This window comes from Cantharellus anzutake (genome assembly GCF_015039405.1).
Source record: "Cantharellus anzutake strain C23 chromosome Unknown EI90scaffold_15, whole genome shotgun sequence".
In the NCBI taxonomy this organism is placed as follows: domain Eukaryota; kingdom Fungi; phylum Basidiomycota; class Agaricomycetes; order Cantharellales; family Hydnaceae; genus Cantharellus; species Cantharellus anzutake.
Genome location: NW_024066965.1, coordinates 353665 through 425101, shown reverse-complemented (window position 1 = coordinate 425101; position 71437 = coordinate 353665). Strand labels below are relative to the sequence as shown.

At 49.4% G+C, this 71437-nt stretch overlaps 4 protein-coding genes across 4 annotated transcripts; 1 reads left to right on the top strand and 3 right to left on the bottom strand.

Annotated features, from left to right (window-relative positions):
* Nucleotides 1-35762: 35762 nt before the first annotated feature.
* On the bottom strand, nucleotides 35763-37031 carry EI90DRAFT_2993534 (uncharacterized protein). The gene is made up of 6 exons (XM_039056152.1): nucleotides 36836-37031; nucleotides 36588-36779; nucleotides 36350-36536; nucleotides 36147-36300; nucleotides 35935-36097; nucleotides 35763-35883 (listed from the first exon to the last, which is right to left on the bottom strand). Exons 1-6 carry the CDS (start codon nucleotides 37001-37003, stop codon nucleotides 35836-35838), a joined length of 912 nt encoding a protein of 303 aa, XP_038918128.1. The 5' UTR covers nucleotides 37004-37031; the 3' UTR covers nucleotides 35763-35835.
* Nucleotides 37032-37819: 788 nt separating this feature from the next.
* Nucleotides 37820-40962, bottom strand: EI90DRAFT_3121046 (Cullin repeat-like-containing domain protein; the record flags this gene model as incomplete). Its single annotated transcript, XM_039063366.1, has 7 exons — nucleotides 37820-38229; nucleotides 38283-38624; nucleotides 38678-38725; nucleotides 38753-38873; nucleotides 38928-39014; nucleotides 39093-39133; nucleotides 40872-40962. The coding sequence occupies 7 exons, from the start codon at nucleotides 40960-40962 to the stop codon at nucleotides 37820-37822; spliced, it is 1140 nt and encodes a 379-aa protein (XP_038918127.1).
* A 17421-nt stretch (nucleotides 40963-58383) lies between these two features.
* EI90DRAFT_3014892 (uncharacterized protein) lies at nucleotides 58384-59542 on the top strand (the record flags this gene model as incomplete). The annotated part of the gene is made up of 2 exons (XM_039056832.1): nucleotides 58384-58642; nucleotides 59097-59542. The coding sequence occupies 2 exons, from the start codon at nucleotides 58384-58386 to the stop codon at nucleotides 59540-59542; spliced, it is 705 nt and encodes a 234-aa protein (XP_038918126.1).
* A 2101-nt stretch (nucleotides 59543-61643) lies between these two features.
* Nucleotides 61644-62354, bottom strand: EI90DRAFT_3121041 (uncharacterized protein; the record flags this gene model as incomplete). The annotated part of the gene is made up of 3 exons (XM_039063365.1): nucleotides 61644-62036; nucleotides 62098-62105; nucleotides 62234-62354. The coding sequence occupies 3 exons, from the start codon at nucleotides 62352-62354 to the stop codon at nucleotides 61644-61646; spliced, it is 522 nt and encodes a 173-aa protein (XP_038918125.1).
* Between the last annotated feature and the right edge of the window lie 9083 nt (nucleotides 62355-71437).

The window sequence follows — 71437 nt, the reverse complement described above, 5'->3', positions numbered from 1 at the left end:
GACCCAGGAGTCATCCCCTGACACATAGATGGGAGGAAGAGCAGGAGAGAGTTGAAGGAGGATGTAGTACTAGGATTGTTGGCATCGACCAGAGGCAGCAGAGAGAGATTGGGAGGGCTGGTGGAGGTCATAGGAGTTGTCTAGGACTAGGGTGGAGGGAGGTGGAAGATCTGGGATATGACACCTAAGTATGGAACTCCGAAGGTCTCCAGACAGCTCCACCTTTGGACTGATCCCTCCATTCCACTTCTGGGTTATAACCTGCTAGCCCTGTAACCTGAGTCATCAGTATTATTCAGTCAGCTAACCTGTAACCCTGTTAGGTCCGCTCCACCCAGCCCTTGCCATTTACAAGCCTGCCATCTAGACTCCCCCTGTAACTATATATATATAACTTGTAGTTATGGTAGACCTCAGTGAGAAAATCAACTAGAGTTATCCCCCTCTTCCAGAGTTCCTCTTAGTCTGCAAATTAGGGCACTGATGTGATACTGGGCACAGTGCTCCTGGCAGAGGCTGTAGCCCTCCGATTATAGGGACATACTCGTTCATCCTGAACCTGGTCTTGACAGCTACTGCCATATCCATACAATCCCGACCTCTGCTCCGGGCTCCCAGAACTCCGAAACTGACTCTGGAGCCCCACTTCCTTTCTGTCACCTTCTCCTTGCCGACTCCCAAGAGGTTATCCCACCTCCAGCTCTGACACCACCTTCGGTCCGACTCTGGAACATCCCAGGTCCGACCTCAACCTCAACACCTTCCAGATGAGCATGCAACATCTATGCTCCTGACTCTGGACCCCACTCCAGAATCCCATTTGTATCTCCATCTCCAGAACCTCTGTTCTTAGCTCCAACCTCGGACTTTGACCCCACCTCCACTTATACCCATTGTATTGGTTAGCCCATTCCATTTATTTACCTTTGCCAATATTCCAGAGTTTTACTTCTGAGTTCGGACTTTCCGGACTTACTTCAGACTGTGCAACTATTGCATTGTTCCATTTCAATTCCACTATTCTCCCTCATTCCTATTTGGGCTGCTGCTTCCTTTCTATTCAGTCAGCTAGCCATTCCTGACTCCCATCCTCCTTCCTTCCTCCTTGGGCCTTGGCCCTTCACTCCTCCTTTGAGAAACGCCATTGAGTCAAACCCTTGACCCTCAGTGTTGTTCCTCTTCCCAGCTCCCTTTGTCTCCTTTCATCCTACCCTTGTTCCTTTTGATTCCAGACCCCTCCTTATATACAATGTACCTACATAGTAACTTGTAACCTCAGTCCGAAATTGACTTGATTCCCCCCTAAGAGACTTCCCCTCTGCTAGATCCGAAATTAGGGACCCCCAGGACAACCAGCAATGGCACAGCACTCTGCAAGAGTTGCTGAGGCCAAGGTCCTTCCACGCTAAGTCTCCAATTCCATTCCAGAGTCATCCAAATCTGCCCAATCTAACAATCATATCACTTATGGCCTCGTGTGCTGAGCAATCCCACTGAGACCTCACACTTACTGACTGTGTTTTGGTTGCCAAATATATAATTGTTCACTGTATAGACAACAACAAACACCCCCCAAAGATCTCACCTGACATATAGATCATCTACAGATAAAATTCTATATTGACTTTACTATAATTTCTAGTCAATATTATGCCTAGATATACCACTTTACAGTAGGATGTGATTTTCCTGATAATTTACTGAAAAAAAACTACTAATAAAATAATTCTGCAATAAATGTTACTCAATACAGGAGTGACCAAACTGCTCTTTCTATCGCTTAGAGTGCATGCTAGTTATCTAGCAGGTTCAGGATCACTCACTTTTCTCCTGTGGTGTGATAACCAAATATTACTGAGAGATTATTCAATTAAGAAGTCCCTCCACCAAATTCTCACTAATTCCCACTATGACACTATTGTTCAGCTGTGTCTAACTGACCCTAACTGTTAGAACGCGGGGATTTGGACGACTCCGGAATGGAATCAGAGACTTAGCATGGAAGGACCTTGGCCTCAGCGACTCAGGCGGAGCGCTGTGCCATTGCTGGTTGTCCTAGGGGTCCCTAATTTCAGATCTAGCAGAGGGAAAGTCTCTTGGGGGAATTCAAGTCGATTTCGGACTGAGGTTACAAGTTACTAGGTACATTGTATATAAGGAGGGGTCCGGAATCAAAAGGGACAAGGGTAGGACGAAAGGAGACAAAGGGAGATGGAAAGAGGAACAACACCAAGGGTCAAGTGTTTGACTCAATGGTGTTTCCCAAAGGAGGAATGAAGGGCCAAGGCCCAAGGAGGAAGGAAGGAGGATGGGAGTCGGGAATGGCTAGCTGACTGAATAGAAGGAAGCAGCAGCCCAAATAGGAATGAGGGAGAATAGCGGAATTGAAATGGACAATGCAATAGTTGCAAGGTCCGGAGTAAGTCCGGAAAGTCCGAACTCGGAGGTTAAACTCCGGAATATTGGCAAACATAATTAAATGGAATGAGCTAACCAATACAATGGGTATAAGCGGAGGTGGGGTCAAAGTCCGAGGTCGGAGCTAAGACCGGAGGTTCCGGAGACGGAGACGCGAACGGGATTCCGGAGCGGAGGTCCGGAGTCGGGAGCATAGGTTTTGCGTACTCGTCTGGGGGGTGTCGAGGTTGGGGTCGGACCCGGAATGTTCCGGAGTCGGACCGAAGGTGGTGTCCAAGCCGGAGGTGGGGTAACCTCTTGGGAGTCGGCAAGGAGAAGGTGATGGAGGGGGAGTAGGGCTCCGGAAGTCGGAGTTCGGAGTTCCGGGAGCCCGGAGCGGAGGTCGGGATTGTATGGATATGACACTAACTCACGCTTAGAGTGATGTGTTAGTTTTGTATTAGCTAACAACTAATATTTGCTTTTATCTTTTGGAGCAAATGAACCAACCACTGGTGAGGAGAATTAAATTTATATTTCTACCTGAGGTTTGAGAGGGGGCAGAAGCAGCAGCCCTTTATGCTTTTCAGAGACCTCTCTACTCCCACGCCTCACACTAGTTACATGTGCTACATTTGTATTATAGATAGTTCTAGAATGATATAGGGGCTTGGGCTGTGTAAGCTTAATAATGGACTTACTCAGCAATAAGTAATTCAGTTCTTTGTCTTTCGGGCCAATCTCAGCAGGGCCTTGCAGTGCTAAAGCTATGCTTTACACCACCTTAATTATGAATGGTTATCTTTAGAAATGACTTGGCTATAAAGGAACTTTCTAGACTGTTCTTGTTAGAACTGGGCGAGGGCAGACGATTCCGGAGGGGAACCGGAGACTTAGCAAGGAGGGACCTTGGCCTCAGCGACTCAAGTGGAGCGCTGTGCCATTGCTGTTTGTCCATTTGGTCCTTAATTTCATAGGCAGCGAGCAGGAAGTCTCTAGGGGGCATTTCAGGTCAATTTTAGACTAAGGCCTACAATGAGTAGGTACAAGCACCGATATATATAATAGAGAGGGCGAAAGCACAAGGAAACAAAGGGGGTCCGAATCGGAACGAAGGCGTCTGAACGGGAACAAAGGGATGACAGAAGCGGAGCGGTACCGAAGGTCATAGGGCAGAACCTGTGGTACATCTGAAAGGAGGTAAGGAGGGCAAAGCCCAGAGGGGCAGGAGGATGAGGGGAAGTGGGGATGATGACTAACTGGCTAGAATGGGAAGAAGCAGCAGTCCAAATAGGGATGAGGGGGAAATGCGAAAGATACATTACAAGTGGTGAAAGTGCCAAAGATGATCCATGGAGCTCAGAGGTTGTGGAGCTTACAGAGGTTATGGAGGTGGGGTTGAAAGTCCAAGGAATATTGGCAATGGTGTTTACATTGTAGGAGAAATAATGGACACACTATGGAAACCCATTATGGAAATATGCCAGATAAATCACAAAACCCCATATGACAAGTAGATATGAGAAAATAGAAGGACCTGAACTTTAATGAATTTTAACGAATTTTTTACAAATTATTACGATTATACGCGATAAATTGAAAGAAAGAAAATTAGCAAAAATACTTCAAGCTTAGCATCAACAAGACGGAATTCTTGGGGGAATTTATAGCAAATATTAAACAAAGAATTAGGACAATCGACCAAGATTTGACTATAAAAACAATCAGAGAACCTCCATGGAAACTACTTTCCCATGTCCGCACACGTAGCCAAGGATGGAAGTACCGCGGAACAAGGATTCCTCAGGAACTAATGCAAAATTCAAAGTCGTGTTTATAATAGGAAATGTAGATGTTCCCAAAACGGACCCAATGAAAGTAATTACAGGGAAAACTACCCATAAACAACAGAGATATGACTAAAACTCCCGCAAAACGAGGACAATGCTTAAAAAGCAAGCGTGAAGAATAACCAGTAACGACCGAGACGAGCTTAATAGCCCATTAGAAAGGAAGGGATCTAATCTTAATCCACCCAAATTTTCATAATAAAAGGATCACGCATTAATGAGATATCCAATAACGGGAATAGCGACATCAAAAGTCCGAGCTCAGGGAAAAGACGATGTTTACGTAGGATCCATAATTAAATCATACAACGAAATTTACACGCAAATTATGAAAATAGGAAACTATAGTTATGCAAATTTTCAGCCCAAACGGTCCAGCCGTTGTAAAGTTATACCAATGACGGGAATATAGAAATCCGCATCATGTTTAATGACATGTGAGGGTGGCAATGCAAAGGGAACCAGCCGTCGGAACTGAGATCTGCACTTTGGCAGATTGCGAAGACCAATTGCCATCCAAATAAGGAAGAGCCTGGTCAAAACAAAGCACAGAAAGTGCAAAACAACCTTAGATCATGAGGGAAAAATCTGAAATAAATCACAGAAGCCCATATGAAGGATATAAACACCTGCGCATACCATAAATCCCGAACAATTAAACAGAAACAGCACCTGCATACAAACGACTATGGGAACGATGCACGTGATTACTGAATGTGCATGCGAACTTTTACTAACTCGACGAATACCAGGAAATAGAACACAACTTTAGTACCATTGGAAAGGTGGGAATAAATGAAAATTTATGATACCAAGAACGTGAGAAACCATCCAGAAATGAATGAGATACAAGGACATGAAGTTAGAAACCTGATAATGTGCGGGAAGACAGCTTCAAGAGGTCCAGAGCTTTAAATAAAATACATAAAAATATGATATCTTCGAGGACGACCTACTATAACAACGAACAATACATATGGAGGATTAGGATGTGATAATACAAAGGGGAATCAGGGAAGATGAACGAAATCCACGAAAACCACTAAACTATGACAGACCATGGCAGGAATTTTAGGGAACGATATTCTAATGAAGTGGAGAGCTATGATACATTTGTTTGAGTAATTCTTGACTACTAGCAACTTTTTCTTTCGGTTTTAAACCTGAATAATTCACTCATTTACCATTTCAAGTCTCATTTTAACTAAATGTCGCTGAATAAAAATGGAATAAATCAGCTGAAGGTCTCAGCGCAGCCGTATGCATAGTAATGCGAAGTTTGAATTCAGAATCACTGAGTCATAGCAAATTTAATGGTAAATATGAGGAATTTGAAATAGGAAAACTGTGACAAATGCAGGGCAGTCAAGTTTTAATTAACCATTAAAATAGCTTAGGCGAGGAAGGACAATAAGGATTCTAGGCGCAGTCTGACCGCAGTAGAGCTGCAGTTCAGCACAGCAAAGCGCAGTAGAACTATAGCATGAAAATTACATTTTTTATTCAGTTTGAGAAAAATACACTGTAAATAAATCCTGTAAATAGGAGGTAGAGCATGAAAAAGGAAGGCAACCCAAGGAGTATAAAAGGGAGACCCTTTCTGCAACTTTTCACCCCCCTTAGAGAAGTAAGAAAATAGAGTATTATTTTTCTCAAGCATTTCTGGTTGTCACTCCAGTGCGCAAAAGTGATATACAGTTAAGATTGCCACTGTAGTAAAAGGCAGCAATTAAGGAGAGAAATATTAAGTAGATATTTCAACAGGAGAGCTGGTTAACACTCCAGATTTCAAAGTGTAAACACAAAACAGTTATTTTGCTACTGTTAAAACAAGCAATAAAATAAGACAAAAATAAAACAAACTCAAGGGACACTCCAGACACAATCCAAATCCATTAACTGAGTAGAATCTTTGAAACTTCACCAAGTAGAAGATTTAATTCAAGTTAAATTCCAAATTAAACAACGCTACACAGAATTACACCTAGACAAATTAAGAAATTTCAATAAAGGAACAGCTCCGCAGGGCTCGGTTTATCTGTAAGTCAATTCCCAGAAACTTTAGACTAACCCATAAAAATAGAATTAGCCAAAACACTCGGATTGGTACTATATTTACAACTAATAATACTAGTACACTTCCCCATCCTAACTAACGAACCAGGGAACAGCTTGGTGGTGGTCTCATTTGAACCTCCCAACTGACCTTCCTTCGTTCTCTCCTTCAACGGATATGACAGTTCTCTAATTCACCCCTTTTTGTGAAGCAGCATCAGTACCAATGTTCTAGAGTTTTCCCAATTCATTAAAAGTTCCGTGGACTTTTTAATCACTTTATGCTTATGATCCGAGACCCAGATCATCAATCATTCCTTTGTTCCAATTTATTTGGGCTTAAAATCAAAAAGTTTTTGATGAATCATGGGAACATACACAAGATCCAGTTTTTTAGCATTTTCTCCTCTTCTGATGCGATCAAAAAGTGTCTGTCCACGCCAGGGGATACTCTTCCATATGTTATTTGGTCCACCAGACTTCCGGGCGCTAATATATTTCCCTTGAATCACATAAGAATTAGCAAATAGATATATATGAATTATAAGGTGTGTCGCTGTTTGAGCGATATCTCCATCAGTTTTCAAGCTTTTAGTAGAATGAAACAAAACCCTGAATAAAGTTATGAAACAGTCCTTTCAGATGGTAAAAAGGTTACAGTCAAAAGTTTACTGGTTCTTGAGATATTCACATTTCTTTCCCAATGTTCCATCTGATTCTGCCATCTATGTGCTATTTTCTTGTTGTAGGGATATTGTCAAAAACCCGTCGGTTATGGAAGAAGGGGTGAATGCGTGAGTCCAAATGCAGGCGGGGGCTCAACTAGAGGGGGGTCCGAGGGCTCCGGTGATGAACCGAAGCTTCTCAGGGAGCCCGGTTCTGCTGGATGGTACAAGAGGCTCTAAGAAGGACGCGGCCTCAGCGACTCGGAGGGAGCGCTGTGCCTCCGTTACGTCTCTGTTAGTCCTTGTATTTCTTATGTCTGAGGTGTCTTGTAGAACAGAGACAGGAATCACTCAGAGGGACTTTGGGTGGCATTTTAGTCGAGATTAGAACTGAGGAACTACAGGTTCTAATCTACGTGTATTTATAAAAGTGGATGGGGAGGACTTTAGTCAAAGCCCGAAATGACAAAACGGGGAAAACACCGAAAGGTACCGAATGATACCGAGAGGTACCGAAAGGTTCCGAATGATATCTAAAACGGGGAACCGAGGTGTCGGGCCAAGGAGGGCGGAGTTGGAGGCCGGAAAATGAATGGGGAAGACAAATGGGGAAGGGGGGTTAGCCGACTGAATGGTAGTAAGAAGGTAGTCGTGCTAAGAATGGAAGATGACTAATAAGTGATAGCGTGAAGGAGATCACCGAAGGATACGGTTAGCTCCGAAAGCGGAGTTGCGTGTCCGAAGGATGTTGGGTGACTCCAATAAATGAAGTGGGCGAGGGAATGGTTTAAGGGCATGTCACGGGATGTCGGAGGTCCGTCAGGATATCGGAGCAAATCCGGGGTCTCCGAATGTTCCGACTCGGGACCGAGGTTCCGGGATGGGAGTAGCCAAGGTTCGGTGTGCCGCAACCCGACCGGAGCTGAGACAGCCAGGAGGGAAGGTGATTTGGAGAGTGGGGAGGCATGGTGTAGGGGATGGTGAAGTTGTTAGGAAGGTGTGATGTGGTGGGAGTGTGCGGGGTCGGGATTCCGGGATATGACAGATATATTATATTTTCCTACACCTATGCCAGGTTCTAGGCATGCTTGTAGTAGCTTAAATGTCATGCTACATGGGTGCAGATAATTACAATGAGCTTCTAATGTGCATCCAGTCTCATAAGGACCATGAGATCTGTTAAACATTTGAACTTGTCAGCTGATTGTTGACTATTCTGATACATCATTGTTTTATTCTTCAAATATTATTTCTCCTACACTGGGGCAAGCAGCACATGGAGCATGTGGCACAGAGCACACATGGGAAGTGTAGGAGCCAGGTCCAGATGCAGGTCCAGGCTAGGTCAGGGTGTGTGCCCTGACAGTCAGGGACATGACAGGATCTCAGAGCAGAGGTACAAGTGGTGTCCAAGTACAGGGTATGGGACGGAAGTGGGATGCTGTACCTTGGCAGAGGTTGGTGGAAGAGAGTCGGAAGGTGGTGTCAGGTCTGAAGGTGGGGATCAGAGTGGATAGGGATAGGGTAGGACTCTAGAGGTGGTGGAGAGGGGGGGTCTGGAAGTTGAATTGGGATCAGGTATGTACAGATATGACAGAAGTGAAGAAGGTAGGTGTCAGGGCACACACCCTGACCTAGCCTGGACCTGGCTGCTACACTTCCTGCATGTGCTCTGCGCTGCATGCTCTGGGTGCTGCTTGCCCTGAGCCCCAGGTCTCTTCCTTCATGTGATCCTGGAAGATTTCCTGATATTGTGGCCACTGTGGGAAGATGAGAAGTTAGCTTCCTTCTCATCTCCTTACCCACAGTAGATTGTGCCCTGGACAGGGCTGTTCACATGAGAGGCTGTGAGCCATAGGGGAGGCTCATGGGGACCCAGGAGTCATCCCCTGACAGTAGGCTACTTCCCAGTTCCCACTTAGGCTATGTTTATATACATACATGCAGCTGAGGCCATGTGGGAGATGCCACATCATCTATGCACACAGCCACACCTGTCTGGGTATCTCTGCAAGAGGTCCCAGGAGCATCTGGTGTGTGGGAGGTTGTCAGGGTTCAGCACCCTGCCCTAGGGTGCCCCAGACTCCCCAACCAATCCCTCCTTCCATTCCTTCATTGTTGCCTTGTTGTTGCCTTTCTGTGTTGTGTATCTGCATGCACAGGATAGTGTGGGAACTTTCTGAGTGAGCAGCTTGCCCAGAATGTTCCCACGGGTCACAGCCACAGTTCTGGGCAAGCAACTTGCCCAGAACATTCCCACACTTACTGGGCACTGCCACCTGGATGTTCCCTCTGGGTCACACTACACAACTCTAGGAGCTGTATAGTTGTGGGCATGTGACCCATTCCTTTATATAGCAACCATGTGGGGAGATGAGACCTTTACCCTTCTTCTCATCTCATGCCCTGCATAGGCAAGTGTATATATTTCACTCTCTTTTACTATACATCTCATGCCCTGCATAGTGTGAGGACAGGTTAGATGGGGGTTGAGGTCAGGGAGCCTCTGAGTCCGAGGCCGGGCCCTGACAGAGGTTCCCTGGTGTTGCCCAGGTCTGGGCATGTTACACTGCAGCCAGGTCAATGGTACATTGATGTGAGGAAAGTTGTCCATGTAATAGAAGAAAGAAGAAAGGAGGGAAATGTCAGGGACAGCTCCAAAAGTGGCGAGGTCCCGGCATGCGGGACTCGGTGGGATGAATAGTGGCTGTGTGTAGCAGTGATCCCGTTGCGGAGTGAGTGTCCCCGACCACTTAGTCTGAAATGGGAATGTGAGAAGAAGGCTACTTCTTTGGTTCCCACTCCAGCTGTTATTATATACATGCAGGATCAATCATGTGGGGCATGCCACGTCACCCTCGCACACAGCCACAGCTCTCTGGGTGCCTCCATGGGAGATCCCGAGAGGGCCTGCTGTGGGTGCAGGGTGAGTGCGGCAGCGGTGGCAGCGATATAGGGATGGTAAGATACAGGAGGGGAAATGGGCATGCGTGCTGGTGATACATTGAGCAGCGGGAAAGGTGGTCCATGTAAGAGAGAGAGAAAGAAAGAAAGGAAGAAAGGAAGAAAGGAGGAAAGGAGAAAGGAAGAAGGAGAGGAGGGAGAAGCGGGGAAGTGGGGCGGGGGGTGTTGGGGCATGCCCTGACAGGAAAGAGAAGGAAAGGGAAAGGGGAGGAAGGAGGGCAGGGGCACTGGGTGAGGATAGTGTCATCGGGTGGGGCTGGACTGGGTGGAGTGGGGTCAGGTGGGTGTGCCCTGACATTGACCCCCACTGTTAGAACGGGCGGAAACAGACGACTCCGGAGTGGAATCGGAGACTTAGCGTGGAGGGACCTTGGCCTCAGCGACTCAAGCGGAGTGCTGTGCCATTGCTGTTTGTCCATTTGGTCCTTAATTTCACAGTAGGTGAGCAGGAAGTCTCTTGGGGGCATTTCAGGTCGATTTCGGACTGAACCAAAACGAGTATGTACAAGCGCCGATATATATAATGGAAGGGGCAAAAGCACAAGGAGAACAAAGGGTAACCGAATCGGAACGAAGATGTCCGAACGGGAACAAAGGGTAGAAGGAGCGGAGTGGTACCGAAGGTCATAAGGCAGGACCTGTGATACATCCGAAAGGAGGTAGGGAGAGCGAGGCCCAGAGGGGCAGGAGGATGAGGGGAAGTGGGGATGATGACTAACTGGCTAGAATAGGAAGAAGCAGTAGTCCAAATAGGGATGAGGGAAAAATGCGAGAAATACATTACAAGCGGTGAGAGTGCCGAAGGCGATCTGTGAAGCTTGGGGGTTGCGGAGCTTACGGAGGTTACGGAGGCGGGGTTGAAAGTCCAAGGGATATTGGCAATGGTGTTTACGTAGTATGAGGTCACCAATGCAATGGACTAAGACGGAGGTGGAGTCAAAGTCCAAGGTAGGGACTATGACGGAGGCTCGGAGCAAGGTACGAGCGGTGTCCGAGTGTGAAGTATGGGACAGCGGTGGAAGGTCGTAACTTGGCAGAAGGGTGGCGGAGGAGTAACAGAGGGAGGAGAGAGGGGAAAGGTAAGGGAGAAGGAGTGGCGGAAAGGAGAGTAGTCAGGTCCGAAGGTGAGTATCAGAGCGGACGGGGGAAGCGTAGGAGGATGACGGGAGGGTGGAGGTGTTGTGAAGGGGGAGCGGAGTAGTAGAAGGGTGGCGAGAGGGGCGGTGTTCGGTCCGAGATAAGTATCGGAACGGCAGCGGTAGGTTATGACTCCGGAGGTGAAGAGGGTGGAGGTCCGGAAGTCGGGTCGGGGTCGGGTATGCATGGATATGACACCCACCTAAAATTCACAGAACATGTCAAACGCACCACAGAGAAAGTGGCAAGTGCTGCACAGGCCCTGAGAATGCTAGGCAAATCCATGAAAGGCCTTCAGCAAGTGCACTTGTGCAGAATGTACCATGGTGCAATACTACCCATTGCACTGTACAGCCCACCAGTGTTCTTCTGGAAACCAAAAGCCCACAGCATTCCAAACACCCTTGTGAAGCTCCAGAACAAACACCTCCACTTGATCACTGGCACTGTCATATCCATACAACTCCAGACCTCCACTCCTGATTCTGGACCTCCATCTCCTCCAGAACTCCACATCCTCCACCTCCTCCCCCCCTGTTGGTTGTTGAGAGCCCACCTTACCTCTGGCTCCAACACAATGTCCAACACTACCTCCAGTCCGACTCCAGTTTACTCTGGGTCTGATCCCAACCTCATACCTTCCAGACCAGAGTTTGTGATGCTCCACACCTCCAGCTCCAGACTCCTGTACTGGAACCCCATTGCACCTCCACCTCTGGAACTCCAGTCACATCTCCACCCCCAGACTTTAACCTCCTCCTCCAGCTTATCTCCTTGTATTCCTTATTGTCATATCCCGGAATCCCGACCCCGCGCACTCCCACCACATCACACCTTCCTAACAACTTCACCATCCCCTACACCTTGCCTCCCCACTCTCCAAGTCACTCCTGACTGTCTCAGCTCCGGTCTGGTTGCGGCACACCGAACCTTGGCCACTCCCATCCCGGAACCTCGGTCCCGAGTCGGAACATTTGGAGATCCCGGATTTGCTCCGATATCCTGACGGACCTCCGACATCCCGTGACATGCCCTTAAACCCTCCCTCCACCCATTTCATTTATTTGAGTCACCCAACATCCTTCGGACACGCAACTCCGCTTTCGGAGCTACCCGCATCCTTCGGTGATCTCCCTCACGTTATCACTTATTAGTCATCTCCCATTCTTAGCACGACTACCTTCTTACTACCATTCAGTCGGCTAACCCCCCTTCCCCATTTGTCTTCCCCATTCATTTTCCGGCCTCCAACTCCGCCCTCCTTGGCCCGACACCTCGGTTCCCCGTTTTAGATATCGTTCGGAACCTTTCGGTACCTCTCGGTATCATTCGGTACCTTTCGGTGTTTTCCCCATTTTGTCATTTCGGGCTTTGACTAAAGTCCTCCCCATCCTCCTTTAATAAATACACGTAGATTAGAACCTGTAGTTCCTCAGTTCTAATCTCGACTAAAATGCCACCCAAAGTCCCTCTGAGTGATTCCTGTCCCTGTTCTACAAGACACCTCAGACATAAGAAATACAAGGACTAACTGAGACGTAACGGAGGCACAGCGCTCCCTCCGAGTTGCTGAGGCCGCGTCCTTCTTAGAGCCTCTTGTACCATCCAGCAGAACCGGGCTCCCTGAGAAGCTTCGGTTCACTACCGGAGCCCTCGGACCCCCCTCTAGTTGAGCCTCACCTGCATTCGGACTCACGCATTTACCCCCTTCTTCCACATCCTCCGGGGTTTTAACACTTATTGCATTTCATTTATTACGTCTTGCCAATATTCCGGACTTAGACTTCTGACTCCAAACCTCTGGAACTTACTCCGGACCCTGCAGTCTCTATTGTATGGTGTCATTTAATCCTCTTGTTGCTTCTTCCTTATTTAGACAGCTGCTTCCTTTCCATATTAGTCAGCTGTCATTCCCCACAACCCACTCCACTCCTTCCCCTCTTGGCCTAGCCCTTTTGGGAAGCACCATAGAGCTCCAACCCATGACCCTTGGGGTTGTTCCCTCATCCAGTCCCCCTTTGTCTCCTTCCAGTTCCCTTTGTTCCCTTTGGGTTCTATTTGTCCTCTGACCCCACTCCTGTATTATTATATATACACTCTGTACATAGTTTCCTGTACCCCTAGTCTGAAATCAACAACGACTAGAGAACCAGAATCAACTGGATTGTCCCCCCAAGAGACTCCCCCTTGCCAACCTGAAATTAAGGACCACCTTAGACAACAAACCAATGGCACAGTGCTCCACTTGAGTTGCTGAGGCCAAGGTCCCTCCTTGCTGAGTCCCTTCCCCACTTCTGGACAATTACACACTCTATAACAGGCACCTTCAAAACCACCAACGTCCAGGCAATGGAAATTGAGGCATTGATACCACCAATCCACCTACTCCTCAAATACAAGGCAAACATGGAAGCCTCCTGCCTCTCCTGCCTACCAGATGACCACCCAATCATCTGCAGAGTTCACTGAACAACAAAGATGCACAAACCTGATGACTGTCACATCCTGGAATCCTGACCCCACACTCTCCCACCTCACTACACCTTTGTCAGGGGACGGACCCGGGTCCCCATGACCCCTCTCTACAGTCCACAGTCTGGCCTGTAAACACAGCCCATCTCAGGGCATAGCTACTGTGGGTAAGAAAGTGTATAGATAAATAGAAAGTAGGCTACACTTGCCTACTGTGGGTAAGAAAGTGAGAAGAAGGTTAACTTCTCACTTTCCCACAGTGGCCCCAATATGGCGAAAACTTCCGGGGATACCTGGAAGTCACATGAGGTGGGATCCGGGGTCGGATCATGCGGCGCACGGAGCATGCGGCACAGGAAGTGTGCAGGTCCGGATGTGGGTCCGGGTCCAGGCTAAGTCAGGGTATGTGCCCTGACAACCTTCCCAACAACCTCACCTTCCCCTACACCATTCCTTCCTACTTCACAATGTCACCTCTGTTCCATACTGTCTCAGCTCCGGCCTGGACTTTGGCATGTTTCCCTTAGCCACCTCCATCCCAAGAGCTCAGTCCCAAGTCGGAACATTCAGAACCTCTGGATGGCTCTGACCTCCCGACAGACCTCCAACATCTTGTTATATACTTCTAAAACCTTCCTTTCTCCATTTCATTTAGTGGAGTCACCCAACATCCATTGGATATGTAACTCCGGCTTCGGAGCCACCTGTATCCCCCAGTGACCCCACTCTCATCATCTTAATTAGTCATCTCCCACTTATAGTACAACTGATGTCTTCTTTCCATTCAGTCAGCTAACCTCCCCTTACCCATTTCTCATTCCCATTTATCCTCCAGCCTTCTACTCTGCCCTCCTCGACCCAACACCTCAGTTTCCTGTTAAAAGATATCATTCAGAACCTTTCAGTACTTTTTGGTATCACTTGGACTTTGACTAAAGTCCTTCTCCTCCCTCTATATATACCTGTAGATTAGAACCCATTGTACCTCAGTTCTAATCTCGACTGAAACCTACCACCCCCAAGTTCCCCTATGAGTGATTTGTGACCCCCTCCTACAAGATACCTCAGACATCTGAAATTAAGGACTAACTGAGACGTAACAGAGGCACAGCACTCCCTCTGAGTCGCTGAGGCCAAATCCTTCTTAGAGCCTCTTGTATCAACCTGCAGACCCAGGCTTCCTGGATGTAAGGTTGGTGTGGGTTCTGACCTGGGTGACTCCTCAGTCCTCTGGCTGTCAAGATCATAGGCTGTATTGAGCTTAGATTTGACAGGGGTGAGGGTAAAGAGTAAAGAACCCTTTACCCAAGCCCAAGCCATACAAATGTAAATACAGTTGTTTACATTGTATACAAAGAATAAAGATGAATAAAGAAAGCATGCTTTACATGCATCACTGCTCTACCACCCATCCCTTACACTGGAGAAGCTCTGGTTCACTACTGGAGCTCTCAGGACCCCTCTAGTTGAGCCCCATCTGCACCCAGATTGTTGCATTTTGACAATGACATGCCCTCCCCTCCCATCATATGACCCAAACAAGCAACACAAAACCAACCCCACACAAAGTTCAAAACCTGCATCACTTGGATCTCTGATCAAATGATACCAGGCACTGAAAGGATCCACCCATTACTAGAGGCACTGTGGCACCTTGCAGAAGTGGACCTGACAATGTCCCAGGTGTTTCCCCCAAGAAAGAATGGATGGACAACCACCTGGAGTTCATCATGATCATGGAAAAAGACAATCCAGACTACCTTTTCATGTACTTATGCACCGAGGAGAATGGTCAGAGAAAATCGGGGTACAGTGTGGCAGGCTACACAAAGGGCAGAATTGTATTTGAAGCCAGCAGATTGACTGGAGTACATGCTGAAGCTTTCAATGCAGAGATGGCCAACCTCAGAGTGGCTGCTGAGGAAGTCAAACACAGGATGGAAGATGACACAGTTACACATAAGCTGAAACGAATTATTTTCTATGCTGATAATACAGCTGCACTAACACACATCTTCCATGTTAATTCAGTGGGTTTGGACAATTCCGGAATGAAATTGGAGACTTATTATGGAAGGACCTTGGCCTCAGTGACTCAGGTGGAGCACTGTGTTAGAGACCAGAAGCACTGTGCCAAGTTACATGTCCTTGCCCTAATTTACTTACTGGCAATGAGAACTAAAAAGGGGGATCAACTCCAGTCGATTTTATCACTGGAGTGTAACCTATCTACAAGTTAAGTATATATATAGTTACAGTGAGGCAGTCCCATGATGGCAGGACCAAGCAGAGCAGAGCTAACGGAGTTAAACATTAGCCAACTGAATATTACCAACAAGTCAGGTTATTGTCAGGGCACACCCCACCTGACCCCGCACCACGCTGCCCTACTCCACTCCCCTGCTATCACTCCCTGTTTCTTCTTGTCCCTTTCCTTCCTTCTTTCTATTTCCGTTCCATGGTCGACTTCCCCTTCTCTATGTATCACCACACACCTAACCCTGCTCCCCCGATCACCACGCCCACTGCACGCATTCCTGCTCACAGAGCCGCACACCTCCGGGATCTCCCGCAGAGACACCCAGGGAAGTGTGGCTGTGTACGGAGATGACGTGGCTCCTCCCACGTGACCCCAACCACATGTATATAATAGTGCCTGGGGTGGGAACAGAAGAAGCAGCCTTCTTCTCAACTTCCCACTTCAGACTAAGTGGTCAGGGACGCTCACCCTGCAACAGGACTGCCGCTACGCATAGCCGGCATCTGTCCCATCGAGTCCCTCACACCGGGACCTTGCCGCTTTCGGAGCTGTCTCTGACAGTTATGGGGTTAGCAGAATGGCAGGTGATAACCCAGAAACGGAAAGGAGGGATAGGCCTGAAGGTAAACTTGCAGGGCAAGCAAGTGAATTGCCCAGCAGGGGCAGGAGTGCGCTAGTGGACATCGGAGCTGTCTGGAGGCCTTTGGGGCTCCATACTTAGGGAGGCGTAGGTAATATATTGAAAAGAGGGGGTGGTGACCATCGAGGGAGTCAGAGGTGATTGCAGAATACAGGGGCTCTGAGGTTAGTGAAGAAGGGGTGGAGGTAATCTGGAAGGATTGGAGGTAGTGGAAGATGATGGCCATGGATGGATATGACAGTATCCCCTTCTTAGGCCTGAACCCTTGAAGGCCCAGAATTAGTAAGGTGAGGGGAGCTGTACTTACAGAAAAAAAGAAAACAGGAATAAGGAGTGGAGAGGAAGGAGAGATGGGGGAGGAGTTGAGGTTTCCTAAGACCAGGCTTGTCTGGGTACTGAGAGTGGAAAGCTTCGATGAGGTCGGAGGCATGATCAAGTTTGCCAGCAAGGAGCCATTGCATCTCCTTGTTGGTCCCTTCATAGCCTAGCCACTTGACCAGGTAGAGCAACTTGTTGCATCTACATTGGTCAATCTTGGTTCAATCTCGAACTCCATTTTGCCTTTGATTTACCAGGTGAATGGCTCACATGTTTTCTGGCAGGTGGAGAGTGAGGGAGTGGGTTCCAATGTGGGCAATGATCTCGAATGGGCCGAGGTTTTTCTCGGAGAGCTTCTTGGAAGGTTGGGTGGAACGGAAATACTTGGCCTTTACATAGACCGAAGTTCCTACCTCGAAAGCTGGGGCAGGACTCTGACAGGAGTCTGCCGGGCCCTGGTAATGGATCTGAGTGTGGTGCATTTCCTTGCGAAGGAAGTGGTGGAGGGAGTCGAGATCTACCGAGTACTCTTGGGCATGTACTGATGTTAGGTCTCACTCCGGGTGAATGGTGATGTTCGGATGGTAGCCTTTGTTGGCGAAGAACAGAGAGATGCCTGTGGTGGCATTCGGAGCATTGTTGTATGTGAACTCCGTGAGAGGTAGGAGTTCGGACCAATTATCCTGCTGGTCGTTACTATAGATGCACAGGTACTTCTCAAGCATCTGATTCATCCATTTGATCTGTCTGTCTCCTTCCAGATGATAACCGGAGGTGAAGTGGAGGTGGATGTCGAGGGCTTTACCAAGCGAACGGAAAAAATGAGAAACAAACTCCGGACCCCTGTCAGAGGTGATGTGGGAAGGAACTCTGTGTTTGGAGAACACATGGAGGAATAGCTTGGCCAGTTCTGGAGAGGTGATGGTATCATGGGTAGGAATGAAGATGCACTGTTTGGACAGGTGGTCCACGACGACCAAGATGGAAGTGAATCCAGAAGAGGAGGGTAGCTGTTTGATGAAGTCCATTGAGATGGAGTTCCAAGGACGTTCGGGAATGGGGAGTTGTGTCAGGGCGTGGGAAAAACGTTACCATGACTCGCTGTCGGCGACCGTTAAGGTCCGCTGCTCCAGCGTAACAGCCCGTTAAGGGTGGGGATGACAATCACGGTGAAATGGGGTTTCGGCTTCAACAACTCGTTCGTGAGCGTTGCGCCTCGTACTTGATGCGGCCCCGATATTTCAGAGGGCAGAGGGTGTGACTGAGTCAGACAGAGAGTGCAGGGGGTAACCCTAGTTGATTTTCGAACTAAAGTACAAGGTGGTGTACAACTGGTATTTAAGTGTAACGGAATGAATAGAAATAAGTCGCCAGATCTCACGGAGATTGCGGGCAGGCTTAAGAAGGGAAGAAAACAAACAAAGAGTGTGGGAGAAGGATGGCCATGCATGGCCGTCAAGAAAAACAAGCGTGGTAAGGAATGACTCATAGGCCCATGATGGGCCGTGGAACAGGTAGCAGTGATGGGGAAGGGTGACGGGCTTGTTCAGGTGGCGTCGGGCAGGTAGCGGAGTTGACGGGGTCGAAGTGGAGGAGGGAGAAGGTGTGGGGAGTGATCACCTGACCGTGGGAATTGCCGGGTCGTGACAGTATCCCCCCCTTGGGACTGAACCCTTGAAGTCCCATGCGCGCGTGAGAATCCTGCAGCCTATGCCGGGTTTGATTCCGACAGCGATCTGAACAAAAGGACTTAACTTTGCTATCACAACCCAAGATGCCCCCTAAGGCTCGCACGATGGACCTCTCTTCCTGGAAAATCGAAGACCTCCAGTACGACTCCGGCAACGAGCAGGAGCTCATGCTCCAGAAACGCCAAGAACGCCACAGATGGCGCCGAGTTGAGGCTGATCGCGTGGAGGAATTGTGTTGTGCAGAAGAGGCTCGCTGCGAGGCAGAGTGTCTAGCGGCAGCTCGTCTTGCTGCTGAAGAAGAGGAGAAGAAGAAAAGGAAAACAGCTGAGTCGGTGATGGGGAAGGTGAGTAGTCCTGGTCAACTGATCATCCTGATCGTCTCAATCACAGCATCCTGCAGCCAGTAATCGACCATCTACAGTGGGAGACGATCCCCCACCTTGCGATCATTGTGTCCAGTGTAAGGTTGCCTGCATCTTGGGTACGGGCAATCGCGGTGTTTGCGCCGAGTGCCAGAGACTGAAGCAGAAGTGTCGACGCGGGGACTGGACGTCACCCGTGGCGAAGCGCCCACGAGTGAAGGGGCCTAAGGAGGACACGGAAGTGTTGGAAGTGGACGACAACGAATTGGACGATGAGGGAGAGCGTTCCACTGAGGATCACCTTGCGCGAATCCACAAGGCAATCCTGGCCATGAACAAGACTCTGATGGGCCTGACCGCTATAGCAGGCCACCTACTCGAATATGTCACCGATACTGAGGAACGATGCCTAATGGACATGTGGTCGAGGAGGGAACATGTGGAGGCTGAGGAGCGGGGTGCAAGGTTGGGTGGAGAGAGAGCGGGGCAGGCTGAGACTAGTACCTCTGACTCCTATTCCACTCTGTTGTTAGATTCTGCCTTTACTGACTAACAATCCCATCCTCTGTTGTCAAGCGTGTTGTGGTCCCGGCTTCGCCGGATATCGTGCGTGGAAATCGGCAACGAGATCCAAGGCATGTTCCAGCTCTGTAGCGGGGAGCCACTCGGTTTCCTCGTCAGTGCCTTCATACCCAAGCCAACGTACCAGGTACAGCAGCTTGCAGCTGCGCCGTCAGTCAATCTTGGAATCCAGGATCTCGGCAATCTCGTACTCGAGTTCGCCATCGATCTCAACTGGCAGTGGCGGAGGCTGTTCCCAGTTAGGGATGGAATTGGGTATCGTGGGCTCAAGTTGGGAGACATGAAAGACTGGGTGCACAGCCTTCATGGTGTTGGGGAGGTGGAGTGTGTGTGAATGAGAACCTGGCTGCGCAATGATCTCAAATGGCCCAAGGTTCTTCACAGCGAGTTTCGCCGACGGCCTAGTAGTGTGGAAACACTTGGCCTTGACGAACGCTGAGCTGCTGATGTCGAACGGCGGTGCAGGGAGCTGTCGAGCATCTGCAGGGCCTTGGTAGCGCTGCTGGGTGTGGGTCATCTCTTCACGGAGGAACTGGTGGAGGGAGTTGAGATCGACCGAGTACTCCTGTGCTTGTGCCGAGGTCAGATCTCGCTCAGGGTGGACAGCAAGGTTGGGGTGATACCCCTTGTTGGCGAAGAACGGTGAAACCCCCGTGGTAGCATTCGGGGTGTTATTGTAGGCGAACTTGGCGAGGGGCAGGAGTTCCGGCCAGTTGTCCTGCTGGTAGTTACAATAAACACAGAGATACTGCTCCAGGGTTTGGTTCATCCGTTCGGTTTGACCGTTGCCTTCAGGGTGGTATCCCGAGGTGAAGTGTAGCCGTATATCGAGGGCCTTGCCCAGGGAGCAGAAGAAGTGGGAGATAAACTCGGATCCCCTATCCGAGGTGATGTGGGAGGGAACGCCGTGCTTGGAGAAGACGTGGAGTAAGAACAGCTTTGCCAAATCTGGCACTGTGACGGTATCTGTAGACGGTACGAAGACACACTGTTTGGACAACCGGTCAACGATGACCAATATGGCAGTGTAGCCAGAAGAGGCGGGAAGGTGTTCTATGAAGTCCATGGAGATGGAGTGCCATGGGCGTTCGGGGATTGGGAGCTGTTTGAGCAGGCTGTACAGCTTGTGGCAGGGAGTTTTGGCGTGGGCGCAAGTGGTGCAAGAAGACATGTAGTCTTTAACGAAGGTGTGCACACCCAGCCAGGTATACTCCCGGCGGACAAGGTCCAAGGTACAGTTCCATCCAAAGTGCCCAGAGAGTGGGTGGTCGTGCTTGTATCTCAGCACACGGAGCCTGAGGTCGTTGGCATCTGGGATGTAGATCCGGTTGTCTAGCCTTACGAGGCCATCTGCATCCCTAGACCCACAGGAATCCTCTGGTAACGCGGCAGTGAGGTAGTCCGCAACGGCGGGGTCATGGGGAAGGGCAGTGATGATGTCCTTATGGATAGCGTTGACGTCAACGAGGGAGCTTGCACAGAGGACAGGTTTGGCGAGGGATGTAGCTCTTAGGGAGGACGTGAGCTGCTCCTGTGTGAACACTGGTCTGAAGTTTTGAGGGTTAACGCGAGCGTAGTCCCTATCCCCTTCTTTGGGGTAGACGTCCCACTGTCTAGTCAATGCATCCGGTTTCGTGCCCAATTTTCCCAGGCAGAAACGGACCACCATGTTGAATTGGGACCGAAACTCCGACCACCATGCCTGACGGCGGGTCAAGAGCTTTGTGGTGCAAAAATATTCCAGGTTTTTGTGGTCAGTGACCATGTTGATGGGTGTTCCCGAGCCTTCTAAGTAGTGCCGCCATCCTCGAAAGGCTTCATAGATGGCTAGAAGCTCCTTGTCGTGGGTGTCATAATTGAGTTCCAGCGCCATCAGTGTCCTTGACTGAAAAGCAACAGGGCATATCTCATCGTCCGGGCAGTGGATGGAGATGATGCCCGATATTGCATAATCGGAGGCGTCTGTCTTGATGATGATCGGCACGTCGGGGACCCAATGGGTTAGGATGGGGGCAGAGGTAAAGGCCCGCTTTAGGCATTGAAACACCATGCAGCAGTCGTCAGAGAACACCCAGGGGACTCCCTTGCGGGTGAGTCAGGTCAGTGGTACCACAATATCAGAATATTTGTGGATAAAATGCCGATAGAAATTAGCGAATCCTAGGAAGGACTGGACGTCCTTTACCTTACAGGGTTCGGGCCAATCTTGGATGGCCTTAACCTTTTCCGTGGACATGGTTAGCCCGTTGGGAGAAAGGACATACCCGAGGTATTCCGTGGTGTCTGTGTGGAATTCGCACTTCTTCGGGTTTGCAAAGAGGCCGTGTTGTCGTAATCGGCGGAGGACTTCTCGGACGTGCTCCTTGTGGGAGGCCTCGTCTTCTGAGTATACGAGAATGTCATCCAGGTAGATGAAAACACAGACGTCGAGGAGGTCAGCAAAGATGGAATTGACAAACCGCTGGAACGCTGCAGGTGCGTTGGTGAGACCAAATGGCATGACTAGCCATTTGTAGGAGCCGTAACGGGTGCAGAAGGAGGTCTTCCATTCATCACCCATGGCGATACGCACAAGATGGTATGCATGCTGCAGATCGAGCTTGGTGTAAATTTTGGCTTGGCTCGGGGCGTCCAGTAGGTCTGCTATGCGTGGCAGCGGGTATCTATCCTTCTTGGTTATCCGGTTGAGGCCCCTAAAGTCTATGCAAAGGCAGAGTGAACCGTCCTTTTTGCAGACAAAGAGCACCGGCGCTGCGTGTGCCGATGAAGACGGCCTAATAAAGCCGGTAGCTAGGTGCTTGTCGAGAAACGCTTGAAGGGCCTCAAGCTCGGTCGGGGATAGGGAATACAAGGTTCCCAACAGGGGGTGCGTACCTTCCTCTAGCTCGATCCTCAGGTCAAATTCACAATGTGGTGCCAGAGTGTTAGCCTTGCTTTTGCTAAACACATCAGCGTATTCGTGATAGGCCTTTGGTACGGCATTGAGGTTGGCAGGCTCAGAGGTCGCAGTTGTGTGCAGCTCGCTTGCTCGAGACGGGATGCTCAGGCTGAATGTTATGGAGCCGTCGAGTTTTGCGGCCCGGGCAAACGCCGCTGGGCTAACAAACTCGATGGAAGGGGCCTGGCGGTCAGGGTTACATGGCGTGTTGGTGGCGGGGGCCGGTGTGTCCCCTGGGGGGACTACACCCAGCGGGGTTACAGGAGCTCTGGGGGTCGGCCTGGGTTGTTCAGACGTCCGGAAAGATATACTGCTCTTTGCCCAATCAATCAACGGATTGTAGCAGGCGAGCCAGTTGTGTCCCAGGATGATAGCACAAGAGCCATCCAATGGGGTGACATAGAATGTTGTCGGGGTAACATCGCCGGTAGCAAAGTGGACGGGGAGGTCGACAGCGCGCGTTATCATGTGATTTGTTGTGCCGTCGAACAAGCGGAGCTGCATTGCGGGTACAGAGTAGGTCTGTAAATTGTGTTTATTAACAAGCTTAGTATCGATAAAACAATCGGAAGAACCTGAATCAATTAGAGCAGGAAAGACAAAAGAAGGATCACAGTTGGTAGGAGAAAGTGAGGGTGGACCATTAGCGGAAAACATTTTTGAACGGGGGATAGAGGCCCCGGAATTGGAAAACAAAGGAGAGCCAGGGGCATTCCCCCTTGAAGCGGGAAATCGACCATCGCAGGAACTGAAAGAAACAGAGAAAGAAAGAGAATTGGGGTCAGATAGGGTGGACACGTTCAAGCGTACCTCCCTCTTCGCATGAAGGGGTTGAGTACAACCCTCCGATCGTGCAGCGTCCGGAGGGTTGCCGGTTAGTTTTTTGTGTCAGACGATGAGTCTGACTCCGGCTCTGGTGTTGTGGCCGGTTCTGGGGTGGCGACTTTGGCTGCTCTGGCCTTGGATGCACTCGACCCGGCCTTGTAACACTCTTTAGCTACATGTCCCGGCTTACTGCAGAACATGCATAGGTTATTGTTGAAGCGCCATTGACGCTCTTCTTTGGTCAGCCTGCCATCTTTCCCGAGTTTTGCGGCAAGGTCAGACTTTGGCTTACCATTGGGATGCTTGTCCTTTGGCTTATTGTTGGTGGATGTGGAGGGTGTGGCGGGGGAAGGTGTGGTGGATCGGTGGGATTTGGCAGGGTGCGGTTTTTGGGAGCCTTTATCATGGGTGTCGGAGGCGGGTTTATTGCACCGATCGGTCTGGGTCTTTCGTTCCCAGTAGCACATATCGATTTCGTCGGCGAGGTCCCATAAGTCGTATAACGACGTTGGCTTACCAAACCGAGTAATTTCGTCCTTGATGCGATTGGGCAAACCGTGGTAGAACAGGGCATGGAGTGCTCCTTCACCCCAGTTGTCCAACTTACCCACATAGCGGTTGAACTCGGTAACATACTTCCCAATGGTCTGTCCATCCTTCATTGTTAGGTTGAACAAACGCTCTTCAGCTTCGCCGATGGGGTCGCACGGGCCGAAGTTATGCTCGAGTTCTCCCACAAACCTTGTCCAGTTGTTCATCCACCGTGGTTCTCGACCAGGGCGGTGACCGCAAAGGATGTCAGGCTCAAACCAGTCCAGTGCCGCCCCCTTCAAGTAAGAGACGGCAAACAGGACTTTGTCAGCCTCGGTCGGGAATGCTCGGGTGCGGGTCATAAAATTTACTTCGCATTGGACAAAGAACGTATGGAGTTTGTTACGGTCAGAGCCATTGAATGGTTCGGGTTCACGGACCTTCTTACGGGCCGGTTCAGATCGAGGTGGTGGTGGAGGTGCTGGGGGTGGTGCCGGCGGCGGGATCATCTGGCAGATGTCGCAGGTGGTTCGAGCAAGGTTGCTGATTGCCTTGGTGAGTATGAAGGCCATACGTCCCATCAGCAGGGCTTGCTCGGCTTGGTCAATATCGATCTCTTCGATCTCATCGGCAGTAACCGGCAGATCGGCGGGTAGCTCCTCTCATAGCGCTGGCTTGGGCTCTGGTTCGGGTTCTGGCACCAGCTCGATTGGTATCTGGGCCATTGACTCGGCCTCATTACCAAGTGAATCACTGTCGACTTCGCTTGGCATTCGTTGCCAGCGGTATCGACAGCGTTTCACCAGTGTTGAGGACCTTAAGTCTGCCCGGTCAGCCGTGAAACTCTCGAATAACGGCTCATCTGGCTCTTCCCTATCAAATAGTATGCACGAGGTATACTGCGTGTATGGTGATGCGGAAGTACCAGCCACTGGTGTGCAGGTCTGAGAACGGGTTCTGGGTTTGTGAGACATTGTTTAACATCAAGAGCGAGGGGAGTTCGAAAATACTGTCAGGGCATGGGAAAAACGTTACCGTGACTCGCCGTCAGCAACCATTAAGGTCCACTGCTCCGGCATAACAGCCCGTTAAGGGTGGGGATGACAATTGCGGCGAAACGGGGTTTCAGCTTCAACGACTCATTCATGAGCATTACACCTCGTACTTGACACGGCCCCGATATTTCAGAGGGCAGAGGGTGTGACTGAGTCAGACAGAGAGTGCAGGGGGTAACCCTAGTTGATTTTCGAACTAAAGTACGAGGTAGTATACAACCGGTATTTAAGTGTAACGGAATGAATAGAAATAAGTCGCCAGATCTCACAGAGATTGCGGGCAGGCTTAAGAAGGGAAGAAAACAAACAAAGAGTGTGGGAGAAGGATGGCCGTGCATGGCCATTAAGAAAAACAAGCATGGTAAGGAATGACTCATAGGCCCGTGACAGGCTGTGGAACAGGTAGCAGTGACAGGGAAGGGTGACGGGCTTGTTCAGGCGGCGTCGGGCAGGTAGTGGAGTTGATGGGGTCGAAGCGGAGGAGGGAGAAGGTGTGGGGAGTGATCACCTGACCGTGGGAATTGCCGGGTCGTGACAAGTTGTTTGAGTAAGCCATAAGGCTTGTGATGGGGAACTTTGGCATGGGCACAAGAAGTACAGGAGGACATGTAGCTCTTGATGAAGTTATGGATGCCTGGCCAGGTATAATCACGATGGACTAGGTCCAGAGTCCAGTTTTGACTGAAGTGTCCAGAGAGCTGGTGGTTGTGTTTGTCTTGCAAAACGTGGAGACAAAGATCATTGGAATCCGGAATGTAAATGCGGTTGTCCAGCCTTCACAAGCCTTCGGCATCAATGGACCAGTGGGAATTGGGGAAAGCAAGATGAGAAGAGATTGTGGTATTGGAGGAGAGGGAGGCTAGAATGTCTCGATGGAGAGCCTCTGTGTCGACAAGTATGGCTGCCCAGATTACTGTGGCAGCGAGGAATGTGGCTCGTAAGGACGCAGTGAGCTGCTCTGAAGTGAAGACTGGTTGGAAGTTCTGTGGATTGATGCGAGCGTAGTCCATATCCCCTTCTTTGGGATAGACATCCCAGCATCTAGTCAACGCATCTGGTTTCACTCCGAGTCTTCCGGGACAGAATCGGACAGTCATGTGGAACTGGGAGAGGAACTCTGACCAGTGGGCTTGCTGCTGGGTCAATTTGGTGGTAGAGAAATACTCGAGGTTCTTGTGGTCAGTGACAATGTCGATTGGGGTTCCTGAACCTTCAAGGTAGTGGTGCCAAGATCGGAACATGTCGTGAATAGTGAGCAGTTCCTTATCATGGGTGTCATAATTGAGCTCCAGCGCCGAAAGTGTTCTAGAGCGGAAAGCGATGGGGTGAACCTCTCTGTCATCACAACAGATGGACAGGATTCCGGAGATCACATAATTGGAGGTGTCGGTTTCTACAATGAGAGGGGCATCGGGTACCCAATGTGTCAGGATGGTGTCATATCCATTCCCGGCCATCAACTTCCAGTCCCTCCGATCCCTCCGTTCCAACTCTGCTCCTCCCTCACTAACCTCGGAGCCCCCATTATTCCGCAATCCTCTCGGTACCCCTCGATGGTCACCACCCCCTCATTTCAATTTATTACCTACGCCTCCCTAAGTACGGAGCCCCGAAGACTTCCGGACAGCTCCGACATCCGCTAGCGCACCCCCGCCTCCGCTGGGCAATACACTCGCCTGCCCTGCAGAGTCCACCTTTGGGCTTATCCCTCCTTTCCGTTTCTGGGTTATCGCCTGCCTTTCCGCTAACCCCGCAAACCGACTCGTCGGTAATATTCAGTCAGCTAATGGTTAAACCCCGTTAGCTCCGCTCCGTTCGGCTCCACCAATTGCGGAACCGTCTCCGCTGTAACCATATATATATCCCACTTGTACATAGGTTACGCCCCAGTAGAAAAATCAACTAGAGTTACCCCCCTAGGTTCTAATTGCCAGTCAGTAAGTTAGGGCACGGACGTGTCACTAGGCACAGCGCTCTTGGCAGAAGTCGCTGAGGCCGAAGCCCTCCGTTACGGAGACATTCCTTCATCTCGACCCTGGTCTCTGACAGATGGGAGCAGACATGAAGGCTTCTTTCAGGGTGTTGAAAGTGGAGTGACAGTCATCAGAGAATAACCAGGGGGCTCCTTTACGCGTGAGGCGTGTCAAGGGTACCACAATGTCAGAGTATTGGGGGATGAATGTCAGGGCATGCTGCCGCCGCCGCTGCCGCCTCCTTTCCTTTTCCCTCATCCTCTCATTCTCTCTTCTTTCCTTCTTCTCTTTTCCTTTTTCTATCTTTATACAGACGACCTCTCTTCCTTTCCTACACTTGTAGCATGGACGCATCCGACGCTGAGCACCCCATAGGGGCACCGCAATGCCGGACACGCCGCGCACTCCTACTTGTATCTCCCCTCCAACACTCGGGATCGACCACGGAGCCACCCGCAGTAACCCGGCTTCATCCGAGGGTGACATGGCACCCCCACATGACCCGTTCACACATGTATATACACTAAGCCAAAGCAGGACTGAAGAAGTAACCTTCTTCTCATTTCCCGCTTCAGGCAAGTACCCTAGTTTAGTCTAGCTTCCCACCCTAATAACAATACATTTCCCGCTTCAGCCTAAGAAGCCACACAGGGACGTAAGCCCAAGTGAGGGCTGCCCACTATACGGTCCCACCACCCCGCCGCCACCTGGGCCGCTAGCGCCGAGCGCTACACCGCTACCCCTGCCTTCCTCAAGCCGTCCCTGACAATGAAATGCTGATAGAAGTTAGCAAAGCCAAGGAAGGACTGGACATCCTTGACCTCAGGCTAATCTTGGACAGCTTTGACCTTCTCGATGGACATGGTGAGTCCGGAGGGAGAAAGGCAGTATCCGAGATATTCCATGGTGTCCATATGAAATTCGCATTTCTTCAGATTGGTGTATAGGCCATGTTTGCGGAGTCTCCTAAGAACTCCTTGGACATGCTCCTGGTGCGAAGCCACGTCTTCTGAGTAGGTAAGGATGTTGTCTAGGTAGACTATCACAGAAACGTCCAAGAGGTCGGCAAAGATCATGTTGACAAATCACTGGAAGGCTGCAGGTGCATTCATGAGACTGAATGGCATAACAAGCCACTTGTAGGAACCATAGCGCATGCGGAAGGAAATCTTCCACTTGTCACCTGCTGCAATGCAGACCAGGTGGTAAGCATGCCAGAGGTCGAGTCTGGTATAGACAGTGGCATGGCTAGGTGCATCAAGGAGGTCTGAGATGCGGGGAAGTGGGTAGCGATCTTTCTTGGTGATCTTGTTCAGCCCTTGGAAGTCAATGCAAAGACAGAGGGATCTGTCCTTTTTGCAGATGAAGAGGACCGGTGCCACATGAGCAGAAATAGCAGGACAAATGAACCCAGAGGCTAGTGTCAGGGGACGGACCCCAGGTCCCCATGACCCCTCTCTACAGTCCACAGTCTGGCCTGTAAACACAGCCCATCTCAGGGCATAGCTACTGTGGGTAAGAAAGTGAGAAGAAGGTTAACTTCTCACTTTCCCACAGTGGCCCCAATATGGCGAAAACTTCCGGGGATACCCGGAAGTCACATGAAGGGTAGGAACCGGGCCCGGAGCATGCGGTGCATGGAGCGTGCAGGGCGGAGGCGCACATGCGGGTCCAGGTCCGGGTCCGGACGCGGGTCCGGGTCCAGGCTAGTCAGGGTGTGTGCCCTGACAGCTAGGTGTTCATCTAAGAATGCCTGGAGAGCCTCAAGTTCCGAAGTAGAGAGGGAATACATAGTTCCCAAGGGTGGTGAAGTGCCTTCCTCAAGGTCGATCTTCAGGTTGTGCTCACGGTGTGGTGCTAGCATCAAGGCTTTGCTCTTACTGAACACATCTGCAAACTCATTGTACTCCTTCAGAATGGCTGAAAGGTCAACGGAATTGGTGTGGGATGAGGCAGCCCTCAAGTGGCTGTCCTCGGAAGGGATGGTTAGGCTGAAGGATACAGATCCTTCGAGTTGACAAGCCTTCGCAAATGCGGAACGGCTGATGAACTCAATAGATGGTAATGGAGGAAAGGGAGCCTGGGACTGAGGTGCTAGCGGAACATCAGATGGTTGGATGTTGGAAGATGGCAGTGGTGCTGGAGACAACAGGGGAGAGCTCAGAGTAACTGTCTTGGTAGGTTTGGAAGTTTGGAACATAATACTGCTTGAGACCCAGTCAATCAACAGATTGTAGCGGGTAAGCCAGTTGTGTCTTAGGACTAGAGAACAAGATCCATCCAGCGATGTGACAAAGAAAGTCATGGGGGTGATGTTTCTGGAAGCAAAGCAGAGGGGAACATCAACGGCATGGGTTATGATTGAGTTAGTGCTACCATCAAAAAGGCATAGTTGTAGAGGTTTAATCTGATATGTCTTCAGGGCCAACTTCTTCACGAATGTGTCGTCGATGAAGCAGTCCGAAGACCCAGAGTCTATGAGTGCAGGAACGTTCTCATAGGTACGGAAGAGTTTATTTTTTGTCCTTACATCGGACAGGGAAGATGAAACAGGAGAAGAGAGAGATGTTAGAACGTGCGGATTCGGACGACTCCGGAATGGAATCGGAGACTTAGCATGGAAGGACCTTGGCCTCAGCGACTCAAGCGGAGCGCTGTGCCATTGCTGGTTGTCCTGGGGGTCCCTAATTTCGGATCTAGCAGAGGGAAAGTCTCTTGGGGGGGAATTCCAGTCGATTTCGGACTGAGGTTACAAGTTACTAGGTACATTGTATATAAGGAGGGGTCCGGAATCAAAAGGAACAAGGGTAGGACAAAAGGAGACAAAGGGGGATGGAAAGAGGAACAACACCGAGGGTCAAGTGTTTGACTCAATGGTGTTTCCCAAAGGAGGAATGAAGGGCCAAGACCCAAGGAGGAAGGAAGGAGGATGGGAGTCGGGAATGGCTAGCTGACTGAATAGAAAGGAAGCAGCAGCCCAAATAGGAATGAGGGAGAATAGCGGAATTGAAATGGACAATGCAATAGTTGCAAGGTCCGGAGTAAGTCCGGAAAGTCCGAAATCGGAAGTTAAACTCCGGAATATTGGCAAAGGTAATTAAATGGAATGAGCTAACCAATACAATGGGTATAAGCGGAGGTGGGGTCAAAGTCCGAGGTCGGAGCTAAGACCGGAGGTTCCGGAGACGAGACGTGAACGGGATAGAGGAGCGGAGGTCCGGAGTCGGGAGCATAGGTTTTGCATACTCGTCTGGAAGGTGTCGAGGTTGGGGTCGGACCCGGAATGTTCCGGAGTCGGACCGAAGGTGGTGTCCGAGCCGGAGGTGGGATAACCTCTTGGGAGTCGGCAAGGAGAAGGTGATGGAAGGGAAGTAGGGCTCCAGAAGTCGGAGTGCGGAGTTCCGGGAGCCCGGAGCGGAGGTCGGGATTGTATGGATATGACAAGAGAGGTGGAACAATCTATGGAAGTAGTCGGAGGTGGAGGAGGAGGAGAGAGTGATACATCAGCAACACTATCTACAACAGGTAGAACATCAACTGAAGGGTCAGCATTAAGAGGAGAAAATAGACCATCGGAAAGAGAAAAAGAAATGGGAATGTGGAGGGAGGATAAGTCGGAGATGGAAGACATGTTTAAGCACACTTCTTTGAGTGCATGGAGGGAAGAATCACAACCCCCGGTCTGTGCGGAGTCCATGGTGCAGACTAATTTTTTGCCTCTGCAGAAGCGGATCCTTGCTCCCCGGTCTGGGCCATGCGGGCCTTAGATGTGTGAGAAGAAGACTTGGGGCAGTCCTTGACCATATGGCCAGACTGACTGCAGAACATGCAAAGTTTCTCGTCGAGATGATGCTTACACTCTTGTGGTGTGAGCTTGCCATTGTCTCCGAGTTTTGATGAAAGATCCGGCTTAGCGGAGCTGGCCTCGGACTTCTTGTTGTCCTTCGGATGCTTGCTACCAGAAGTGGAGTTGAATGAGGAGGAAGGAGCGGGGTCGGAGCGAGAAGCGGTAGTGGTCTTGTCGAAGACATTGGAGGAGGAGGGTTTTGCACAATGAGTTACTTCGGTTTTATGCTCCCAATAGCGTGCATTGAAGGTCTGTGAAAGGGTGTGAAGTTCCGAAAGGGTAGAAGGTTTCCCTACCCTGGCAATGTCATCCTTGATGCATTCTGGAAATCTGTTATAGAAAAAATGATGGAGCGCGGCTTCTCCATAACCATGAAGTTGAGAAGCATGTCGATTGAACTCGACAACATACTTATTGATGTGGTGCCCATCCTTCATATCCAGGTTCATAAGTTGGACTTCAGCGTTGCCCACAGGATCATGAGGACCGAAGTTGGTTTGAAGTTCGTTGACAAACTCCTGGTAGTTATTCATCCAACGAGGATGAAGTAGAGAATTCTGATCGAACAGCAGGTCCGGCTCAAACCAATCAAGAGCCATCCCTTTGAGGTAGGACTGCACAAAGATGACCTTGGCGCGGTCACTAGCGAAAGCAAGGGGATGGTCCTGGAAGTTCAGTTCACACTGGACCAGGAATACTCGGAGTTCACAGGGATCTTTTCCATTGAACTGTTTGGGCTCACGGACCTTGGTCCAGAGAGCGGAAGATGGTGGAGGAGGTGGACGTCCAGTGTGATGAGCCAAACTGGCGATGGCCTGGGCTAGCTGTGTGATAGCTACATTGGGGATGGGCTCGGCAACGTCAGTGGCTGGAACAGTGGGGATGGGAGGATCAGCAGGAGGAGGGTCGATGAAATCGGGGACCTCGGAACCGAGTCCAAAGAAGTGTACTGGATCTATGGGCTGTTCCATGGCGTCTCCGAAGTCGGAATCTGCAACTGGTGATCGATTTCTAACGGGATGCATGATCAGAGTCGATGGGAGAGGGGTTTCTAAATTAGAGAAGCTGCAAAACTCAACTGGGTTTCTCGCCAGACAACTAGGACCAGGCTGTGAGGGTTCGGGGGATGGTGAGGCGGAGTTAGGAACCAATGTGCGTAGTTGTGAACGAGTGCAAGGGGCTTTGGGTGCCATACAAGATGTGTACTGTCAGGGAGTGATAAAATACTGTTAGAGACCAGAAACGAGATGAAGGAGTTGTCTCCATGGTGGAGGGCTTCGGCCTCAGCAACTCAGACCAGGAGCGCTGAGCCAAGTTACATGTCCTTGCCCTAATTTACTTACTGGCAATGAGAACTAAAAAGGGGGATCAACTCTGGTCGATTTTATCACTGGAGTGTAACCTATCTACAAGTTAAGTATATATATAGTTACAGCGAGGCGGTCCTGTGAATGGCGGGACTGAGCAGAGTGGAGCTAACAGAGTTAAACATTAGCTGACTGAATATTACTGACGAGTTGGGTTATGGGGTTAGCGGAATGGCAGGCAATAACCCAGAAATGGAAAGGAGGGATAGGCCCAAAGGTAAACTTGCAGGGCAGGCAAGTGAATTGCCCAGCGGGGGCAGGAGTGCGCTAGTGGATGTCGGAGCTGTCTGGAAGCCTTTGGGGCTCTGTACTTAGGGAGGCATAGGTATATATTGAAAAGAGGGGGTGGTGACCATCGAGGGAGTCGGAGGTGATTGCAGAATACTGTATCTGTACATACCTGATGCCAATCCAACTCCTGGACCCCCATCTTCACCACCTCCAGAGTCCTACCCTATCTCCATCTGCTCCGATACTCACCTCAGACTGAACATCACTCCTCTTGCCACCCTCCTCCTCTTACTCCTCCTCTTACTCCTCATGACACCTCCACCCTTCTGTCACTCTCCTACCCTACTTCCATCCACTCCAATACTCACCTTCGGACCTGACACCTTTCCTCTCCTCCACTCCTCTCCCCACTCCTCTCTTCTCTCTCCTCCCTCTGACCCTCTTCCGCCAAACCTCCGGCAAGTTACGACCTTCCACCGCTGTCCCATACCCTGTACTCAGACGCTGCTTGTACCTTCACTCCAAGATTCCATCATAGTTCTGACCTTGGACTTTGACTCCACCTCGGCTTAAGTCCATTGCATTGGTGACCTCATACTATGTAAACACCATTGCCAACATTCCTTGGACTTTCAACCCCACCTCCATAACCTCTGTAACCTCTGCAGCCTCCAAGCTCCACAGATCATACTCGGCACTTTCACCATTTGTAATGTATCTTTTGCACTTTCCCCTCATCCTTATTTGGACTGCTGCTTCTCTCCATTCTAGCCAGTTAGTCATCATCCCCACTTCACCTCGTCCTCCTGCCCCTCTGGGCTTTGCCCTCCCTATCTCCTTTCAGATGTACCACAGGTTCTGACCTATGACCTTCGGTACCACTCTGCTTCCATCATCCCTTTGTTCCTGTTCAGACGCCTTTGTTCCGATTTGGACCCCCTTTGTTTTCCTTGTGCTATCATCTCCCTATTATATACAGGTGCCTGTACATACTCATTTTGGACCTTCAGTCTAAAATTGACCTGAAATGCCCCCTAGAGACTCCCTGCTCACTGCCTCTGAAATTAAGGACCAAATGGACAAACAGCAATGGCACAGTGCTCCGCATGAGTCACTGAGGCCAAGGTCCCTCCTTGCTAAGTCTCCAGTTCCCCTCCGGAATTGTCCACCCTTGCCCAGTTCTAACAAATACGGGGGCTCTGAGGTTAGTGAAGAAGGAGCGGAGGTAATCCGGAAGGATCGGAGGTAGTGGAAGACGATGGCCATGGATGGATATGACACACTGTGCCATTGCTGGTTGTCCTGGGGGTCCCTAATTTTGGATCTAGTGAGGGGGAAGTCTCTTAGGGGGAATCAAGTCAATTTTAGACTGAGGTTACAAGTTACTAGGTACATTGTATATAAAGGAGGGGTCCGGAGTCAAAAGGAACAAGGGTAGTCTGAAAAGAGACAAAGGGAACTGGAAGGGGAACAACACCAAGGGTCAAGGGTTTGACTCAATGGTGTTTCCCAAAGGAGGTAGGATGGGAGTGGGGAATGGCTAGCTGACTGAATAGAAAGAAGCAGCAGCCCAGTGGAATTGAATGGGACAATGCAATAGCTGCAAGGTCTGAAGTAAGTCTGGAAAGTCCAAACTCGGAAGTTAAACTCCAGAATATTGGCAAAGGTAAATAAATAGAATTAGCTAACCAATACAATGGAGATAACCAGAGGTTCTGGAGATGGACATGCAAATGGGATTCTGGAGCCAAGGTCTGGAGTCAGGAGCATAGTGTTGCGTGCTTGTCTGGAAGGTGTTGAGGTTGAGGTTGGAGATGGAAGGGAAGTGGGCTCTGGAGTCAGTTTTGGAGTTCTGTCAGGGCCTGGCCTCGGACCTGGAGGCACCCTGACCTCACACTATGCAGGGCATGAGATGTGTAGTAAAAGAAAGGGAGTATATACACTTGCCTATGCGGGGCAGAAGAAGGGTAAAGGTCTCATCTCCCTGCATGGTTGCTATATAAAGGAATGGGTCACATGCCCACAACTATACAGCTCCTAGAGTTGTGTAGTGTGACCCAGAGGGAACATCCAGGTGGCAGTGCCCTGTAAGTATGGGAACATTCTGGGTGAGCTGCTTGCTCAGAAAGTTCCCATGCTATCCCATGTGCACGTGTACACAACACACAAAGGCAACAACAAGGCAACAATCAAAGAATAAAGGGAGTAAAGCAGGTGGGGAGTCCAGGGCACCCTAAGGCAGGGTGCTGAACCCTGACAAGTTCTGGGAACCTGGAGTGGAGGTCAGGATTGTATGGATATGACATTCCAGGCAAAACTGGGTAAAGCCCAAGAGCAGGCCAGGGTGTTCAGGAAAATTGTATTGGAGCTCACCCAAAATGATGAGGATGTCTGGATTGCACTATGCCATGCCCAGCCACAGTGGCATCAAAGGCAATGAGAAAGTAGACCAACTAGCTAAGTCTGGAGCCTCTTGCAGACCATACAGAGATAACTACAAATCACTTCCATATGTAGAAGGCTGACACAGGAAAGAAATGGAAGAGGAGTGGAAGCTATGCTGGGTGAACACACAAAGCCCATGCTCAGGTTTCTATGCTGCAAATGTCCCTAAAAGAAACCAAGCATTTCAAGGAGTTGGACCAAAAAATGTTTAGCCACACTATCCAATTCTGCATGGGGCACACCCACACTGGGGAATACTCCCATCGATTCAGAATCCAAACAGAACCTGAAGGATGCCACTGTGGAGCCAAGTTACAAATGAGGCCCCACATCCTGGAAGACTGCCCCCTCCAGTGGAGACAATGGCCCTTCATAAACCTTATGGGACAGCCCAAGGGAATATCCAAGCTTGTGAAATTTCTGAGAATTTCCCATGCAACAGACAAAAAACTGAACAACTGAGCTGAACTGCATGAGAATGGGACTCAAAGGATGTAGATCAAGGAGCAGGGGGGAAGAGAGAGGAAGAAGGAATAGATTTATTATTGACAACATACACCTTGACAAAACACACTGATGCTACCAACCCCAAGGATCATAAACCCTGATGACACACATGTACACCCTTCTCTTGTAATGACAATCCCCTCATGTACCCACTAAGTACCAGACAGGATAGCCACATGACAACAAGGCCACAGGGTAATAAACCAGATTCTCCCCCTCCTATTACTGTCAGGGCACACCCACCTGACCCAGCCCCACCCAGCCCCACTTCACCCAGTACCTGGGGCCACTGTGGAAAAGTGAGAAGCTAACCTTCTTTACCCACAGTAGCACTGTGCCCTGTGATGGGCTGTCACAGGTCAGGTTGTGGGTTGTAGGGAAGGGTCATGGGGACCCAGAGGTCATCCCCTGACAGAAAGGTGTGATTTTTCTCATTTTTATGATACCAAAAAATCACCATGGCACAAGTATTATGATTCATAATACCTTCTGTGGTTAGATAGGACAAACATTTTGCAGCAAACTGCAAGTGGCTAGCTTATGTGGTTGCCAAGATATACATGATGTTTGTGACTCTGAGGTGCAGATTAGTGAAATCAGCCTCACAGGGGAAAACTGTAGCATTGGTGCAACAGAGTCCCTAAGGAGCCCATTGTTATTCATGTACTATATTGACTGGGAAAACCACCAAGAAAGTCCATTGACAGCACCCAGGATTCCCTGTCATTTAGATGTAAAGTAAACTTGCTGAAGATTCTCTGCATTGTCAACCTATGGAAAGATGTCAAATTTTGATACAAGGGATTCAATTGCAACACTAACCCAGTCATGGAGGAGACCAAGGATAAGTGGTAAGCCTTCATATTGTGGTCCAATCTCATATTGATTTGAACAGGAGACCGAGCCTCCACCACCACTTGTAGCACTATACACAAAAAAGACCCACTGTTCTCCACTAGTTATACACCCTCTGAGTACCGATATCCTAAGTACTAGTGTGAGGATAGTATGGAATGGGGGCAGCTCCCTCGCACCCATGTTGGCTACAATGAGATGCAGCAGCTATGACAGCTGGAGGAATGGCTGCTCGCACGTTATCACGCTTTGCCTCAAATATATTTGAGGTCACGGGTCCATCGATCGCAGTTGGATTTCCAAGTGCAGTCACTGGATCGTCGAGCAAAAAAGCTGTACAACAAGGGTTAGAATATTTAGTCTGGAAGGACCATGGTCCTACAGGTATATCGTTCAGGTAGTTTCGTCATGAGAAAGTCCACCACCCCACCGAAGGAGTGATTGCCCAGGAACAAGGTCTTGGGAATAGGGTATTCAGGTATGATGTTGACATCCATTTGGTCAGTAGACATGGCGGAGGCAACACGGAGTAACACAAGATTTATCAAAACTCTGCACCCGGCCTCAGTCTAGCAAAGGCTTGAGTTAAGGACAAAAAAAAAACCGTACATCTTACTTACTGTAACAGACACATGCTTTCGAACCAACTCTATCAGCTCTTTCAAAACCTTCATTGAAAGAGCCCTGTCCCCAATTTCTGCCGACCCCAGTTCTTCGGCAAGTGCCTTCTTCTCTGGAACCAGAAATAGAGGGCCTGACTTGATATTTACTTGCAGCAGTACAAAGGAGTCGACTTTCGAGAAAGAGACGTGCTGTCCGATATCAACAATGAGTCTCCGTGGCAGCAAGTTGATAAAACGGTCGGCACCTTAACAACTTGAAGCTTCTCGCGGAATTGCTCTAAAGCAGTGATGAGACCAGGTGGAAGGTCTTCGTCGTCTTCGACTAGGGCCATTTGGAACTCGTTGAGAGTAAGTGAGAGCGCATTCACGTCATTGGCGGTAAGGTCAGATATCTTTCGCTTCTTAGGAGGCATTTCGATGAACAATTAGCACCTGTGCACGAGACCCCGGCATCCTCCGCATAACTGGCGCTTAACCGCTATCTTTATCGATTGCTGGCCTGCGGGTCTACTTACATAAACTGCAATATGACCTTCATATGAGATGTGACACTTATTTACAGTAATGGGTAAGACCTCCATCGGCATTAACGCCTTGTGTGGTCAAATAAATTATAGGTAAAGCCTAACATTCGGGTCCCTCACCCACCTTCCCAGCACCAAGAACGGGTGCCCCCGGTTGCAACATCGAGCAAGGTGACATTTGAGCATTGTAACGGAATCAGCTTCAAAAATTGTTGTAACATGTTGTAACGGCGATTCCCAATTTCAAACATAATATTAGACGCACAAATTTTTTCCGTTAGCTGTAAGTAGTTTTCTATCCATCATGCATATCATACACCTCACATCTACTTGCTCCCCATCACTCTTCATGCTTCCACTCATTGGACACGTGTGCAAACGCTCCCACTTTGTGTAATGTCGGTTCAAACGTCGATGGGAGACCGGAGGGAGTCGAACGGTCCATTTCTCTGGAAGGAAGGCAGACGGATGCGTAAATCGGACCATAACAACGTTGCCCTCCTCCCACAAGTCCAGTGCAGGGAGCTGGAGCGAGGTAAGCTATCATCTCATGCTTTGCATTTTGCCACCAATGCGAATAACCGATACAAGGTCAAGTGTCACCGTCCACGCTCACGTCGGGGGGGATGGGCCCGTCGTGGCTCGTGTACCGGGGCTTCTTAATGGTCTGGAACGCGCTGGGGGGAGGGTTGGAAGGATCAGGTGTCACGCTCCGGCTCTTTGGCTTTTCGGAGACCGTAAGGCGGGACGGAAGTAGTGAGGTGCACGCGCTGAGGTGTTGGACAGTTTGAGTGGAGACGTTGAGATATTGAGCGTTGGAGGCTGGGGGGATCCAAGGGGAGGGATTGATGCATTGGAAGGAGTGAATGTAGATGGCAAGGGCACAGTCGTCAAAGATGACAGAGCAAGCGGTTCTATCAGGGTCATGAGAAGATGCGCGAAATCCTTCCCATTATCATGTAAAATCTGGAGAGAGCTAAATACCTTCTTGTTTTGATCTAGCATCGCCAAGATTGACGCATCAACATCCTGTTGTCCAATGTGCGGATCGTTCACTTGCCGCTTGAACATAGTCGCAAAGCATTCAATCTGCTCTCTGGCCCATTGGATCAGTGCTGAATCGTTCAAATGAGCAATCAGTTCTCAAGGTATCAATGTCGCAACATACTGGATGCCATCTCGTTCTCCTCAAAACTAGCCAAGTACCAATTAGCCGTGTGCTTGATGCTAGTGAAGACCACAAATGCGAGCTCAGCAATATAGGTGGATACTTCACCCTCGAATGCAATCATCCTGGTGCGTTTCTTGGTGAGCGAACCACGCGCGGAAAGGAACACGTTACGAGCAGCAATGCCTTCGTTCAAACGGAGAAGGAGAGACGTGACACCCACGACAGCTGACTTACTGAGTGAGGGGTCTGAGAGTGAGTGTAAGAGAGCTGAAGTCAATTCGGCAATGAGTGACGTCAGTTTGGGGGCCAAAGAGGGCAACGCCGCGAGGTCCTTTTGGCCTATGGGACAACATCATGCCTATGATGGTATTGTAATTGGCCCAGAACCTTACCTCGCTCGACAATCTCCACCGCCTCACCCCACCGCCATAAAGCAATAGCTACCGTTAAGTCGTCAGTTAACTCACCAACTGCTTGGGTCTCCACTTCAGCTCGATCCGCCGATCCTCTCTCGCATCGTGACAGGACGGGCAATGATGAGAGTCCAGCCTTATGATCGGCCTCTAGCACATTGTACATCGACGCCCGCTAACTCACGGCTTCAGCGAGAACTCGTGCAATACCAAGAGCAACAGAACATACCTCCCCAGCAGTCCACAAACTTCTGCGACGCTCCTGTTCGCCTTCGCGCTCCTTGCGGCGGCGAGCCGCTAACTCTTCCGATGTGGTCTTGCATGTAGACAGCAACACCCTTTTATCCGATGATTTTCCACAGCGGTAAACAAAGGAGTCCTTTCCTTTTCGCACCTTGAATGCCCTAGTGACGTCTCCACCGAGCCTCAGTAACGCTATATCAGTGCGATCATATTAGAATAGTGACTATGTCGCGTAAGACTGCGACAAGAGTTATACATGAGTTATAATAGGAGATATAGAATGGTTCTCACCTCAGACTCGAATAAGAGATCTGAGGGAGAAAAGTCTAAGAAATTCCTCCCTTATATACGCGACATTCCTGAGTGGCAACGTCGTCGTACAAAGGGAGTTTTAAGTTGAATAAGAGGGGAAAAATGCCCCCAACGCCTCAAAGCGCCCCAGAATGACCGCTACGAATAACCGCTACACAACTACCCGATGCAAGGTTGGTATTCTAATAGATCAATGGGAACTTACCAGGAGAATCTCTAACGTCGAACTACGGATATGTCGCGCAATGGCCAACAACGCTCCGCAACAAGCTTCCCCCCCTCGCCCGATCGTTTCTTCTCCGCTGCGCAACTAGGTGTTGGAAACCACCTTGGCCTATAAGGGGCATTTGGTGTATGTCAGGGTTCAGCACCCTGCCCTAGGGTGCCCCAGACTCCCCAACCAATCCCTTCCTTCCATTCCTTCATTGTTGCCTTGTTGTTGCCTTTCTGTGTTGTGTATCCGCGCGCACGGGATAGCGTGGGAACTTTCTGAGCGAGCAGCTCGCCCAGAATGTTCCCACAGGTCACAGCCACAGTTCTGGGCAAAGCAACTCGCCCAGAACATTCCCACGCTTACTGGGCACTGCCACCTGGATGTTCCCTCCGGGTCACACTACACAACTCTAGGCGCTGTATAGTTGTGGGCATGTGACCCATTCCTTTATATAGCAACCATGCGGGGAGATGAGACTTTTACCCTTCTTCTCATCTCATGCCCCACATAGGCAAGTGTATATATTTCCCTTTCTTTTACTATACATCTCATGCCCTGCATAGTGTGAGGACAGGTCAGATGGGGGTTGGGGTCAGGGAGCCTCCAAGTCTGAGGCCGGGCCCTGACAGTGTAATGGTAACACACCAGCTTGCAGTTTGATTCCCAGAATGTCCAAACTTTTAGGTCTCGTGACCACCTGTCATATCCATCCCCGGCCATCGACTTCCACTCCCTCCAATCCCTCCGGACTACCTCTGCTCCTTCTTCACTAACCTCGGAGCTCCCATATTCCACAATCACCTCGGTATCCCTCGATGGTCACCACCCCCTCTTTCAATTTATTACCTATGCCTCCCTAAGTACGGAGCCCTGAAGGCTTCCGGACAGCTCCGACGTTGTAACGGGTCTATCGCCTAGACTCGAGACAGAGAGAAGGGGGAGGGTGGTAGTGTGTGCGGGTGTGGTTCGTTGGGCCGGGTTTTGGTCTGTGGGTGCTACTGAGTCTGCAAAAACCTCAAACAAACACTCACCTACATCTCTCTTGGATGTCAAGGCTGAGTATTATGATGTGAGGGGTCTTAGATGTGAACAACTAGCTCAGAGGGGGCGTTAGGGTCGTGGATGGCGTCTTTGCCACTTGGATGCAACTTCTGCTTGTCCCTTCACGGGTCTATTCAATACTAACTTGTTATGTACAAGCTGTTATCTAGTTTATATATGTTTGAAATGGAATGAATGGACTGGGGGAATGTAAACGGGCCGTTAGGCAACCGTAAATGATGAATATCCAATTGGGAACAAAGAAACAATAAGAGAAATATGAATGAATGGGGGATATATCATAACGGGTCCGAAATGGGAAATGTAAAAGTTAAGTCCGTAACGCTTCGCCACAGCGCCCACCTATCCTCCCGTCAGCAACCTCCTCGTCTCCAGCTTTCCAACGAGCCCCTATTCGTCCCATTTGGTGCAGTACTTCTTGAGATGTGGCCATTGACAGGTGCTGTCAAGACCACGTGAGAGTATACTCCGTGCTGAACCATCCGGGTATGGGATTGCCATTCTGGGAAATGCTCCGGGGGTGAAGAAGGGTGGTAGAGCATCACTATCGGGTGGAAAGACGGCTGGGTTGTGAGTGTGGGTATGGAGGTCTGGAGGGGGGGTGAAATTGGCGGCATGGTTGGGTGTGGGAATTTTGCTTGGGGTTGTCGGGAATGATGGGGAAAATATGGAAAAATATGGAATGAGTGTAAGGAGTGTTGGATAGTGATAGAATGAGTATTGTGAGCGTCAGCGGATATGTACTGCGTGTTGGTGACCAAATTCCGCAGAATCCGACTTTTTGCGGTACACGGAGTTGTCCCCACAACAACGTCCGCTAGTGCACTCCTGCCTCTGCTGGGCAATACACTTGCTTGCCCTGCAAGTCCACCTTCGGGCCTATCCCTCCTTTCCGTTTCTGGGTTATCGCCTACCATTCCGTTAACCCCGTAACCCAACTTGTCAGTAATATTCAATCGGCTAATGTTTAACCCCGTTAGCTCCGCTCGGCTTGGCTCCGCCATTTGCAGGCCCGCCCTCATTGTAACTATATATACTCAACTTGTACATAGGTTACACCTCAGTAATAAAATCGACTAGAGTTTACCCCCCTTCAGTTCTGGTTGCCAGTTTAGTAAGTTAGGGCATGGACGTGTTACTTGGCACAGCGCTCCTGGCATAAGTCGCTGAGGCTGAAGCCCTCTGCCATGGAGACATTCCTTTGTCTTGACCTGGTCTCTGACACCACCTAAACTTCCAACACTAGGAAGCAATCATCTAGCAGGGGGAAATGTACAGCATACTGACTGGCATGACCAACAACCTCTTCCCACGGCCTCCAGGAGTTACTGGAGCCATAAATCAATTCAATTTTGTTGATTTTTAATTCAATCCAAGACCTTCGCATGATGTGTGACAGGTTGTTGGTCGTGCCAGTACAGTATTCCTCCTGAGTCCATCTTGCCATGGTCCAGAGGCTGCCCCAGTGTTGCTTGCCCAATGTTTGCTTGCCCACTGGCTTTGGCTCTAAGAGACTCTCCTGGGTGAGTTGGTGCTGAACTAAGGATAGCGCTACTCAGAGAGGAGTCTGTTGGAAATGGGGCTCAGTGGTGAAACTCAGTCAGGATGGCTGTCAGCTCTACAGATCTATATTCAGTGTAAATAGGAGTAAATACATGCTATGCACTTGCTCTCCAACAGAGTCATCATCATCCCATCCATTTCCATGTTCTGCACTACCTTTCACACCCCATGCCCCTCCATGTCCCATATTCACCATTGGATACAGGTGATTTGTTCATCATCCATTTCTTTTTTTCAATGAGCAAACCCCAGAATATCACTATGAAGGTAGACAAGTGGTGACCACATTTGGCTAACATGTGGCTAGCCCTATCCTTGCACCAAGCTACCATCAGGCATGAGGAAATTTGTATCCGGTGCGACTACTGGACTTATCCGGAGCTCCAAATTCTTATGACGTAAACCAGCATGACTGGACAATTGACATAAAATGGACAAGCCTGGTATCGAACCCAGGACTTCTAGCATGCATCCATACACTACTCGCCCGTTATGCCAGGGGGGGGGGTACCCCTTCCCTTCCTCCAACAAGGCACACCTAGGCAATGCTACAACAGTACTCGTTAGCATGACCTGCCTAATAACTCCCTTCAACCAGGTTGGCGAACCTCAATCTCATGTCTTTTCTTAATTCCCCAGCCTGAATGGAGCGAATTCGATGAGGGTTGGAGCGGTCTTGTGGTTGTTGGCTACTGCAGGAAGAGATAGTAATGGGTGAATAGATGGGAAACCAATGGTTGATGGTTGGAGAGCTGGCCTGGGAGAAATAAGAGATTTTGGGCTGTTCTAATTGGTGTTAGTGTACTGTACTATAATGACCATAAGTTCATCGCATGTCACATGAAGATTTTGGATTGAATTGAAAATAAACATGATTGGATTGATTTGGGGTCTCTGGCAACTTCTGGAGGCTGTGGGAATGAACTAATGGTCGTTATACTACAGTATCTTGTCACTACCATGGCACCATCAGGGATCGGCCCCTGACCCTGCTGTCAGGGCACCCAACCACACCCCAGAACCACCCTCCCTGACTTCCCCCACTTCCCTGACCTCCCCATCCCTACATATCTCCCACAACTACAGCCTGCATGTGAGCCTGTGGGAAAAATCATGTGGTTCAAGGTGAGCAATTTGCCTTAACCCATGTGACACCTTTTCTGAGTCGCAGGAACATGCTTGGCTTTTACCCAGAGTCACGTTATGAACTGTACAGTACACTTCCCTTTTATAGCAGCCAGGCAGGGAATAGGGAAACTTACCCTTCTTCTCAACTCAATCCCCACTTAGTCCCTTCAGTGAGTTTGAGGAGCTGAGGACAGGGTCTAGCACCCAGCCACCCGGAACACTGCACACACCTAGGCCTGAGGCCAGGCTGTCCCCAATCGAGGACCAAGCCCTGACAGCAGAAGAAGGGTTCAACCTACTTCTATCCCCCTGGAAGATCAGATAGTGGAGCTGACCCGCCAGCTCCAAGATCTCCTGGCCCAACTGGCCACCCAGACCAGACCCACAGCCCCAGCCCCGGCCCCTACACCCACTCCGGCTTGTAAGCCACCCAAAGTAGCCACCCCTACCCCCTTCTCTGGGTCACAAGATGACCTAGACCACTTCAAGGCAGAGTGCGGACTCTACATGAGCATGTGCCATGCCGAGTTTCCAGATGAACACAGCCAAGTCCTGTTTGTCCTGTCATACATGAAAGGAGGGGCTGCCGGACCATGGGCCACCCAACGCATCAACACCCTCCTTGCCCCAGGAGCCCCAGCCATTTCCTTTGATGACTTTGCAGAGAAACTTGATTCTATGTTTGCAGACCCAAACCAGCAAGCCACAGCCTGTCAAAAGCTTGCCTCACTCCGACAAGGGAATGAGTTGGTAGACAAACTGATCCAGCAGTTTGAGCTGCACGGCCCAGTGTCACGAATGGGAGATGTTGCTCTGGTGGACCGATTTGAGCATGCCCTTCACCCATGCCTTTGCAAAAGCATCTATCGCCTCCGGCCCATGCCCACAACATGGGCAGAATGGAAGCGTGAAGCCTCCCTCCTTGACAATCAGTGGCAACGATTCCAAGCCACCCAAGCTCAAGCCCGCCCCCCAGCTGTCAAGCCATCCCCATTCCACTCCTGACCTCCTCCTGGGCCTGTTCCCCCTCCTGCTGCATCCACACCCTCAGCCCCAGCCCCGAAAGTGGGCCCCCAACCCATGGACCTGGACCGCATCCACCCCTCCAGGACCAAGCAGAGGCGCATTGGACCCTGCTATAACTGCAATTGGCTAGGGCACATAGCCTGAGACTGCCTGAGGCTGAGACCCTATCAGGCCCGGGCCGCATTACAAGGGGAGGCCCCTAGGGAGATGACCTGCCTGGCCCTGGAAGACCTCTGGGCGATTGCAGACCTGCTAAAGGACTGCCCCCTCACCCAGGAGCTGGACCGTGCAGAGGAGGAAGTGGGAGAGGAGAGACCCACTGAGGATTTTCGGGAGGATGGCTGGTGAGGGATGTGCCCCGGTCGTCCCCCAGCATCACTGTACCCGCATGTAGATACCATGGCAATTCCAGGACTACAGCGCAACCTAAGTTACACCGAGTGATTGCTAAGAAAAAAAGAGCCACACCCACAAAACCCCACAGAGAGAACCCACAATGCACCTTGGCTGAGGTTGCTGTTCCCCCACCTGCAATCTACATACTATCCAAATGCCCTCCCCAGTCCCTCAACCTTCTGGTGAAGCTGACTGCAACCACCTCTCTTGCCTCAGTGACCACCTCCACCCTCCTAGACTCAGGGGCCACAGGGATGTTTGTCAGTCATGAATTCGTCCAGAAGCATGGCCTGGAGACTACCCCCCTACCCCAACCAATCCCGGTCCACAATGTGGATGGCACCCCAAATGAGAATGGATCCATCATGGAGGAGGTGGAGGCACTCCTCATGTTTGGTCAACACATGGAGCGAGCTTGCTTTGCAGTGACCAACTTGGGGCATCAGTCAGTCATTATTGGTCACTTGTGGTTGACACACCACAACCCGGAAGTGGACTGGGCCCGACAAAAGGTCATCATGTCCTGCTGCCCACCTGCCTGCCAAAGGCTCAGGGTGGCGCCAATAGCTCCGAAGGAGCCTGACCTCACAGTAGAACCCGGGGATGGACTGTACGCAGCCATGATTCCCCCAGGATGGGGACACAACCTGAGGGCGACCACCACCCCATCGCAGCAGATGGCCCAAAGGGCACAGGACCCCACCCCAGGGGAAAAGCCTCTCGAGGAGATGGTGCCCGAGTGCTACCGAGACTTCAGGGATGTCTTCTCAAAAGAGGCCTTTGACCAGCTACCACTCTGGAAACCATGGGACCACGCCATCGACCTCATCCCTGAGGCTAAGCTACCATAAGGAAAGACCTTCCCACTGTCCCCCTCAGAACAAGGAGAGCTTGATGACTTCCTCAGGGAGAACTTGGCAAATGGGCAGATCCACCCATCCAAGTCCCCCATGGGGGCCCCAGTGTTCTTTGTGAAGAAGAAGGACAGCTCCTTAAGGCTGGTCCAGGACTATCGAAAGCTGAATGAGATCACTGTCAAAAACTCCTACCCCCTCCCCCTAGTTTCTGACATCCTCACCCACCTCTGGGACACCAAGTGGTTCTCAGCCCTTGACCTGCAGTGGGGGTTCAACAACATCCGCATCAAGGAAGGAGACAAGTGGAAGGTGGCCAACCAACCAAGGATTGTTTGAGCCAATGGTGATGTTCTTGTCAGGGCACACACCCTGACTAGCCCGGACCCGGACCCGCGTCCGGACCCGCTTCCACCTGCTGCGCTTCCTGCATGTGCGCATGCTCCATGCGCCGCATGCTCCGGGCCCGGTTCCTACCCCTTCATGTGACTTCCGGGTATCCCCGGAAGTTTTCCTGATATGGTGGCCACTGTGGGAAGATGAGAAGTTAGCTTCCTTCTCATCTTCTTACCCACAGTAGATTGTGCCCTGGATAGGGCTGGCCAGACCTGAGGCTGTGGGCCATAGGGGAGGGTCATGGGGACCCGGGAGTCGTCCCCTGACAGTTCTTTGGACTGTGCAACTCCCCAGCCACCTTCCAGACCATGATGAATGACATCCTCAGGGATTTCATAGACCGAGGGGTTGTCATCTGCTACATGGATGACATCCTGGTGTTCACACCCACCCTGGAGGAGCACCGGAAGGTCGTCCAGGAGGTCCTATCCACACTGAGGGGCCAGAAGCTGTTCCTCAAACCGGAGAAATGCAAGTTTGAGCAGTGGAAGATCAACTACCTGGGCCTCGTCATCTCGGAGAACCTTGTTGCCATGGACCCAGTGAAGGTTCAGGGAGTGACTGACTGGCCAGCACCCACGAAGGTCAAAGAGGAGTCTTTCCTGGGGTTTGTCAACTTCTACTGCTGCTTCATCCAGGACTTCTCCGAGAAGGCCCGGCCCCTTCACACACTCACCCAGAAGTCGAAGCAGTGGACCTGGGGGAGAAAGGAACAGGAAGCATTTGACGGGCTGAAGGAGGCTGTCACCTCAGCACTGGTCCTCACCTTCCCATTGGACTCAGGTCAGTTCTGACTGGAGTGTGATGCTGTCATATCCATTCCCGGCCATCGACTTCCGGTCCCTCCGATCCCTCCGATCCAACTCCGCTCCTCCCTCACTAACCTCGGAGCCCCCGTTATTCCGCAATCCTCTCGGTACCCCTCGATGGTCACCACCCCCTCATTTCAATTTATTACCTACGCCTCCCTAAGTACGGAGCCCCGAAGACTTCCGGACAGCTCCGACGTCCGCTAGCGCACCCCCGCCTCCGCTGGGCAATACACTCGCCTGCCCTGCAGAGTCCACCTTCGGGCTTATCCCTCCTTTCCGTTTCTGGGTTATCGCCTGCCTTTCCGCTAACCCCGCGAACCGACTCGTCGGTAATATTCAGTCGGCTAATGGTTAAACCCCGTTAGCTCCACTCCGTTCGGTTCCGCCAATTGCGGACCCGTCCCCGCTGTAACCATATATATATCCCACTTGTACATAGGTTACGCCCCAGTAGAAAAATCAACTAGAGTTACCCCCTAGGTTCTGATTGCCAGTCAGTAAGTTAGGGCACGGATGTGTCACTAGGCACAGCGCTCTTGGCAGAAGTCGCTGAGGCCGAAGCCCTCCGTTACGGAGACACTCCTTCGTCTCGACCCTGGTCTCTGACAGATGCCTCCAACTTTGCAACAGGGGCAGTACTCTCCCAGCTCCAGACAGATGGGGAATTCCACCTGGTGGTGTTCATGTCAAAGGGCTTCTCAGATGCAGAGAGGAACTATGAAATCTATGACAAGGAGATGCTTGCCACAGTCCAAGCCCTGGAAGAGTGGCACCATTTCCTTGACGGCACCCCTGAGAGGTTCGACATATACACCAACCACAGAAACCTCTCCTACTTCTGCTCAGCCCAGAGGCTAAACTGGCATCAGGCACAGTGGTCCCTCTACCTCTCCTGCTTCCACTTCCTGCTAGTCCATAAACCAGGGAGACTCATGGGGAAGCCTGATGCCCTCTCACGTTGGCTGGACCACCCAAAAGGGAAGGACAACAACACGGACATGGCCCTCCTACACCTGGGCTGGTTTGAAGTCAGAGCTATGGAGGGGGTCACAGTGGAAGGAGAAGAGGCAGACATCCTGGACAGGATACACAGGGGGAAGGAGCATGATGAGGGAGTGGTAAAGGCAATAAGAGAGCTGGAAAGGGGGACCCTACACTCAGATGAATGGGAGAAGGAAGGGGAACTGATCCTCCACTGGGGCTGGGTGTATGTCCCAAAAGACCCACAGCTCTGCCATGACCTGGTACAACTCCACCATGACTCGGTGGCTACAGGCCACCCCGGGTGGTGGAAGACTGTGGAGCTTGTCTCCCAAAACTACTGGTGGCCCCGGATGGCACAGTATGTTGCACAGTACATCTCAGGGTGCAACACCTGCAACAGAGTGAAGACATTCCCATCTCGGAAAGTTGGGAAGCTCATCCCAAACAAGGTCCCCACCCACAGGTGGCAGGTGATTTCAGTAGACACCATTGGGGAACTCCCAGACTCCGAGGGGTACAACGCAATCCTGGTAGTGGTAGACTGACTTTCCAAGCACATTCATGCAATCCCCACAGTCACTACAGTGGACTCAGCAGGTGTGGCCTGGCTCTTCCTTGAACACGTCTGGAGGCATCATGGCCTCCCAGAGGAAGTGCTCAGCGACCGAGGCAGTGCATTTGTCTCCCACTTCTCCAGGGAGCTAGCAGACCTCTTAGGGATCAAGCCCGCCCCTTTGACAGCCTACCACCCACAGACTGATGGCCAGATGGAGCGTGTCAACCAGGAAATAGAAACCTACCTCTGGGTGTTTGTCAACCACAGGCAAGATGACTGGGCTGACTGGCTGCCGCTTGCTGAGTTCACCTATAACAACTGCATCCACTCTTCCACCCACTGCACCCCCTTTGAGCTTGACTCCAGGCAACATCCACGCATGGGGACCGAACCGACCTGCATGTCTGAAGTCGAAGGGCCAACGACTTTGCCTCTAGGATGATGAAGATGCAAGAGGAGGCAAAGGCAGCACTGGAGCATGCAGCAGAAGAGATGGCACAGTACTATGACAGGAACCGGAAGGCAGCACCAGTCTACCAAGTTGGGGACAAAGTCTGGCTCAACACTCAAAACTACACGACAGACCAACCAACCAAGAAGCTTGACCACAGATGGATTGGCCCCTTCCAGATCGTCAAGGTGGTATCCCCAGCAGCAGTAAAACTACAGCTTACGGCCCGTCAAAGAGGAATTCACCCGGTAGTCTCAGTCTCAAACACCTGCCCCTATGCCCCAGACAGAATCTCTGAATGCCATGCAGACCCACTCCCTGGCCCGGACATCGTGAATGGGGAAGAGGAGTATGAAGTGGAGAAAATCCTGGATTCCAGGTACCGGTATGGACAGCTCTGGTACTTCGTCAAATTCTCTGGCTGGCCAAACTCAGAAGATGAATGGCTCCCCAGAGAGAACCTGGAGAACTCCCCAGACCTCCTGAAAGAATTCCACCAGGCCCACCCAGAAGCCCCCAGACCAAGGAGGATAAAGGAAACCCCCCAACCATGGACCACAGCCACTTCGAGGCGAAGTGGCATAGAGGGGGGGTGATGTCAGGGATCGGCCCCTGACCCTGCTGTCAGGGCACCCAACCACACCCCAGAACCACCTTCCCTGACTTCCCCCACTTCCCTGACCTCCCCATCCCTACATATCTCTCACAACTACAGCCTGCATGTGAGCCCGCAGGAAAAATCACGTGGGTCAAGGCAAGCAACTCGCCTTAACCCATGTGACACCTTTTCCGAGTCATGTTATGAACTGCACAGTACACTTCCCTTTTATAGCAGCCAAGCAGGGAATAGGGAAACTTACCCTTCTTCTCAACTCAATCCCCGCTTAGGCAAGTTGTAGTTACCCTCTGTAATACATGACTGTCAGAACCATGCAAATCTTTGCCAAGGGTAGCCATAGGCGACCGAGCATTGCCTGCTAGTGATACAGGCGTCCTATACACGACCGAGCTTCAGCGAGGAATAACCTCACTGATCTCAAGGCCAAGGCTACTTAGGTGAGTAAGCCGGGATTTTGGCTTCAACAACTCGAGGAGGAGCGTTGCGCCTCGTTCTCGACGTGGTCCTGATACTTCAGAAGGTTGGAGGTCTTACGGGAACAGAAGTAAGCTTAGCGGTGAATGTCTAGTTGATTTCGAACTACAGTACAAGCATTAGTTACAAGCTGTATATAAGTGCTAGGGAACTGAATAGGGAATAAGTTGCCAGATCTTGTGGAGATTGCGGGCAGAGAAAAGAAGAAGGAAAACAAACAAGGAGCACATGTTTAAGACAACGAAGGTCAAACGTGACCTTCGCCGCGAGATAACAAGGTGCAGTGAAGGAGAGAATGAAGGAAGGTCAGTTGGGAGGTTCAAACGAGACCACCACCAATGTTAAAAACCCCGGAGGTAGTTGTGGAAGAGGGGGTAAATGCGTGAGTCCGAATGCAGGCGAGGCTCAACTAGAGGGGGGTCCGAGGGCTCCGGTAGTGAACCGAAGCTTCTCAGGGAGCCCGGTTCTGCTGGATGGTACAAGAGGCTCTAAGAAGGACACGGCCTCAGCAACTCGGAGGGAGCGCTGTGCCTCCGTTACGTCTCAGTTAGTCCTTGTATTTCTTATGTCTGAGGTGTCTTGTAGAACAGGGACAGGAATCACTCAGAGGGACTTTGGGTGGCATTTTAGTCGAGATTAGAACTGAGGAACTACAGGTTCTAATCTACGTGTATTTATTAAAGGAGGATGGGGAGGACTTTAGTCAAAGCCCGAAATGACAAAATGGGGAAAACACTGAAAGGTTCCAAACGATATCTAAAACGGGGAACCGAGGTGTCGGGCCAAGGAGGGCGGAGTTGGAGGCCGGAAAATGAATGGGGAAGACAAATGGATAAAGGGGGTTAGCCGACTGAATGGTAGTAAGAAAGTAGTCGTGCTAAGAATGGGAGATGACTAATAAGTGATAACGTGAGGGAGATCACCGAAGGATGCGGGTAGCTCCGAAAGTGGAGTTGCGTATCCGAAGGATGTTGGGTGACTCAAATAAATGAAATGGGTGGAGGAAGGGTTTAAGGGCATGTCACGGGATGTCGGAGGTCCGTCAGGATATTGGAGCAAATCCGGGATCTCCGAATGTTCCGAATCGGGACCGAGGTTCCGGGATGGGAGTGGCCAAGGTTCGGTGTGCTGCAACCAGACCGGAGCTGAGACAGTCAGGAGGGAAGGTGACTTGGAGAGTGGGGAGGCAAGGTGTAGGGGATGGTGAAGTTGTTAGGAAGGTGTGATGTGGTGGGAGTGCGCGGGGTCGGGATTCCGGGATATGACACTTGCTACCGGAAGCGGAGTTGAAAGAGGAGGAGGAAGGGACGGGGTCGGAACGAGAAGTGGCGGTGGACTTGTTGAAAACATTAGAGGAGGAGGGTTTCGCATCACGTGTAACTTCAGATTTATGCTCCCAATAGCGCACATCAAAAGTTTGTGACAAGGTGCGAAGTTCCGAAAGAGTAGAAGGTTTACCTACTCTGGCAATATCGTCCTTGATATGTTCCGGCAATCCATTATAGAAAAAACGACAAAGCACGGCTTCTCTGTAACCATGAAGTTGAGAGGCATGTCGGTTGAACTCAACGACGTACTTGTTGATGTGCTGCCCATCCTTCATGTCCAGGGTCATTAGTTGAACTTCGGCATTGCCCACAGGATCATGAGGACCGAAGTTGGTTTGAAGTTTGTTGACGAACTCTTGATAGTTATTCATCCATCGTGGACGAAGCATAGAATTTTAATTGAATAATAGATCTGGCTTGAACCAATCGAGGGCCATTCCCTTGAGGTAGGACTGCACGAAGATGACCTTAGCACAGTCGCTAGCAAAAGCAAGGGGACGGTCCTGGAAATTAAGTTTGCATTGGACCAGAAATACTCGGAGTTCTCGGGGATCTTTTCCGTCGAACTGTTTGGGCTCACGGACCTTGGTCCGGAGAGCGGAGGATGGTGGACGTGGTGGATGTCTGGTGTGACGAGCCAAACTGGCAATGGCTTGGGCTAGTTGTGCAATAGCCACGTTGGGGATGGGTTCAGCATCATCAGCGGTTGGGACAGTGGGGATGGAAGGATCAGCAGGAGGAGGGTTGACGAAGTCAGGGACCTCGGAACCGAGTCCAAAGAAGTGAATGGGGTCTATGGGTTGTTCCGTGGTGTCTCCGAAATTGGAATCTGCAACTGGTGATTGATTCCTAACAGGACACATGATCGGAGTCGATGGGAGAGGGGTTTCTAGATTAGAAAAGCTACAAAACTCAACTGGGTTTCTTGCCAATCGACTACAGTGTAGGCCGGTTATTTGCAGCACCTCAGTAGCAAAAAATCCTACTGGTCAACTTGGCCTCAGGTTTAAATCCTACTATAAAAACAGCATATGAAGCATTATTTTACAAGTTTTCGAAATTTTGACAAGGCAGACAAATTTTTGGGAGGAGAAATTTCCTTATTTGGAAGGTGGAGGTAATGAGAAAATGTATTTTTTAATCAGGGGCACGGTTTCTTATCAGGAAGGTACCTTAGCGGAGAACACTAGACCTCATTGACCAGATCCTTCACATGCCCAGGGCTTGAACAACCTGCTGTGCAACCACACATGTGGAAAAATAAAAGAAATATGAACCATGCATGAGAAAAATGTCACGCTTGCCAAATCGCCTGGAGCCCTTTGGCCATTGTTCTTGTGCTTGGTGCTTGCGGGCATTTAAGGCAGGCATTTTGAGTTTGCATTGTGATGCTTGGGAGCACATGATTTTCGCCCAAGAATTGCACAAGCTTGCTAAATTGCCATTAGATTGCATGTAATCTTCATGAGAAAGATGGTATAATAATATACTCTACAATCTCCTTGTGTTCCTTCACCACTTGGATGCCATTTAAGCGCACTTTCCTAATTAGGAAGTGTAGGCGGACATTTGTTTTCTCGGAAAATTTTTATTACACCAAATCAGATAAAAACAGTCTGATACATTGATAGAGACATCAAAAATGATGCTTTCCTGCTAACTTTCATGCAGTCTAGGCCAGAGTTGTGAGGTGTGAAAGGAAAGTTCTTTGGAAGCAAAGTGAGACGTCAAAAATAACTGGACTACACTGTAGGACCAGGCTGTGAGGGTTCTGGGGACGGTGAGGCAGAGTTGGGAACTAATGTGCATAGTTGTGAACAAGTGCAAGGGGCTTTTGGTGCCATACAAGACATGTACTAGTCAGGGAGTAATAAACTACTGTCAGAGACCAGGTTGAGACGAAGGAATGTCTCCATGGTGGAGGGCTTCAGCCTCAGCGACTTATGCCAGGAGCGCTGTGCCAAGTAACACGTCCATGCCCTAACTTACTAAACTGGCAACCAGAACTGAAGGGGGGTAGATTTTATTACTGAGGTGTAACCTATGTACAAGTTGAGTATATATAGTTACAATGAGGGCAGGCCCGCAAATGGTGGAGCCGAGCGGAGCGGAGCTAACAGGGTTAAACATTAGCCAATTGAATATTACCGACAAGTCGGGTTACAGGGTTAACGGAATGGTAGGCAATAACCCAGAAACGGAAAGGAGGGATAGGCCCGAAGGTGGGCTTGCAGGGCAAGCAAGTGTATTGCCCAGCGGAGGCGGGAGTGCACTAGCGGACGTTGTTGTGGGGACAACTCCGTGTACTGCAAAAAGTCGGATTCTGCGGAATTTGGTCACTAACACGCAGTACATATCCGCTGACACTCCCGATACTCATTCTATCACTATCCAACACTCCATACACTCACTCCATATTTTTCCATATTTTCCCCATCATTCCCGACAGCCCCAAGCCAAATTCCCACGCCCAACCATGCCGCCAATTTCACCCCCTCTCCAGATCTCCATAACCACACATACAACCCAGCCATTTTTCTACCCGTTGGTGATGCTATACCTTCCTCCTTTACCCCCGGAGCACTTCCCAGAATGGCAACCCCATATTCGGATGGCTCAGCACGGTGTATAGCCTCATGTGGTCTTGACAGCACCTGTCAATGGCCACATCCTATATTGATGCATTGGGTTCTCAATGCACTGCTAATCATTGAAACTGATGTTTCAGACTACTGTCAGGGTCATGCATACTTGCAATGAAGAAAGCCCCAGAAACCTAGTTGATAGCAAAGCTGGGGGACATGCCCACGCCAGCACATGGTCTTATGTACATGGTAGAGGCAGTAAGTAGTCAACTAACTAGTAACTGGTAGCAATGGATCAGAGAAGATAGAAGATCATGTGGCATCATAACTGACAGCTGCAGACCAGATCAAACCAGAGATGAAGAAGTGAAAAAGAAGAAGTTGATGGGAAACAGGTCATGTGGCAATTGTCAGGGCACACACCCTGACTAGCCCGGACCCGGACCCGCATCCGGACCCGCTTCCACCCGCTGCGCTTCCCGCATGCGCGCACGCTCCACGTGCCGCATGCTCCGGGCCCGGTTCCTACCCCTTCATGTGACTTCCGGGTATCCCTGGAAGTTTTGCTGATATTGTGGCCACTGTGGGAAGATGAGAAGTTAGCTTCCTTCTCATCTTCTTACCCACAGTAGGCAAGTGTACATTACTTGCCTTTATCTTATTCATCTCCTTACCCACAGTAGTTGTGCCCTGGACAGGGCTGGTTACACCACAGGCTGTGGACCATAGGGGAGGGTCATGGGGACCTGGGAGTTGTCCCCTGACAGCAATGCACTACTTACGCTAGCGACCTGAAGGTGTGCCCTGACAACTACATGATATCACGTATTATTTCTATACATTGTACTGATGAAGAGATATGACCTGTTGCTTTCCACTCATGGACATTGACAGTGTCATATCCATATCAACTCCGCCACACCTCTGCCCTACTCCGCCACCGTTCCAGTCCACCTCCAGTCCATCCTCCCCCTGCACCTCCACCATACCCTCTGGTCCACCTCCAGTCCACCTCTGCCTCCAATCTCCAGTACCTTCTCTGGTACCTCTTATCCTCACCCTAAATGTTTATTAATATTTCTATCCACCTAATATTACTACAGACCTCCTAGGACCTCTGCCACCCCTGCAAAGGTTTTCCCACTTCCTAATAGCTGTCGCTAATTCTACCCTTCACCTACCCACTCCACAATGCTCGTTAAGGTGATTCTCTCATGAACTTGCTGACCCAGCAAGTGGGTAAGTCCCTCTTGGGTTTTCCCTTTGTTTCCGATTTGTCTTGTATTATGTACATAAGTCATGTACTGTAGTTGATGGCACCTTAGTGCAAAATTGATGAAACCATCCCCCAGAGTTCATGCCCCTTGTTCTGAAGTTAAGGACCAGACTCCTAAAAGCATTACTGAATGTAGGCACAGTGCTCCTCTCCAAGTCACTGAGGCCACGGTCCTTCTGCCTGTTCTCTATCTCTGGCCTCCCTTCCCGGGAAAGGTCCAGGGATACTGCTCCTCCTTGCCGTGTTTCTGACAGACAGCACCGGAGCTCAACTATGACATGCATGACAAGGAGCTCCTAGCCATCATCAGCAAACCCAACCAGGAGGTATGAGAGCTCACAGAGCTAAGAACTTTGAAAATTGCAGGTCCCCCTCTCTGAGAGCTCATAGAGATATATTTGCCCACAGAGGACTATTAGCCCTATGAGCACCCTGAGCCCATGTTTAATTTTGCAAAATATTCAAAAAATCAAAAAGCTTGACTACAGTATCATGTGACTGGCCACAGTCAAGTCCCTACCCTAGGGTCAACTGGACAACAGTCTACTTAACTTGCAACCCCTCATGTGGCACTGCACACCAAGGGCACACAACCCAATTGATATATACACTGAATTTAGGGTTATAAATAGGGTTAATCCAAAATTACTTAGGGGAAAATGAGGGGAAAATTGAGGGAGGAAATGGGAGGAAATGAGGGGGGAAATGAGGGGGGGAATTGGTGAAATTTGGAGGGGAGAATGAAGGGGAAATGAGGAGAAAATTGAGGAATTGGGGGGGGAATGAGGGGAAAATTGAAGGGGGGGATGGGGGGAGAATTGCAGAGGGAATTGGGGGGGGGGGAAATTGAGGGAGGGTAAGTTTCCCTATTCCCCACTTGGCTGCTATAAAAGGGAAGTGTACTGTACAGTTCATAACATGACTCTGGGTAGAAGCCAAGCATGTTCCCACTACTCAGAAAAGGTGTCACATGGGTTAAGGAAAGTTGCTTGCCTTGACCCACGTGATTTTTCCCATGGGCTCACATGTGGGCTGTAGTTGTGAGAGATATGTAGGGATGGGGAGGTCAGGGAAGTGGGGGAAGTTAGGAAGGGTGGTTCTGGGGTGTGGTTGGGTGCCCTGACAGTGGGGTCAGGGGCCGATCCCTGACAGTATGGACCTCAGAGCTCTGTGAGCAAATTGAGTCTTTTGCTGTGCACCCTCTACACATAGAGTCAAGAAAATGAAATATATATATGATTTTGTTCTCATAAGGATGCAGAAGTGCAAAGATAATATGGATATCCATTTTTGGAAATGCATGTAAAATAGCCATCATCATCACTTGAAAAGCTCTATGAGCTCATAGAGCTTTGTGTTTTTTTTTTACTAATGAATGGTCTTCATGTCTCCATGGAATCTGCTGAGTTATCTTGGCACCAGTAGTGCAATGGTAATATGGATATATGTTTCTGTAAATGTGTGGAAAATAGCCATTCTCATCACTCCAAAGGCTCCAAAGGCTCTATGAGCTCTATGATCTCAGCAGGCTCATAGACCTCATAGACCTTTTGTGTTTACTGATGTATCCATGGAATATGCTGAGATACAGCACCTTGTTTATTGCTATTTGCAAAATTTGAGGAAAACTCCAAAATTCAAAACTTTACACTTTATCTTTCATCTCATTTCTTGCTCAAAACTCATCCAATTTTGATGATTCTATCTATGTGAATTGGAAAGCACTAAGTGTGGCAATGTAACCATGCATGTTATGTAGGGTATAAATCAGTGTCCCAAAAAGAGTAAATCTAAACTACAGCCCAATAAAGCAAACAGAAAGCTGATGTATCCTTCAGATATCATCCATACATCCATACATCCATACCAAGCCTTTTGAATTGTTAAAATTGGTTTAGTTTTGGGTGAGAAGGAGATGAAATATATAGTGTAAATTTTTGGATTTTGGAGTTTGCCTTGAAATTTTCAGATAGCAAAAATTTTATGATAGAAAGGTGATTTCAATTTTTTAAAATTATTTCTAAATGTCCTGACTCCCTAACATTTCCCAAGATTTCTGAATTTTCCCTAATTTTCCCTGATTTTTTAGAAATTATCTTTTTTTTGAAAGTCCCCCATTTCTCCCTAATTTTCCCTGACTTTTTTCAAGTTTTTAGAAACCCCCCAGTTCCCCCTCATTTTCCTCCCATTTTTCCCTTCATCCCCCCCCCTCAATTTCCCCCCTCATTCCCCCCCAATTCCCTCCTCAATTCCCCCCCATCCCCCCCTTCAATTTTCCCCTTTCCCCCCTCATTTCCCCCCCCAATTCCTCCTTAATTTTCTCCTCATTTCCCCCTCATTCCCCCCTCCAAATTCACCCCATTCCCCCCCTCATTTTCCCCCTCATTTCCCCCCTTCAATTTTCTCCTCATTCCCCCCCCAATTCTTCCCCAATTCCCCCCTTCAATTCCCTCCTCAATTTCCCCCCCATTCTCCCCCCCTCCAAATTTCCCCCATTTTCCCCCCATCTCCCCCCTTCAATTTTCCCCTCATCCCCCCCCCCCCAATCCCCCCCTCAATTTTCCCCTCATTTTCCCTCCCATTTCCCCCCCATCTCCCCACTCATTTTCCCTAAGTAATTTCAGATTAACTACATTTATATCCCTAAATTTGATCTACATATTGATTGGGCTATATACCCTTGGTGTGCAGTGCCACATTGGTGCTGAAAGTTAAGCTGAGTTTGTTCAGTTCCTTGTATAGTAGGGACTTGGCTATGGCTATGGCTAGTCACATGATGCCATAGTCAATGCTTTTAAATTTTAATTTTAATATCAGGTAAATTAAACACTCAGGGAGCTCATATAGTAATAGTCCCCTGTGTGCAAATACAGCTCTATGAGCTCTCAGGCCTCCACATTCAGGTTTGCTGATGAGTCATGTGGTTAAGTGGCAACTTCCGGTTACCACTTAACACTACTGTAAAATACACACTTCTGTAACACTTATGGACTGGTGTGCTGAGTGACCCGCAAGACCTCACACTGAGCCATATAAATGTAAATACAGTTGTTTACATTGTACACAAAGAATAAAGAACAAACAAAGAATGCATGCATCACCACTCCACCACCCATCCCTTACAACTGGCAACCACCACAGTATATGTGCCTTGTGTGCAGTATCCCCATGCTCATTGTGTTTCTCTTTCTTGACTACCATTGCATGCAGGCATCTCTTCTCCAAGGTGACTACTCCATTGAAAATTTCCCCCCTGCTATTTTGAATCTGGTCATCCAGGATGCTCAAATCCATGCTGATGTCATAAATGCTGGGCATGTGGTGGGCATGCAGCTGGTTTGTGGATCAATTTTGCTCGTTTTTCACAATAGCGATTGACAGATAGCAAACAAAAGGCCAGGGTCTGATGAAAAACCATTGGTACTGGCATGGCAAGCTCTCAGTTGGAGGTGTGCTTGGCCAAGTCCAACTGGGCTTCAACTTCCAGAGCATTGCTTTGAATCAAGGTGAATACAGAGGCAGCAGCCACATCAGCCATTCCAACTCCAACCATGCCTTCAGCATCAGTGGTGGTGGCAGCATCTACAGTGACTTTGGGAGCCAAGGGAAGCCACCCCCTGTTGAGGAAGGTGTCAAGGTCACCATGGCCATATGTGGCATTGAAAGTGAGGAGATGAGGGTCATGTCAGGGCACACACCCTGACTAGCCTGGACCCACATGTGCACTCTGCCCCACATGCCACATGCTCCAGGCCCTGGTTCCCATCTCCCATGTGACTTCCAGATATCTCTGGAAGTTTTCACTATATTGAGGCCACTGTGGGAAGATGAGGAGTTAGCTTCCTTCTCATCTCTTACCCACAGTAGATTGTGCCCTGGACAGGGCTGTTCACACCTGAGGCTGTGGACCATAGGGGAGGGTCATGGGGACCCAGGAGTCATCCCCTGACAGGTCAGCAGTGACATAGATGACCTATCCCCAGAAATGATTGCCCTGACTGATGGCTGGATCATCAATTATCTGAGGGTGCACCTGCCCTTGGCATTTTTGAGATAAGGCTCCACCCTTGCACAGATGCATCATACAGCACCTGCCACTCCTTCTCCTTCAACCTCAAGGCTGGCACTACTGTTGGCGACCACCTCCACTCCATCAGATCACATCCCATGCAGCCATTCATGTTCTGCAAGATCAATGGCACCTTCCTCAGCTGCCAAGATGGAATGTACACCAGGTGGCATCTGCTTGGATGGATGAGGGGTGGATGGTGCACCACCCTATATGCCTGGAGAGCCTGTTCCAACACCTCTTCTACCTTCTTGGGTGGTGTTACACGAAGCTTACCATGGACCTGAACCCCAACACCAGCAACAGCATCGACGACAATGATGGCCTGGCACAGTCCACATGGATCTTGCAGAGCATGCAAGGTGACTCCATCAGAGCCACACTCAACCCCATTGATCATGCCATATGGCCCAATGGATTCATGCACCGCCCCCACCCTCTGCTCCAATACAAGCAACCACCCAGCCAGCCTGCTGTTGCCTTCCTGCCAAATTGATGTGTATGTCACCAGCACTGTCCAATATGTCATCACCATCATCCAACACGTTGTCCAATGTGTCACCACATCGTTGTTGAGGCCAGAAGAAGCACTGATCTAAGCTGCATTCAACAACTCTCCCTTCCCCCATCACTCCCATGCCATTATTGCCCATGACAATTACATTCCTTTCCCTGTTCTGACATGCACTGCTGTTGCTGGCAAGAACAGGCACCCTTGTCTTTCCTTCCCAAACCCTCCCCATGTTTCTGGAAACACCTTGGAAACCTTGTGATGATTTGGAAAACCTTTCTGCATCTCCATCCAAATGTGCCCTCTATCCTCCATTGGAATTACAAGAATGTAAATTTCAAAGTCAATGACAAGAAGATGGTCACTGCAAAGCAGTTGGTACAGGATATTGTGTGAGGCTAAATGAAAAGAACAATCTCAAGAACACTCATCGACCTCAGCTTCACTCAGACCCTGCCCAGGACCACTAATAATTTAAGCTTGATATCCTGAAAGACATCATGAAGCTCACCATCTCCTTCCTTGGCTGACCTACAGTGTAGGCAGGTTATGTTTGACACCTCATTTGCTTCCAGAAGGATTTCCCTTTCATGGCTCACAATTTGAGTCTAAACACCATTCTAACTATCAGAAAAGCATCACAAATGTACATTCTATTGGTCTATCAGACCACTTTTTCATAATTTAGGGTAATGAAAAATTTTCCTCCAAAGCAATGTCCACCTATGCCATCCTAATTAGGAAACTGTGACCTAATAAGGTGGAAACCCTGTAAAAGGAAGGCAGTATTGTGCATTATGATACATATGTGAAAATTATGTGCTGCCAACCACCCTGAAAATGCCTGCCCCTAAGTGGGAAGTTCAAAACTGTGGAAAATCTGGTTTTAGACTCCTGCAATCTTGTCTCAACCTGCTGTTTCTTCCAAATAAACTGGGTGCTATATGGATGCATAAGTAAGCTGTCATCATAGTACCTTTTTATTGTTCATTGCTGTATAGAAAAGGTCTAACTGGGATACAGGCTGAGCAGTTGGGAAGTACCCAGATGCATCAAAACAACTCTCTTTGAGTGAGCACACTTGAGTACCTTCCAAAAAAGGAAATTCTGGTTGGTTGCCCTCCACACCCTGTGGTCAGGTCAACACTCCCACTCCCCTCAGGACCTCTGCTGGTCATCATGCTGTCCTTGTGATGGCACTGACAGGTCCACCTCTGTCTCACGGACTTGTGTTGGTGCCATGTGCTGAACTCTGCTTTTGCTCTGGCCTTTTGCCACTTGGCAGCCTATCATTCATTCCTTGCCAAGTGCCTATTATGCTTATTCATCCATTTGCTTAACTTGTCAATATTGGTGTTGATCTGCTTTTATTGACATTAGGTTGTTGACCCCATTGTTCTTCCCATCAATAACCCTCATCACTCATTGTTGCTCATTCATTTCTCACTTCCATCTTCCAGGCTCTTGTCCTTCATTCAGTTTGACAATCCCCATTTATTTCTGTGCCAGACCACACCAGACTGACCAGCCCTTCTATGTTTTCCTCCTGCCAATTTATATCCTGTAAATACTTTCAGGGCTGTGCCATTGCTGGTTGTCCTGGGGGTCCCTAATTTCGGATCTAGCAGAGGGGAAGTCTCTTGGGGGAATTCAAGTCGATTTCGGACTGAGGTTACAAGTTACTAGGTACATTGTATATAAGGAGGGGTCCAGAATCAAAAGGAACAAGGGTAGGACAAAAGGAGACAAAGGGAGATGGAAAGAGGAACAACACCGAGGGTCAAGTGTTTGACTCAATGGTGTTTCCCAAAGGAGGAATGAAGGGCCAAGGCCCAAGAAGGAAGGAAGGAGGATGGGAGTCAGGAATGGCTAGCTGACTGAATAGAAGGAAGCAGCAGCCCAAATAGGAATGAGGGAGAATAGCGGAATTGAAATGGACAATGCAATAGTTGCAAGGTCCAGAGTAAGTCCGGAAAGTCCGAACTCAGAGGTTAAACTCCGGAACATTGGCAAATGTAATTAAATGGAATGAGCTAACCAATACAATGGGTATAAGTGGAGGTGGGGTCAAAGTCCAAGGTCGGAGCTAAGACCAGAGGTTCCAGAGATGGAGACACAAAACAGGATTCCGGAGTGGAGGTCTGGAGTCAGGAACATAGGTGTTGCATGCTCGTCTGGAAGGTGTTGAGGATGAGGTTGGACCCGGAATGTTCCGGAGTCGGACCGAAGGTGGTGTTGGAGCCGGAGGTGGGATAACCTCTTGGAAGTCAGCAAGGAGGAGGTGGCAGAAGGGAAGCAGGACTCTGGAAGTCAGGTTCAGAGTTCTGGGAGCCCGGAACAGAGGTCGGGATTGTATGGATATGACAAGAGTGCAAGATACCCAAGTGGCCACTTTTTGCTTGTCACTAGCCTCATCAGGGGGGCCAGTTGGTAGATCTGACTTGTGAGGAAGGAGTGAGATGCTCTCTTTGGTGGGATACTGGTGACAGGCAGAGCATGTGCAAAATTGCAATATGCCCATTATCATTGCCATAGCCAACCTTCTTGCCTGAAAGGAGGAATAGCAAAAATCAGCTGCCCTCATATTTATTAATCCCAATTGGTTGAGGTCTCCCTGTTTTCCTGTCTTCTTCATCTGAGCAACATGCTCATTCCAGAGCCACAGCTTGGTCTCACACTGGGCCAAGAGTTGACTAGCTATTTGGTTGTGTGGTGATGCAACATCTGACTGATCATAGACACTCAGAGACTGTCTTAGACTATCCATTGAGCCAGGGACCCAATCCAAAGATGACATTGCAGTTTACATTGTGGTTTGCATTGTGGTTTTCACCCAAGAAGACATGTGAGTGTTGGGTGAGATTGTGGCCAGAAGACATAACAGCACCATCAAATTCCAGAAAGTCTGAGTCAGCTGACACAGTGCACAGCAAAGTGAGGGTTAGCATGTTGGCTAGGGGTGGTGGGGGCCTGGCTTACCAGCCATGCTAAATTCTTGCCAACTCTCCACATTTTCATCCACACTTGATGGGGCCTCCCTGGTCAGAACCCATCATACTGCAGCAGCCCATTCATCATTTGAGAAAGCTGGGTGCTCCTTGGAGCAACCCTCTGGCCTCCTCATCAGTGTCACCTCCAGTCTCACTGGAAGGTTTCTACATTCCCTGAGGTACTCACTGTTTGGGAAAAATTGTCATGGAATTTTTGGTGGTGATGAGAGTAGGTAGCTGGTGATTTGTTGGGATACCCCACAAAAATTGAATCTCATTCCTAACCTCACAGTATGTCACAGCCATGCATTCCAGCCCATTAGCCGCCCATCCTGATGCTGCCCGAGCCCATTCCCACCACATGAATGTGAGCACAAGCCCTGACCTCAGCCCTATCCTCCATGAGGACCCCCTGCTCACTCCCCTGCTTGCCCCTAGGCTCCCCTGCACCTGGCCAACTCCCCCACAGCCACACCAACCTTCCTGCCCTTAGTCCACCTCTGGCACCGTGCCCAGCACAACTCCTCTACCCTGCCCACTTGGCCCCTACAGGGCTGCTACCATTCCTGCACCCAACTCCGGCCCAACTCCAAGTCCAGCACCGCTATGATACCATTGCTGCTATTGTGGCCCTACACTCCTTCCTTTATTTATCTATTATTGTTTTTGACCCTCGGTCATTGCCAGCTGCTGTGTGGCCAACCCTGCTCCTTGTTCCCTTTTGCTTCCGGACCCCTCAGCCTTCAGCCTGGGTCCACTTCCATTCATTCTTTCTCCCTATATATATCCTGTATGATACTTTATTTTACCTTAGCTCCAATATCAATATGACCATGACCTCTCAAGTCCTGACCCCAGCAAGGCAACCCCAGTGAGTCTGAAATGAGGGCCAAGAGACAGCTAGGGGGCACAGCGCTCCTTTAGAGTTGCTGAGGCCAAATGCCCTACCCTTAGGCCTTGTTCACAGCATCATGGCCATCATGGCCTATAGTGGCCTGCAACGGCGACCCTTGGTGCCGACCCCGGACCCATGTCTAACACAGTACTACAACATACCTTTTCATGGAAGTCTCTCCAGAGGGCATATGGAGGAAGTCCAGGGTTCAGAGCAGTGTGGGGTTGGGTTGTCAAAGATAGTAATTGTCCTGGGCTGAAGTTGCAGGCAGAAAGAGGAGACCCTTGCTCCTATGGAGCACAGGGGACTTTCATCTGGGGGGACTCATCAGCCCTTTTTGCCTAGTATTTATACTTACACAGTACAAGTCTGTGCACCTGGAAAGCATCCCACATCTGAAATCCTATTATTAATCTTGGTTGATTTTGGGTGGAAATCAGATTTGTCATACTTTGTAGTTATCTTAGAAATATGATAAAATATGCAACAGAAAGCTACAATGCTGTAGAATTTAATGGAGCCCTTTATTTCCATAAAAGGCAAGTAGTTTTCCCACTATTTTACGAAATAATGGACCCAGCCTTGTTGAAACTCAAGATTAACTATTCTTAGGACAGCCTATCTTTTTTGTTTTATAAACAGAAGTAAAGAGCAGGGTTGGCCACATAATGGCTGGCAATGACTGTGGGTTGAAACAAACAATAACAGATAAACAAAGGAGCATAGGCTGTGATAGCAGCGATGGTAATGGTAGTGGTGCTGGACTCAGAGTTGGGCTGGAGTCTGGCATGGGAATGGTAGTGGCCTGGTGAGGGCCAAGCAGGTGGAGTAGGCAATGTCATGGAGTCATGCTAGGCACAGTGCCAGAGGTGGATTCAGGGCGGGGAGGTTGGTGTGGTTGTGGGGGAGTTAGCTAAGTGTAGGGGAGCCTAGGGGCAAGTGGGGGGGTGAGCAGGGAGTCCTCAGGGAAGATAGGGATGAGGTCAGGGCTTGCACTCACACTTGTGCAGCAGGAATGGGCTTGGGCAGCATTGGGACAGGTGGCTGGTGGCTGGAATGCATGGCTGTGACAGGATGGAAAAATGTGGGGTCTTCTGGAGTGGAATATAATGAGTAGATAGATTGGGAACTGGGTTGGGTTGTGTCAGAGACCAGATTTAAGACGAAGGAATGTCTCCGTAACGGAGGGCTTTGGCCTCAGTGACTTCTGCCAGGAGCGCTGTGCCTAGTGACACGTCCGTGCCCTAACTTACTGACTGGCACCTAGAACCTAGTGGGGGTAACTCTAGTTGATTTATCTGCTGGGGTGTAACCTATGTACAAGTAGTGTATATATATGGTTACAGCGGAGACGGTTCCGCAATTGGCGGAGCCGGACGGAGCGGAGCTAACGGGGTTAAGACATTAGCCGACTGAATATTACCGACGAGTCGGTTCGCGGGGTTAGCGGAAAGGCAGGCGTTAACCCAGAAACGGAAAGGAGGGATAGGCCCGAAGGTGGACTCTGCAGGGCAGGCGAGTGTATTGCCCAGCGGAGGCGGGAGTGCGCTAGCAGATGTCGGAGCTGTCCGGAAGTCTTCGGGGCTCCGTACTTAGGGAGGCGTAGGTAATAAATTGAAATGAGGGGGTGGTAACCATCGAGGGGTACCGAGAGGTTTGCGGAATACGGGGGCTCCGAGGTTGGTGAGGGGGGAGCAGAGTTAGAACGGAGGGGTCGGAGAGCCCGGAAGTCGATGGCCGGGAATGGATATGACAGGTTGGGACAAATCATGTGTTTTTAGTAATTGAGTGTTTTAGAAGATGAGGGGCACAGAGCAAAAGGGAGGACCTTATCCCACAGGAGATACATGTACTTTTGTCTGAGACTCATCAGCTTTTTGCCCTTAAGGTATTTCTATTTTCTGAGGACAGTCTGTGCACAGGGACAGTGGGATGTTTTTAAGGGAAACATCCCAACATACTTAAATAAGCAATGGAAAGCTTAATAAGCAGGCACCAAAGACAAATATAAACTTATATAATGTATCTATAAAGGATATATTATGACCCAATATAGTAACTAACTGTTTGGTGGTTGTATTAGGTGTTTGGGTGTTGGGTGGGGTGGGTTTTTGTGAGGTCTTGTGGGTTGCTCAGCACACTAGTCCATAAGTGTTACAATGGTGTGTATTTTATGGTAGTGTCAAGTGGTAACTGGAAGTTGCTGCTTAACCATGTGACTTTAAGTACACCTTTGTTGCATAAGACTCAGGGTTCAGGGCTATTGCCCTGATAGTTTTGTTTCCCCCAAGGCCTACAACTTTATACCACCCCATACCCTTTCAGACTAGCATCCCCATGTGCCTCTGAATGTGATGCTAGGACACATCTTCTCCAGGAGTTGGTGGTCTCTTAAGTTAGACACTCTTTTCTTACTAAGTAGGAGATCACAATCAGATTTGTACAAGTCAAAAAGAAGCCTTCACCTCCAACCCAGGACAGGAGATTTCTCTTGCTCCATGACCCAGGAGAGTGGCCCTTCACCATCCTGAAATCTCATGACAGAAGGACTTGGAGGATCAGTACATCTGATAACAGACTTTGGCTTGGTGTCATATCCATGCATACCCAATCCTAACTCGGCTTCCAGACCCTCCTCTTCACCACCTCTGGAGTCCTACCCTAACTCCAATCTCCACTTTGGACCCAACACCACCTCCTCTCTCCTGACTAACCTCTGCTAAGGTATGACCTCCCGCTGCCACCCTGTACCCTGTACTCAGACACCACTTGTACCTCCACTCTGACATCCCATCATGCTCCTGACCTCAGACTTTGACTCCACCTCAGCTATTGGTGACCTCATTTTACATAAACACCATTGCCAATATTCCTCAGACTTTCAACCCTGCCTCCATAAGCTCCATTACCTCTGAGCTTCATGGACCTACCTCAGCACCTTTTGCCATCAGTATTGTATATCTCACACTTCTCCCTCACCCCTATTTGGACTACTGCTTCTTTACATTTAGCCAGTTAGTCATCAACCCCACTTCACCTCACCCTCCTGCCTGTCAGGGGACAACCCCAGGTCCCCATGACCCCTCTCTCTATAACCCACAACCTGACCTGTAACAGCCCATCTCAGGGCACAATGCTACTGTGGGTAAGTTCCCACAGTGGCCCCAATATGGTGAAAACTTCCAGGGATACCTGGAAGTCACATGAAGAATGGGAATCAGGCCCAGAGCATGTGGTGCATGGAGTGTGCAGGGTGGAAGTGCACATGTGGGTCTGGGTCTGGGCTAGTCAGGGTGTGTGCCCTGACACTGCCCCTCTGGGCTCCACTCCTTTCAGATGTACCATAGAGTCTAACCCTTGACCCTCAGTACCACTCCACTTCCGTAACTCCCTTTGTCCCCATTTGGATGCCTTTGTTCTGTTTCAGACCACCTTTGTTTTCCTGTGCTTTCATCTCTCTATTATATGTAGGTGCTTGTACATACTCAATTGACCCTCAGTCTAAAATCGACTAGAATGCCCCCCAGAGACTACTAGCTATGTCTGAAATTAAGGACCCGAGCAATGGCACAGCACTCCCCTTGAGTTGCTGGGGCCAAGGTCCCTCTTTGCTAAGTCTCTGGTTCCACTCCAGGATCATCTGCACTTGCCCCATTCTAACACTTGGGAACATACTTATCCAAGGCATATGTTTTCTCCCAAAATGGTAGCATCAAAGGAAATTTCTATATTGGGTAATTCCTGATTTGGAATGTTCCATCTATAATAGGAAATTTCCATAGAGGGAATTCCCTGTATGGAAAATCTCCTTTTATAGAGTTTCCCTTTTAGGAAATTTCTCTTTATAGAAATTTCCATGTATGGTAATTTTTTCCCAGGAGGGAGGGCTTCTGTTAAGTCATAATATCTCCTACATTTTAACAATTGAATGGTTGAATCGACTTAACTTGGTCATTCTCATGCCCAACTTGCAATCTGATTCCAGGTCTCTTTCATTTTTTTCTTCCATTCAGTTCCACAATGCAAAATGATTAAAAACAAAAATCCCTCACTGCCTCACATGCCTACCACATTTGTTGCTGGGAGCTTTTGTGCCCCAGCCTTTGTTTGGAAAACCAGGAAACAGGACAGACCCAGCAAGGGGTCATGTGGCTGGCCCCCAAACCAGTTCAACCATGCTCCAGCATGACCTGGGCATCCCAAATAGGCTCCTGGCGCTTGGTTTTCGATGCACATGCAACAGGCTTCGGTCTTGCATGGGCAGTGCAAGGCATGAAACACATGGCAGGGAGATGCTAGAGGTGAGTGAGGCCCTTTTTTCATCATTTGACACTTCGCATCTGTTACCTGTTGGAAGCGCTGTAGGCAGGATAATTGCCCACATGCAGAGCTGGCTCTGATATCCATTGATCTGGTCATGTGCAGGCATGGAAAGTTCAATTTAGGCAAGTGGCAAGTCAGAAAAGCATGCTTCACACATTCCCAAGGCATTAAATAAATTGGGAAAAATGTTCTTTAGCTGCGTAAAGGTTATTCCCAGCCACATTTCCTGTTTCAGTTACTGATTTTGTGAAATCATTGATAAATTCCCGATTTTCCTCATATTTTCACATTTTTACCATCATTTTGATATACTGGATGATATTCTTTTATTCTGCTGATGCCCTTTTCAAATATTTTGCTTATGATGGGGTTCAGGAGCCATATGGTGCCAATAATCCCCATCAATTATTTCTAAAAATGTTTATTCCTTATATTCCTGTACATACCAGGATTGAAAAATCAAGTTCTCCTGTCCTCTAATTTCTCTAAGGCACTAGGACGTGTCAGAGTTAGTGTGAGTGTGTCAGGAATTCCTACAGTAGGAGTAAGGGCAGTCATCGAGCCCACAAAGAATGGGTAGTGGACACTGAGCCTGGAACTTGTGGAATTTCCAGAGAATTTCCTGGAGTTTTAGGGTTGAGGCCAGTGGAGAAAGGAGTTTTGTGGAGAGTTTCCCCGACGAGCTTGGTTGGCGCTGAGAGCCACTAGCTCTCTTGCAGCACCAGAACTGAATGAACCTATCTCTATTTCTGTTGTAGATGCCATATCAATGACACACACTTGCACACCTGCACTATGGCCCCCAATGCATGCTGTATGTGTTCCCTACATGTCATCCCCAACTCAGAGTCCGATTGGGCACCCTCCATGATCGTCTGAAGGATCCCCTTGCAGGTGCATCTCCAGCTCAACAACAAGGGGGACTCCCTCCTTCCCCTGTTCAACCTCTTCCTTTCGTTCAATAACTAATCTTCATTCATTTACATTTCACAATCTGCTCTGCAGACACAAATGCTGAGGAGTCCACCACCCCTTCATCACTGTCATGCCACATCACCACCCCCCTCACCCATCCCTCATCCTTCAACACCATCTCCTGCCTAAAACTATCAACCCCAGCCCCTCCATCCCCCCCATTTTATTTTATTCTTTTGTTGTATATGAATAATTAATGCATAGTCGATTATCAATAACAAGAATGAATTTGGGAGGAAAAAAATTTGAACCAATTTGATTTTTTGCTGAGTCCGTTATTGCCAAATTCATGACAACCCTGAGAAGCATTGAATTAGTTCCACAGAGGCAATGCAGGAGCACAAAAACTGTTGAAACATTGCCAGGAGTCGTGGAGTTGAGCAGGGGGCTGTGTTACAAAAATGGGGCCAGAGGTGCCCATTTTCATCAATCCTGGTGCAGGAATAGGGAATAGAATGGGGAAGGGGATTCATATGGTTGTACAGGTGGTTTCACAGATGTTTAGACATGATAGTGTGGCAGCGGGTTTTTATGGTTGTAATTGGTTGGATCAACTCTATTACTCTACAAATCATGTGATACAGAACGCATAAGAGTCTAAAATGGGAAATTCCCATTTCCATAACAGGCTGTAATCAGGTGCAGATGTGCACCTGTAGTGCTGCTACCTTGTGCAGAAGCCTTGGGCCTCTAAGTGGTGGGGATCTCTTGATTTAACCACTTTTCTAGAAATTTTGAATGGAGACCCAATGATTTAACCGTTTGACAAAAATTTATCTATTCATAACATGGTTAAACATTGCATTTTAACTTGAGCATCCCTTGATATGGATAATAAATTGAATGGGAGGTTATATTTGCAGCTGCTTTTGGATTCTCCCATGTTGAATAGGTTAAATAACTTGATAAATTGCTGTTATTTATTTTAAACTATCAGCAAACTTTGTACCCATTGTTAAGCTTTTGTTTTCGGTGTCTCTCTGTTGCAATGACATAATGGCAATGCAGACGCTGATGTGTTCCTTCACCAGACATCCTGGTTTTCATTTGACTACTAAACAATATAAACGATACAGGAGGTTGCACCCCTGAAACATCTGACTTTTGACCCTCACTCGTCCTCACACATCCGCTTATAAAGTCAGCACTACTTCAATGCTTGCACCATTCTCTCTTTTGCTGTCTGGCTTTCAATCATCTGACTCACTCAACAGTCTACCAGCAGCTTCTTCTTGACTTGGATTGGGACTGGATTTTGATGATGGCTCCAATTCAGGGATTGCAACTTTATTTCAATGAATCGCCATGCTCTCGAGTTTGTATCCATCTTCATTTTATTAGGCACTTCATTCTTGTTTTCCCCCTATTTTCTTTAACTGTCATCGTTGTCATCATGGCCACCAACTGATTGACTGACAACAACAGAACCACTCCATTCATTTACGCTACCTTGCCCCTGCATCTCATTTCATGCTACTGTTCGAACTGGGTGAGGGCAGATGATTCCAGAGGGGAACTGGAGACTTAGCAAGGAGGGACCTTCATGCGGAGCGCTGTGCCATTGCTGTTTGTCCATTTGGTCCTTAATTTCAGAGGCAGTGAGCAGGAAGTCTCTAGGGGGCATTTCAGGTTGATTTTAGACTGAAGGTCCAAAACAAGTATGTACAAGTGCCTGTATATAATAGGGAGACAAAAGCACAAGGAAATAAAAGGGGGTCCAAACCGGAACAAAGTGTCAGAGACCAGATCGAGACGAAGGAATGTCTCCATGGTGGAGGGCTTCGGCCTCAGCGACTTATGCCAGGAGCGCTGTGCCAAGTTACACGTCGGTGCCCTAATTTACTTACTGGCAATGAGAACTAAAGGGGGTCGACTCTAGTCGATTTTATTACTGAGGTGTAACCTATGTACAAGTTGAGTATATATATAGTTACAGTGAGGGCGGGCCTGTAAATGGTGGGGCAGAGCGGAGCGGAGCTAATGGGGTTAAATTGAATATTACCGACAAGTCAGGTTACGGGGTTAGCGGAATGGCAGGTGATAACCCAGAAATGGAAAGGAGGGATAGGCCTGAAGGTGGGCTTGCAGGGCAAGCGAGTGAATTGCCCAGCAGAGGCAGGAGTGTGCTAGCGGACGTTGGAGCTGTCTGGAAGCCTTTGGGGCTCCGTACTTAGGGAGGCATAGGTAATATATTGAAAAGAGGGGGTGGTGACCATCGAGGGAAGTGGAGGTGATTACGGAATACAGGAGCTCCAAGGTTAGTGAGGAAGGAGCGGAGGTAGTCCAGAGAGATCGGAGGTAGTGGAAGTTGATGGCTGTGGATGGATATGACACAAAGGGATGACAGAAGTGGAGCAGCACCAAAGGTCATAGGTTAGAACCTGTGGTACATCCGAAAGGAGATAGGGAGGGCAAAGCTGAGAGGGGCAGGAGGATGAGGTGAAGTGGGGATGATGACTAACTGGCTAAAATGGAGAGAAGCAGCAGTCCAAATAAGGATGAGGGGAAAGCCCAAAAGATACATTACAAGTGGTGGGAGTGCCAAGTATGATCCGTGGAGCTTGGAGGTTGCGGAGCTTACAGAGGTTATGGAGGTGGGGTTGAAAGTCCGAGGTCAGAACTATGATGGAATCTCGGAGCAAACATATGAGTGGTGTCCAAGTACAGAGTATGGGGCAGTGGCAGAAGGTTGTAACT

Coding starts and splice junctions, on each gene's coding strand:
- EI90DRAFT_2993534 (XM_039056152.1), bottom strand. CDS start 37,003: ATGCCTCCTAAGAAGCGAAAGATATCTGACCTTACCGCCAATGACGTG. Junction 36,537..36,587: donor GAAAGCATGTGTCTGTTACA/GTAAGTAAGATG, acceptor AGCCTTTGCTAG/ACTGAGGCCGGGTGCAGAGT. Junction 36,098..36,146: donor TCTCATTGTAGCCAACATGG/GTGCGAGGGAGC, acceptor ACTAGTACTTAG/GATATCGGTACTCAGAGGGT.